At 37.1% G+C, this 72089-nt stretch overlaps 3 protein-coding genes and 3 long non-coding RNA genes across 6 annotated transcripts in view; 3 read left to right on the forward strand and 3 right to left on the reverse strand.

Moving 5' to 3' along the window:
* The first annotated feature begins 1007 nt into the window (after window positions 1-1007).
* LOC110879572 (zinc-finger homeodomain protein 2) lies at window positions 1008-3325 on the forward strand. The gene is made up of 3 exons (XM_022128043.2): window positions 1008-1216; window positions 1634-2137; window positions 2782-3325. The coding sequence occupies exons 2-3, from the start codon at window positions 1654-1656 to the stop codon at window positions 3117-3119; spliced, it is 822 nt and encodes a 273-aa protein (XP_021983735.1). The 5' UTR covers window positions 1008-1216; window positions 1634-1653; the 3' UTR covers window positions 3120-3325.
* Window positions 3326-18272: 14947 nt separating this feature from the next.
* LOC110879571 (protein RADIALIS-like 5) lies at window positions 18273-20991 on the reverse strand. Its single transcript, XM_022128041.2, has 2 exons — window positions 20662-20991; window positions 18273-18536 (listed from the first exon to the last, which is right to left on the reverse strand). The coding sequence occupies exons 1-2, from the start codon at window positions 20901-20903 to the stop codon at window positions 18521-18523; spliced, it is 258 nt and encodes an 85-aa protein (XP_021983733.1). The 5' UTR covers window positions 20904-20991; the 3' UTR covers window positions 18273-18520.
* A 34718-nt stretch (window positions 20992-55709) lies between these two features.
* On the forward strand, window positions 55710-57711 carry LOC110879569. The gene is made up of 2 exons (XR_002558756.2): window positions 55710-56000; window positions 57397-57711. It is a non-coding gene; the product is annotated as an uncharacterized LOC110879569 (long non-coding RNA).
* An 880-nt stretch (window positions 57712-58591) lies between these two features.
* Window positions 58592-60663, reverse strand: LOC110879568. The gene is made up of 2 exons (XR_002558755.2): window positions 60526-60663; window positions 58592-58889 (listed from the first exon to the last, which is right to left on the reverse strand). It is a non-coding gene; the product is annotated as an uncharacterized LOC110879568 (long non-coding RNA).
* Window positions 60664-60848: 185 nt separating this feature from the next.
* Window positions 60849-64670, forward strand: LOC110879570. The gene is made up of 3 exons (XR_002558757.2): window positions 60849-61476; window positions 64180-64355; window positions 64506-64670. It is a non-coding gene; the product is annotated as an uncharacterized LOC110879570 (long non-coding RNA).
* Window positions 64671-68272: 3602 nt separating this feature from the next.
* LOC110879567 (bifunctional aspartokinase/homoserine dehydrogenase, chloroplastic) overlaps window positions 68273-72089 on the reverse strand; it is a 10758-nt gene continuing 6941 nt past the window's right edge. Inside the window, exons 18-19 of the mRNA XM_022128039.2 lie at window positions 68953-69045; window positions 68273-68764 (exon numbers count right to left, since the gene is read on the reverse strand). Coding sequence (XP_021983731.1) covers window positions 68516-68764; window positions 68953-69045 — 342 coding nt within the window. The 3' untranslated portion in view covers window positions 68273-68515. The remainder of the gene's footprint in view (window positions 68765-68952; window positions 69046-72089) is intronic.

Consider the following 72089-nt stretch of genomic DNA (forward strand, 5'->3'; position numbering starts at 1 on the left):
AATGGAATTCGAATTCCCACAAAATAGAGCAAAATATATAAGAAAGATAATATGTGATAATCTTCTAATAATAATAATCTCCAAAAATAAATGTCAAGCTGGCGCCACCTTCAATTATCCTCCATCTAGGCCGTCGGCCGGGGTCGAGTCAGAATATAGTGTCAGATGCTTCTGCATCAAGTTACATAAAAACCTAAACATAATCGTAAATGTACATCATCGTATGGTAACAAATGTCATTTATTAATAATCAAGATACATATTCCGAAATCTATGATGGATCTGATAATTTCATATGACCCAATAAACTGTCCTAGAACTCCTCTCGCATACCGACGGCGACGACTAATCAGACATAAAGGATATATGTTTGGTTAAGGTGAAAATGGGTTTGAAAATGTAAGAATTCATAAGGATGAGTATAGTGTTGATCGAGGAGAAAGTTGCTCTTTTTGAATGATTTGTGAAATTATGATATGACAACTGATCAAGTGCGTTTGAAAGTGATTTTTAGTCATTTGGGTTGGAGATGGTCTTACAACGTAAATGGCGACCATCTTTTAATATATTATTATTATTCTAATATATCATGTTTTGTAAGTTCTTGTGCTCTCACTTTAGTAGTTCCTCAATGACTGCGTACTTGCTCATGATGGCATGAAATATGTGTCTCAACAGGTCTTTTGGTCTTAGATGTAAAACCTCAAGTCACTTTATGTTCACTAGTATAGTTCAGCAAGTATGATATATGAGGAACTTAAAGCACCAAAGGTGACATTAATAACAATGACTAAATTATTTTTCTATACAAAGGTAAAACCGTTTTTAAATAACTCTTAAGATAAAGTTATACATGATTTAGAACCGTTTAATATTTGTGTTAGTTATAAAAAATTATGAACCCTACACAATGAGCTAGATTCACCCATACTCGTACGATTTTTTCGAAAGTCTAAAGAAAACAAAACAACAAAAAAACTCATATTCAAGTGTCAAGTTATGTCATCTCTTGGTCTTGAGTTGTTTCCCACTCTCTCTCTCCCTCCCTCGCACTCCCAATCTTTACTTTTTAGCTTCATTTCAGGCAACCAAGCTGTCCCTTGTTGGAACCTCTGAAACACACACACTGTGTATATCCTCTAATACTACGTGAACCCTAATTCTTCCATTCACAAGCAGCTTAATGCTTCTCTTTCACCTATGCTACTTTACTGAGGTATGTCTTCTTCTTTATATTTAGGGCACCGCTAAACACTAACTTTTTGATGAACAAATCCAAATTAAAGGGCTAAATTCAGTTTCATTTATGGGTTTGCATCTATAAAGTAGCTTGAGTTATGTTCACTTGTATCATACTAATTTTTCATAGTTTTCTTGTAAAGTTATGTTCTATCAATCTTGTGACTAAAGTGTTGTTCATTAATAACTAGATGCAACTAATTATCTTGTATATTGTAATAAGAAATTTCAAAAACTATATATAGATAACAGAAAAACCTTTGCATATGTATATTGGTATAACGTTGATCGATAATTTATTAGAAATTAAACCAAAAAAATAACTTGAAAACATTGAACAAAAGTTCTAACCTTTTGAGTTTCTATTTTATTAATTTGTGAAGTATGTTTTTAGGGTCTAATCAAGAAACATTAATGGAGATGAGTGGCGCAGAAAAAGAAACAAGAGAGCAAACTTCTTCACTCCCATACAACAACCATCACTTGGAACCCATGGAACATGGATCCAACCCAGATCGGTTTGACGGATCTGGAGCTTCGGTTACACCGATATCAGTCGGATCTAGGCTCTTAAACTCACCAAGGCTGGTAACAAGGTATCGAGAGTGTTTGAAGAACCATGCCGCCAACATCGGCGGTAATGTCACCGATGGATGCTGCGAGTTCATGCCTTCAGGCAACGACGGAACCCTAGAAGCATTCAAATGTGCCGCTTGTAACTGTCACCGTAACTTCCACCGCAAAGAAACCGCCACGGTTATCGCTTCAGCCGCACACTTTCTTCAGCTCCCTCCTACGTTACCCTCCCCTTCACCGTCGTTCAACTACCACCACCGCCACCACCACTACCAACAACCCAACTGGGCATCCTCCGACGCTCCTGCGGCCGGATCAACGGGTAAAGTAATTCTTTTTAAACGGCAAATGTTACTAATACCGTTCCTTAAACCAATTATTTTAAACTACTATTCTTGGTTTGATCCTACCGACAAAGTAACTATGGATCCTAGTGGTGTTGGTGAATTAGATAAAATTTAGAGTAGTAGAAGGTCATGGATTCAGTGCAAGTTTAGCCATTCAAAAAAAAAAACTAAAGACCAACAAATTACATTCGTTTTAAGTTTGCTAAAAAATCAAATTGCATTTGTTTTAAACAATACAAAATTAATAATGAATTTGGAGGTCCTTTGGTGAATTATATGCATACAAATTACATTGTTGCTAATTATATTTTATTTAAAATGTATTTAAAAGGCGTCATATTAAGTATTGGATTTTTGTTATTTGATTTTAAGATCACCTACAAATTAGAACCCCTATATCTATTTTGTTTCATTTACATACTAATTACGACGACAAATCTAGCTTACATTAAAGATGTTTAGTCTTTACAAAACTCTTAAAAGCATTCATATAATATATGTCGGATTTGATATGAATGAAATCTAGCTATATATAAAATGTTGCATACTTAGTAGCTTTAGATACTATAAGGTGTGATGATATAATAATCTATGATATCATATGAAACTTTTCTTTCAGATCCGCCACTGAATGCATCCCCGGTGAAAGTTGCCGTTGGGGGAAGTGGTGTGGCAACTGAATCATCTAGTGAGGAGCTGCATTTCACGGTGGGGGCACCGACGTATGGGGTGGCGAAAAAGAGGTTTAGATCGAAATTCACGCAGGATCAAAAGGAGAAAATGCTTGAATTCGCAGAAAAAGTAGGGTGGAGGATACCAAGAGAAGATGATCCAGAGGTCCAAAGATTTTGCGCAGTGGTAGGAGTTAAACGACAAGTGCTCAAGGTCTGGATGCATAATAATAAAGCCATTTCTGGGAAGAAGCATGTTCAAGATTCCAATGAAACTATCGAATGATTGCACTGTACAATCCAGCTATGCACTAGATGTTGTAATGCTATCGTTTTCATTGTCATTTTTTGTTTTTGATTTTTTTTTTTTGTCATTATTTGGGGAGTTCAGTTTGAATTCTAGAAATATTTTGTTTAATTAATTGGTAATTCATGAGCATGATTTATATAAACATGTACAAAATTCTATCTTGTAACGATTTTTATGAACTCCTGTTATAATATTTTATGGTCCCATATTTTCAGAAGTTGCCACCTAGTGCACCCAGAATTTTAAAACTAGTGGTTAACTGGTTAAGACTTAAGATTTGTACAACCATTGTTTACCTTCAATTACTAATGTTAAAGAACTATTATAGTTTAGATAGTGGTAGTATAGTTCTTACATCGTATATATAGTATGTTAGTCTATGTATATGGTGCTCCTCCAACTCGTAATTCAGTAGCTTGTGAATATACATTTTGTAATTTACTTCTTCATTTTGTTCAACTAATAACCATAGTGTAATTCTAAATTGATAAATATTTAATATTACAACCCAATTGATTAAAAAATTTAGCTTGATTTATCATTCACTTTCATTTTTTATAGACATTTTACCTAAAAGTATTCATTTAATAAACACACTAACAATGCTAAGTGATAGCAATAAAAAAAAAATATATCAAAACTTGAGCTTAGATTCAAAATCTCCAACAATCTCAACAACCGGTGTATGCCTAACTCAGGCGGCATATGCTCACGCTAATGCTTAGGTTGGAGGGAGCGGTTGCGGGGACTTGATCGGGGAGTGGGGTTTACCGAGCGGCAAGGGGATGCCACCCCTTGGGTGACCCATGTTCGGTTAATAGTGAGGGACAAAAACGGTGAGTATTCACCAAGTGGGGAAGAGGAGAGAGGTGGGAGGGAGAGGGGGTTAATGGTGGGTCCAAACCCCTTCCAACAATCACAAATTTATCTTCTTTAAAAAAAATTGTTTACCACTCTTCATATGTTTGACCAATGTTAGTGATGGAGTGCAAAATGGGAAATGGAGTGGGTACTTAACATGTGTCATGACATTATTGGTTAGAAAATAAGTTTACCACTCCCAAAATGGTGACCACTTCTTCCACGTACCCGGTTATCATTGACGATGTATATCTATGACATGACATGGCAATTTTCAAGCCTGGTGTACGTGTACGTCAGGAGGCATATGGCTACACCGGCTACAACACAACGCTGGACATCTTTCTTAAATTAAAAACATTATCCTACTTCCGCGAATCAAACCTAACTTTTCTCGGTAAATAAACACACTAATACATCAAACAGTGAGTGACAATAATCACAAATGTTCATATATTAACTAAACTCTTATGCGTGTGTGTAATACACTAATAAATCCTTTTAAAGATCTCAATTTGAGGTTCATGTCCCCAAAGCATGAACTTTATTTCTGTGGTTTAGAAAATATTTGACTTTTAAATTCACTTCAGTTTTCACTCAAATTTCTTTTGGAACAATTTCTCATAATTATTTGTTTATCAGTCATATCATTTATATACGTTATTTTTACAAGTTATTTACAAGACATGTATCATATCATTTATATACGTCATTTTTATATGTTATTCACATAAGGTACAAGACATGTATAATTACAAACTAACGTGTATATTTGAATATACCACTGCTACAATATGAGCATTAGACGTTGTTTAATATTTGTTTTAGGCGGTGTTAAAAAAATAACCCCGTCTTAAAATCAATTCCTACATGACCATTGTGCCAATCCAATTAAAATATTTAACAAAATTCCATATAACCCCGTCTTATGCGTAAACCATGCTTATATATGCACCATTTAGACGGTGTTCCCGTGGAACACCGTCTTATATACTCCAATTCAAAATCACAGCAGATTCAACAATCCACTCATCTTCTTCGTTCAATTCGTGTGTGCGACGAGGGGAGAAAGAGGAAGGGGAGAACAAGGAAACAAGAAAAAAATGAGTTAACATTCAATAAATAGCTTCAAAATCTTGTTACCTCATCGATATGCTTTCAGTTGTAAGTATTATTTTCTCCATTTAAATATTCATTCATAAACCTACAATCATTTAAATGGGTTTTGATAATCTTGAGTGAAATATGGTGTTATTGACTTATTTCTCATGAAGATCCTCAATAGTATGTTTGCATGTGATTAGATACCACTAATTTAAGTGTTTATTTAAATCTTGAATGGATCAAAATTTGAGGGTTCAGGATGAAGAAATTGGGGGTTATGAACATACAACGAATTTTCTTGTTTTCAACGCTATAACTAGTTTAGTTATTACAAGTCTTAGAAATAAAAGTATGTTCTACCTTGAGATGAGTAAAAATGGATTTAAATTCATGAAACGGTTGCATTTGGAACATTAGATGTTTTCTAAATGGGTCAAAATGTGATAGCTAAGTTGAAACCATACTGTTTAGATATAATGAAGGGTATGTATTTTAAGGGTTTTAACCAATTGAGTCCAAAATCAAAATGTTTAACGCCCTGAGTCCCTATAGCCACTTTTATTAACCATTTAAGTCCAAATTTTTAACACTGTTAGAATTATTCTGTTAACTTTTGTTAAATGACAAATTACCCATGTACTTAAAAAACAATTTATTATTATTAAAACTCTTATTATTACATATATAACGTATAGCATCCATCACATATACATAAATTCCACAGTCTCTCTCTACCTAATATCTCTCTCTCTCTCTCACTTATCTTTCTCTCTCGACAAAACCACCACCACCACGATCACCGCCGCACCACAACCATCACCATCACCAACCTACAAACCCTAGACCTTACACAAATTCGTCACGGAATTTAAAAACCACACGATCATCATTCAAACCGAAAGGAAGAAAGTGTAGGCCAAATTTAACCGTCAAATCCACGAATCACGATTAGAAACTTTCTAACCAGAATCTGCAAATGTCGGAGAACCAGCGGTGAGTAGTTGGCAACAATTTCGAGCGTCTGTACGGCGGGGGTTTCTCTTCTTCAAAGAGCGGAGATAATCCAGTTGTGTTTAGGGTTTATTTCAAGGGTCAGTTGACTAAGAAGAGAGTTAAAGGTTCTGGGTTAATAAATGAAACAATGACAATTGGGGAAATTGGTGTAGCGATTTGAAATTCGAAGGATGAGATGATTTTTAAGATGACGAAGCCTTTGGATTCGACTGAAGGTGATCAGATGAGCAAGCAGTGTGACAACCCGAGATTTCAAGACCTTTCCCTTACGCGTCACCTGTTTTGCGACCCTGCTTTGTATTTCGTTGTACGTTGTAAAATGATTTTAATATTAGTGTGTGGTGGTTTAATGATTGAACGTTTAATAAAAATCTGTAGTGGCATAAACCTTTTCTTACCCGACGAAATATGGGATTTTCGTCACCCACATAACTCGACGAAATATATCTTTCGTCCATGGGAGTTATTTGCCATAATGGGCTTTCGGCCCATGAAGTTTGCGGCCTAACATGTTGTGTTTAAAACATAAACCTTTGATATGGAACAGTCAGTTGAAAACTACAAACCCTAGACTTCTCTCGGCGGCAGTTCTTCCTTCGTAACCTCTCCTCCTTATGCTTGTCTCTCGTGATTAAAACAGTCGGTATCTTGGTTAGTGCCTTCTTGATTGATAGTGTGTTATGTCTGTGATGTTGTTTTGTTAGATGGCTTATTAGGGTTCCATATTATTAAGTTCTTAACCACGAATGGGATGTAACGAATTGTGTGATGATTTAGTTATGACTAGGGTTGCATGATAGCAATAGAAACTGTTAGTTTATCTGTACGACTAAATGATCGAATGAATGATGATTGATCAAACTTATGTATTATTTATGAACTTGATTATATAAACTGAACTATTATGGGACGTTGTTCGATATTACTAGGAGATGTTGATTGATCGATAAATCATGCTAATCATTTGTTATCGGTTGTTGTTACAAATCACATGAAAGGGTAACTGTCTGATGAAGTGGTGCGACGAAAAGCACCCCCAACGAAAAAGCAGTAGATGGCGAAAAACAGATTATTCGTCAGCCGGCACTCGGCGAAATACTTGGGTTCTTCGTCGAAGTTCCTTTTGACGAAAAACAGTTTTTCATCATAGTGATTCTTCGCCATACCCAGGGCTGGCGAAGAATGATGATTCGTCGCATGGTTTTTTGCCGGAAATAAAACCAACAGGATAGTGTTGACTGTGGATGTGTTTGTAGGATGTAGAGCTTCGAATTATTCATGATACTTATGATGTGAATGTTTGGTTACATGGTTTATTGCATGATAACAACATTAACTAAAACGAGGAAACTGGTATTGATTAATGAGAATAACCAACTCACTGTTGAATGCTAATATGAGATATGCATGCTACGTGTTATACAGTAACCTTGTGATGAATGTAACCTGTGTACAATACGTGACTTGGTTGATTGTGAAACTGAATCTTGATTGGTAACCACAGTAGGGTTGGTTGATTAACTGGATCAGGTAACTTGTTAAATACCGAGCAAATCCAAGGTGAGTCCACTGCTCTTTTTCCAAGCATGCGTCCTGGGGAGGGACATCTGGTAAACGTTCCGGGAAGGAATGTCGGGTTAATGGGATGTTGGTTAATACACTCATATCTATCAATTAAGTCCTTTCTACCGATTGTTGCCGGGAAGGCAACGGGGTATTAGTTAATAGCGCTATTTAGGTTTGGCACCCTCACACCGCACCGAGGAGGTCGAGAGTGAACTAATGACCCTAATCTTGACCATTGCTTTGATAGAGGCTTTGGGGAATAGGATAAATAATCTGGAGCCATCTGTGGTAATCGAGTTATTAACAACATCAAATCATTGAAATGTTTTATACTCATATCTGGTAACTAAAACGTGTTAATAAACTTTGAACTCACCAGCGTCGTCTGACACACTTGTCTGCATGCTTGCAGGTCGTTAGATTCTTGGTTATGGACTTGCTATCTGGGAGTGTTGGAGTGGTCATGGGTTGAGACTCTTGGATACATGTTTCGTGGTTTTGAACACTTGTTTTGAAAAAGTTGATTAACATTTTACATTATGCTTCCGCTGAACGTTTACTTTGGTTTTAACTTATGACTTGGAATTATATTCTGAAATGAATGGAATGTTTTGCTTAAATATTATTTATAGTTCAATGTGATTGGTGGCTTGGATCCTGGTACGTCACATGCCCCGTGGTGTTTCCACATGTGGTATTTTGTGGGTGTGACAAGCAGAGTATGGAGGGGCAGGCGTTGATGGAGGCTTTGAACGCTGCAACTGCTTTGAAACTTGAGAGAATTGTATTGTATTTTCATTATTATCCGTTGTATCAATTTGTGAGTGGATTTTCCTCGTTCATTAATAATCATCTTGATTCTACAATATGATAGCTTTGATCTTAACTTAGATTGAAAGAAAGTATGAGATGAAATTGTTTCATTTTTACTAGTTAAGTACCGTTGTATCAATTTCTGGGTTATACATAGACTACTTGTTTATACTAGTTAAGTACCACCACTACTTTTCTAACCAAATGCCCCCAATGATGTTGAGGGTTTGAGTTTCTAGATCTAGTGGAGATGAAACGGTGGTGGAGGCTTTCTAGATCTAAACTATGATTTTGGTGGAGATGATGGTGGGGCAGTGGTGGAGATGGTGGTGGTGCAGTGGTGTTTAGAGACAGAGAGAGAGGAGTGTGTAAAGATGAGAGAGAAAGTGTGTAGGTGTGTGTGTTTCTATTATATATATGTAATTTATTTTTATATATATTAAATATTTAAATTTATGCATTAAAGAGTAGTTCATTGTACTTATGTGCATATATGTGACACCTGTGTCACTTCAACCATCAAACAAATACCAAACCAATGAAATATTATATTTCATACTTGGGATTTGTAAAAATGTGTGTATCATTTGCACAAATCAACTCTTGTTCGATTCCGGGCTCTAAATCGCTTTCTGGAAGGTTATACGCGCACTGATGCGTAAATATAACCAGTTTAATGCAACAAACACTCCGGAATAGTGACATAAGCTTAACATACCTTAAATAACCTTTACATAACTTGGAAATAACTTTCGGAAGGTTTGGTATGCCGAAATCAAGTTTATTCGCTTACAGGGACTAAATTCGACAAACTGCGAAAGTATGTCAATTTGTACTGTAACGGACATTCTGGAACTTGACCATAAGTTAAACATACCCTAAATATCCTTTACATAGCTTAGAAATAGGCTTTGAGGTATTCGGTGTGCTAAAATAAACTTTCTGGTCATTCAGGGACTAAAAGCGTCAAAAAGTGCATAAGTTTTCATTTTCGCGCATATCTTACGTTCTGAATATATCCGGACATCAAAAAATTTATGTAAGCATTAAAATATTTTATTTTAGTGTTTGGCATAATAAAAATCCATTCGTCGCTTAATTTGGATCGTTTTTGCATCCGTCACGACTTCCGTCGTATTTAACCGAACAACGCAACCGTACGGCCAAACGAACGGACTTTCGACATATTTTTGAGCATGTTTCAAGTTCCCTATGCTTTAACATCCTTGTGGAACTTAAAAATGGGTTTGACGGGTGTTAGAGGTGCCAAAACACGACCATACGCGCACAGGGGCCAAAACTGTCAACTTTTAAAAGTTGCTGATCTGCAGATAGCATACAGACCGTAAGACATACTCCATACGGTCCGTAAGCTAGTGCCAGACAGCAGAAACTGCATTCCAGCTTGATCCAACTGTACCTCACTTGTGCACATGGTTTTTGTGTATCTATGGGCTGGTTTGGAGGCTCCCCTCGTTTTATAAAACAATGGGCTCGAGGTGTACGGATGAGATTGAATCTCGGATGACGAGGGACGATCTTAACGGTTCTACTACACCTATAAATACCCCTCACCCATTTCATTCTTTCCTCACAATTTGATCGGATTTTATACCCTCTAAGTGGAAGTATATGCTTCCTACCTGAGAGTGAATCGGATCAAATCTTGCGGGGACCTTCTGTAAGTATTCTTTCGTGCTTTTCTTTTGTTTCAGTGTTAAAGTCAAACTGTGTTTGACTTTCTTCATTGACCAGTTTATGGTCAATGCGAAGTTCGTTTGAACTTCATAACGTGAGCGTAATCACGATGGTTATAGTCCCTAGTAACTTTACCTACTGATTACCACGTTATCTAGGCTCAGTGACGAGTCGTAGTTTCGGCCAAAATGCGTATTCTTGCGTATTTTGTAACCAAACTACTTTTAGGTATCAAAACTGTTTGTTTGATACCAAACCTGTTTTCTAAATTCGTTAAACATGTTCTTACATGTTTAACTCGTCACTTTTAGAATTGTGCTTGTATAGGGTAGTAAGGTAAGCGATCTAAACAATCGCTTATACTCTCGAACCCAACCCGTTTGGTCGATCTTTAGGATCCGACCAAACACATTAGGTGACCATAGTTGTATAGGGAATAACCTTCCGAGGTTATACCTTACGGTCACGTCGTTTAAGTAGTTGTATGATAGGTAGTTTATATGCCTTAGGAAAATTACCAAAATACCCTTTTTACGTATAATTTCATTTTAAGCATATGTAACCTAAATTTTTACATCTAAATTGACTAGGCAACTATATTAGACATGTTAAGGCATATTCTAGTTGTCATAGGACTAGTTAGGCGGTCCGAACGCGTTTTACGCGAACGGCGCGTTAAATTAGCATAAGCTACCTAAACGGGTCGTAATGGGTCGTAAGCACTTAGGTTAGGTTTCATTTTAGTATGTAAGCTTTGCTAAACCATATCATATGAGTTCCAATACTCATTTGGTTTACGAAACCTCATACTATCCGATCTCCCGATTTAGGTCCAGTTATTTATGTAGTTATCTATATAGGGTGCCGTTTGATTCCGTGATCCCTCTAGCTTTACTTGGTTCTTGTTCAAGACTTCTAAGCACCCTCAAGTGAGTACATAGTCCCCTCTTTTACTGTTTTTCAAACATTTTGGGGTGAAACACATGTGCCTACTTGTTACTTTCATGCTTTTCATGTTTTCACATCATATACTTGCTATGTTCATTAGTACACTATTAGTACATGATTTCATTATGTTTTTGCTATGTATGTCCATTGTGTGCATACTTAGTACATCGTTTTACATGACATTTTATGCTTTGTATGTTCATTTAGCGCATACTTAGTACATTGTTTTACATTACCTTTTCATGCTAGGTATGTTCATCATACTTAGTACATTTTACATCACATGCTATGTATGTCCATTTGTTGCATACTTAGTACATTTTCATCTCATCACATGCTTACATTTTAGGTATGACATTTGGTTTGTTTAAGTGGGACAATATACATTCATTAACATTGATCACGCCGCTCGTTAGTAGGTAGTGGTACCATAGGAATTGACAACTCCCATTCCTGAGATCCTAGGTTTGTTTGGGTCGAAGGAATGACCGAATTCGATATACATTTACTCAGATAAACCTTTAATTCGTTAGGGGTTTATCGCCACAGTTGCAAGGCTTGGATGTATGCATTTTCACAATACCACATAAATGTTTGTATTCAGTATAGCATGCATTTCCACAAAACATAACGTTGATTTAAACCACGTTTTACTTCAATACATTGTTTTGTGCATTTTTACCTATGGTTTAGTGATACATATTTCACTTGCCATACATGACATTTTGTTTTACACATTACATGATTGACATTTGACATAGATATTTTGATATTGATATACACATTTCATGGACTATATTTTGACATAAACATTTTGACATGGTTTTCACAAAGACATTTGACAAGTGGTTTAGATATGGGCAATTTACATTGGTGGTTTGTTTGGGTAAGTGATTTAAGTAACGAGGCGTGTGTAACATGGTACAAGCATGGTAGATACGCCGCTGGTACTTCCTATATATAAGTGCTTGTATTATATTACATGACGTAGGGTTATTTAAATCATTCAATTTGGACTTATACATTTTATACAAATAACATATTTTTCACAAGACATTGTTTTACAAACAACTTATCTTATACAAACTCATTTTTACTTGGTTATTCATTTAACCTTACATTATTCTTTTAAATATACATATCTATCATCGCTTTTCAAATGATTTATAAAACAAAACATTTTACAAGGATCATGACTGACTTTTGTTAAACAACTTTTTCTAAACTTAAGTCATGAATCCTAAATCGATAAAACCTATGTACTCGCCGGCATTTTTATGCTGACGTACCTATTTTCACATGTGTTTCAGGAGATGATGCATAGGATTGATCAAGATACACATAGGCGGACTTGGGCCTTAGTGACAATAAAAGATGCAAGAACTAGTTAATTATGTTATACTTCTTTGTTTGTTATGACATTGTAACTCAGTTAATCAATAAAACGAAATTTCAATTTTCCATGTGTTATGAAACAATGATTCTATTACAACACTCCCCGACGATTCCGCCACGTTTTGTTGTTTTACGTGGTCGGGGTGTGACAATATAAGACTTGTATTTTGTGTGTAACTGACCAAATTACCCTCATAGTTAATAGACTTAGTGGATGGTGTTAGAAATTTGGACTCAAATGGTTAAGAAAAGTGGCTATAGGGACTCAGGGAGTTAAACATTTTGATTTTGGACTCAAGTGGTTAAAACCTCTAAAACACGGGGACTCAAAAAGTAATTTACCGTATAATGAATCTTCTTATGGATTATTTCGGTTTTACCAGCAACCATGGGAAAAAATGAGACTTGACACAAAAACTCAAGTTGATAATATTAAGCTTGTGTTGTATAATGTAAATGAAAATTAACCACAAGAGTAAACATGTAGGCAATCAAGTTATCAAGGTAGAAGATTTACAAGTTGGTTCATCATGAAACAAATGTAATTATTCCCTTCTCTCAACTTCTACGGCTGTTAAGAATGTTATTTGATCTCTTGTTCAGGTATGATATGTTATACATGATATTATGCTGCTCGAATACCGATGGAAATAATGAAAAAAGTCATTCTAAGATTTTCACAAATAGTGTGAGCTATTAAGGAGTACGTGTTTTTAAGGAATGCCTAACCTAATGTATTTATTTTAATAGGTTTGGTTTGGCATTTTGTAAGTATCTACTTATCAGTATATTATGCATGTATCTGCAAAAATAGTATTTTGTAGGTTGGTATTTCTAAGAATAGTACTTGTTACTGGAAGGTTTGTGCGCATTGAGAAGATGTGGTTTAGATGCAAAATTCTGAATCAAGATAGAAAGGAAGTGGAGATTTAATGGATCGGGATGTTCTAAACTCCCTTGTAGGCTTAGATTGGGTTATTATAAGCGAAGGATTAGATGATATGAGGTAATGGGTCGAAAGGTAGCTAAATGAGATGTTCAAATATGTGTTGGTGTCGACTAGGGGTGCTCAGAATTCGTTTCGAATTCGAAAAATTCGAAATTCGATTAAATTCGATTCGATTATCAAGAATTCGTTTCGATTATAAGAATTCGAATTCGATTCAATTCGAGTCAAGTAAATCGAATACGAATTGAATACGAGTTATAAATTTGAAATTCAATTCGAAATTCGAATAAAAATTAAACATTTTTATTTATTATTTTTATATATAATACATATATAACTTTTATTGGGCTATACTATAAATCATTTTCAAAATTTATTCCAAGTATTAAAATTACCCATTACCAAACCCACTACATGGCCACAACTAAAACCTAAGTAACAAATCTATTAATAGATTTTTAACGCTAAAAATATAAACTTGTAATTGAGAAGTGGTTAGTCCCTGCTTCTTGTTTTGAATTTAATTCTTATGGTACTTTATTTGAAACTTTTTAATGTGATATCGTGCTTTATGGTTGCTTTAAAGTTTATGTTTCCTCTTAGTAGTTATTTACATGTTTTGAAAGAATTTGAATCAAATCGAATATATTCGACTTCGATTCGAATTCGAATATTTAATCGAATACGAATTGGGTTTTTAATTCGAATCGAATTCAGTATGTTTTAATCGAATTCGAATTCAAGGGAAAATAAAAATTATTCGAATAATTCAAAAATTCGGTATTCGATTCGATGAACACCCCTAGTGTCGACTTAAGCTACACCATTATCAGCATGGCTTATGCTTATGTCGATCTGAAGTGCTATGCCATGCTACTTTTGTGTTACGCTAGTATTTACGCCATCTCCATAAGCTACGACGAAGCTGGTGTAAGCTATGACGGGTTGTTTCTTCTTCCATTTTACTATATGTTTTATCTTTGGTTTAGACTATTATGTGTTACATGATCATACTAACACTTATATTATGTAATCATGATTAGGTAATGAACAAAAGGGTGGATGGGAATGCGGCTACATGGTTCTCCAACCTATGTTTAATTTTGTTAATTTGTATCAAAACCAATTTCCCGATGAAGTAAGTAATATATATATATATATATATCAATTATTTATTTTTTTTAAAACTTAGAAGGTTTAGTTGATTATATACTTGTTTTAAGATGTATATAACATGTATATATAATTATATATACATAACTTTATTGACGATGTTGTTACCGATTTTTTTCTCTTTGCCTTTAGTTTAGTTTATAATATTTGTAATAACTCTTTCCATTTACATTTATTTTAGATGTGGCACGACACGAGAGAGGCTACGGATAATGATATAGATGTTTTGTTGATGACGTTGATGCCGAAGTTTTTTAGTTGATGTACAGAGTGTAAACCGAGCGTTAAAGTGTTTAACTTGTGTGTTTTACTCGGTTCTAAGTAATTATACGTGTCGAATAAGATAACTACGAAAAATTATGGTTTTGCAGGTTAATTGCTTAAATCGAAGAAGTTAACATGTTTTGAGTTGAAGTCGATATGTCCGATGTTGGCGAACGTAGCAAACGAAAGTGTTCGGGTATGGTCCGGGTTGAATTGATAAATTAGATGCATAAAGGATGTGAAACATTGAAGTCAATGGGCCATTCAGTCATTAATATGAAGTTGAATATAGTGAAAATACAAAAGGAATTATGAAAGATTAAAAGTGAGGGGCTTAATTGTCATTATGTGAAAGTCACCATATGTTGAAATATGGGAGCTGGAGAATACGCATGGGGTTACGGTCTCGAAACTGTGACCCACGGCTGTTATCATATGCCCACAAAAAGAAAAGAGACTTTCACATGCAGCTTACATTTGGAGGGCAAGGCTTACGGAATCAAGACAAAACAAAGAATAAAGAAAACTGTAACCTACGGTTTCGTAACCGTAGGTGACGGTGGGGAACCAAGAATGCACGTGGTTAAGTGTTTTGTGGGATTTAAGGTTTTTTTTTTTTTAAACCTACTTGGTGGGCTTGAGCACTCACGAAAGATTGGCAGCCATTAAAGATTTTTTCGAACTCTCAATATTAACAACTCCTCATCGTCGACTTTTTGGGGGGACAATAATCCATCGATTTTGGCAGCAATCATTAGAGTTTTTGGGTGGCTTTCAACTACCATCGAATTATGGGCAGCAACTTTGATTAACTTTTGGGGCTCTCATAATCACGAAACATCATCATCATTCATCCTAATATGATCATCATCGATTTTTGGGGCAGCCTTAATTCCACACCACATCATCATTATTCATCATCAATCAATCCACATCCTTGCTAGATCAATCATGTCTTCATCATTATATCAAGCTTATGAAGAGTGTACGAACGTCATGAGCGGTTAGTCATCCCGTAACCGTCTCCGGGAATAGGGTTTGTGTTTAAACACTGGGTTGCGTAATGTTACGATTGTTTGGATTAGGATTCAATTAAACGTTCGGTTAGTCGTTCCTATTGTTTTTGTTTCGATTAAACAATATTTGATTATCGTAATCATTCTCGTTCATCAATTATTTGGTTTGTTCATCAACAATCGGGATTAAATTCTAGATTGTCATTGTTTTAAATCTTTAATCATTGAACTTGATTATGTTTATGAAATCTAAAATTGGTAATTAACCGGATTACTATTCATTTGCATCAATCCTTCGGTTTCGATCGTGGATCATTGGAATCAAATATATTATCTGTTAGTTATTTATCAAAACAAGCTTTACGAATCATGTCTATGTGTTTTCCAACTGGTAGTAACTAAGTAAACAACTTTCGGGTCTCTCTCTTCAGACCTATTTTTACCGACCACCACCAAAATAACTTTCAGATATGAGGTGGCGATGGTGGGAGGAGGATGGTAATGGGAGGCGGATGGTGGCGGTGTGGTGGTGAGCTTGTGGCGGGGTGGTTTGGGAACCACCTAAGTAATAACTTTACAATCATTAGGATCAATTATGTAATTATTAAACCATGAAGACCAGCGGTGAAAGATCAGCAAAGCACAGACCAACCAAGCAATTAGCTCATTATAAGATACATGAACAAATTAATTTAATGATTTTTATGTGTTAGATATGAAGATTGAATCATAATAAAATTATGTTTTATTTATTTATCTTTTGAACAACAAAGACCCGGGACATCTGGAATTACCCTTCCGTCCACAAAACAGAACATGGTAACATGGCCCAACTGCTCCGGAGGAAATCCACAACTAATGAAAACCTTTGGCTCAACCTGGATAAGCAAATTGCTCCAAACAAGATTCCAATCCACGACCTCCAATAAGAAAAGTCATAAGGCTACCGCTGGACCAAATGACCGTTGGTAACCAGTTCTGATTTATGTGGACATATTTTAAACAAGTGATATGATTATTTATTTTTTAATCGTTGGTCTTTTTTCATTAAATTTGAGAGAAACAAAAGAAAATTAAAGCATTGTACCTAGAGGTGCACAACTGTGTATTTTTAAAACTGGTTTTGGTTATGGAATCGGTTCTTGTTTCTCGGTTTAAGGGTGGGAACCGGTTGTTGCTCTAATCGGTTTCGGTTCTGGTTCTTGTCTGGTTTGAGTATTAATCAGGTATGATCGGTTCCGGTTCCAGCTATTGAGATCAAAATGTATACCCTATCTATACCCTACGGGTAGGGTTGGTTTCGGTTTCGGGTATAGAATACACGGGTATTAAAAAATCGATACTAGGTTTTTTTTAACTGGATCCAGTTCCAAGTCCGCTATTTTGTGCATCACAAAGATCACACGGCGTGGGCATGGAAATTAATCTGGCGTGGAGGCCGGTCCAAACCCCCCCCCCCCCCCCCCGTGCTTGGCATTTTTCACTGTGTTCTGTGTGGGGCGGGTGATTCTTTACTGGCGTGGGGGACAATTTGGTTGGTGATGTAACGCGAGTTGATTGCTGGTTTTTAGTAGGAGGTTTATGATTTGTTAGCTTTTTTTAAACACTAAGTGGGGTCTTTTCAACGCCCAACACTACACCGTACCTTTTTTACCACGCCCCCTTACTTATGTGGCTGCTACATGGCGCTTAACGTCCCATCTTCAATTCCGTCCACTCTAATAGTACCTTTTTATCTCAAGAACTAGGAAAAAGTACTCTTTGTATTCCAAAACTTTTTTCTATTTCTTTTGTTTTTTTGCTCCCAAAACTTGATAAAAGCGTGCTAAGTAATGGGAATAGGTGGAGCAGCCTGGAGTCATTTTTCTTACCTTTTCACTTATGTCTATTGGTTGTATCTGATTCATTTTGTAATGTCAAATCATATTTTCATGTTGACCGGCCCTATCTCGGTTGGAAATAATGTCTTGGCGATTTTCTTAAACATTTAATTTGGGAACCGGTTTGACCAAGGTAAGACAACCGGTTCCTTTATTAAAACATTAAAAGTTTAATAATCCATAAATATAATTTAAATACATCACGACGTTTAAGTAATGTGCATAATGGTCTAAGTGTGTCATCCTCTAATAATCATGTAAGATACATTTTTCTAATCGGTGTTATGGCTTTTTCTTATGATCAATTGATGATCTCTTAATCTGTGTCAGTCTGCTGGTAGTTAGATTTTAGACTGGGCAAACAATTTGTTTGATACTTTTTTGTCAACTTTGAATTCCGGTTAATGTTCATCTTAAACTGCTAAGTTAAGGTTTTTGCATTTTGATAGATGAAACCACACAATTTTATACATTCTCAAACTTGAGACTATAACATAATACATGCCACTTATTTCCTGCAAATTTAACCTCCAGTTTGAGTTAAATTGCAAACATGACTAAATGGGGAACATAATTATAATAATGCACACAAGCACATATGATATTCCACCTCTTAATTTCTTCCTATAACCCTTTTGCTATCCCTTCATGAACCTTGTTATTAGTGTAATATCTTCCCATAGCATCATTGTAGCTTTAGATTCTTAGAAGCCTGTTGACAGTTTAAGAGTTAAGTGAGAATAGGCAATACTTTTACATATTTTGTTATTCTTTTCTGGAATTTTATGCCGATTCATGTCACATATGTAAAGTTGCCTGTTATCTAAACATATAACTTTGATTTTAGATTGTTAATTTGCGTGAGCACCTGCTTTATGCGATGGCAATGACCTAGTTGACTTTATAAATATCTTATCTTTTACTTCTATAAAAATGTAGTTTGCTGAGAAAATATTAGCTAGCTTAAAAATCTTGTAGCTTATAAGGCAAAACGTGAAAAGAATAAAGTAAGAGACATGTCACCACATAAACATTATCTTAGTGAGAATCACCACTCTTCTATGGTAGTGAGAATCTTGTTATGGATCTCCCAATAACCAATACACAAATACATGTGTGATCTCAGCTCTAATATAGAAACTTAGAAAAATGTACTTAAAAGTAAAATGATTAAGATTGCAAGATGGTAGTTGAAGTGTGGGTGGCATAACTGCTTACATAAACAAATGCAACAACATTGGTAGTTCTCGAGACGCACGGTTGATCATAGACATAGTTTTTTATTTTTTTATTTTTTATTTTTTTTTTTTAAGGAGAACTTCATTAACACACGCCGAACCCGAAAACCGGGACGACCAAGCAACAACAGATCATAGACATAGTTGGAGAATGTATCAAATGTTCATTTGGATCCATTTTGGTCTTTCTAAATTATCGGTAGTAACTTGACCAAATTTACACACAACCTATATTTTCTTTTCAAAAAACCTGAACTGGTTTCTTTTCAAAAACCCTGAACTAAAAATATTTCAACCTAGCATGAGTTTCGTACAATGTTTTAAAATCCGGTTTCCGTACCGGATTAGAATTAGAAACAGTTTAACCAGGTGTATCGGACAGTTTAACCGGGTGTGCCAGACGGTTTAACTGGTTCTATCGGGGTTCAACCGGTACTACCAACCAGTTTGAACCGGTTTTTAAAACATTGGTTTCGTTTTGTTGCTTGGCCAGCAAAAATAGAATGTTCAATGCTTCCTATAAATTAAGATATCTGCTTTCACTTTTGGTTTCGACATACTTTTCAGAAAAGGGGTCATGTTGGATTCATTCATCTTTAGAAAGATTCCACCAACCATATATCTTGGTCATGAACAAATCTATATAAATTTTGAATTGTTTTATTACAGATACTTTAATTTATAAAACAGCTGTTTGTAAGATTTATAAGAGATATATTTATTTTAAATGATCTAAAGTTCAAATTTAAACACAAATCACTAAAAATTATTTTAGTTTACAAAAGATTTGTTTATAAGATTAAAAAAAGGTGAATGATCAACAAAAGTCCGATCATCCGTAAACCCAACGTAAGAGGTCACCAACGCCTGCAAACGCAGATGGCTTTAATGACCCGACCCGCTGTCATTCCAGAGGAAACTTACCGCCCTAAGCAACGCAGGTCATTTATCGTTAAATTTAACATGTCTTGAATGTCTAAGTATGTCGTTGTTGAGTAAAACATCAAAGTTTGCCCTTAATTAACCCATACTTGATAGGTCTTGCTTTTGCCCTCTTTTCTCGATTTTTAATTTATTGACTTGGGCATTTCTTAACGATCAATGCTAGGATACATTTTATATCTAATATTTACAATTTTATTGTTAATAAGAATGTACTTTTTAATGGATGAACTATGTATTACTTTAACTTGCAACGGCAACCGACCATTATATAGAAAACAATTGTTTAATGAACAAGAGTAAAGTGGGGACGACTGCCGCCTAAATTTATAGTCGGATCCAAGGAGAAGTATCATGATTTAAAGCTTGAAAATAATTTAAAAAAAAAAAAGTATGGAGGAATGTGATATGATTAGAAACTAATCATAAACTATTTTGGCCATCATGTGTCACTAGCTAATATTTTATAACATGAAGTTAAAGTATAAGTTTGTAGCATCTGTATGTGACCAATAAACAATGTGTTGAGCTCTACTATAGACACATCATAACGTTCTTAATATGTGTCATAATCATTATGTTGACCTTGTCTTTTTTATATATATAAAAACATCATAGTTATTGGCACATAAATGGAAAGAAAATAAGTTAAACTACCTCTGATCATTTTCATATCCCCGGCCGTTTCTTCCAATATCCCGATAATTAGGTAAAGGCACTTGATCCGCTTCAATTCGCATGATATCCCTTACAAGGATATCATAATGTCTCTTCACCTCTTCGACCGATTTTCCACCTACAGCCTTAGCAATGTTATGCCACCTGTCAGGACTGTCCTTGTTGTAATACGCTAGAGCGTCTTCAAATTGCTTGTTTTGTCGCGGTGTCCATGATGCCATTATAGAAAACTAAAGTAAAAAATCTGATATCAAATTACGGGTAAAAAAAGTGTCTCCGGCTAAGAAGAAGACTGAGGTAAAGGGGATGGTGTGCATTGGGTTGACATACTACCTCCCTATAAATAAGAAGAGAAAGATGCAAGTTGGAGAATAATAATAAAAATATCTTTATTAAACGTAAAATGTTATACATTGGCAGCATCGTCATGGATCATAAGCAAGTTAGACTAGTTAAGTTAGAATTAAAGAGTGGTATTAACAAAACCTGTATATTCTTGAAAGCTTTATTCTTGTCTGTTATAATATCAGAAATTCATCATCAATTGCCTTATGGAATTCGATCCCCAATTCAAAGTTTACGCATTATGATAAAAGATAGATGTGCTGAGAGCATGAATTTTGACACTTTAATTAAGATATTATGCTATTTTTTGTTGGATATTATTAACTGTTGTTTACATACCAAGTCACTAATATATGCTAAAACCTTAAATAATCATCTTCGAAGTGACAACTCACCTTAATGAAATATTTGATACTTTATAAGGTAAATTTTTCTTAACAAATGTCCTTGCCATTTTCCCTTAAATGGTTTTCTATCATTTTCGTCCTAAGTCCAAGCATCATATTATTCATATGCTAGCTGTAGGATATTTACTAGTTGATGCCCTTTTAAGAGTGGTTAATATTATATATGCTCGTATGATAATGATATCTGAGGACAAACTTTCTACCTTCTCACAAACAAAAGAATCTACTTTTACTGGCATGCAAAAATAAAAATGGAAAGTGACGTTTTTTTTAGAGGTTAAAAAAGCTTGTGTTAAAGACTTATTGTCGACAAAAATAAGAAAAAAAAAAAGTAGAAAGTGATGGTGGCCTTGTTTGGACAACTTGTTGATGAGAGTTTGTATACTTTAACATCCTCTTCGTTAGACTACTAAACAAATGGCTTTTACCAAGGGACAAATCCCTCAGTATTCCGTTGGTGAGTGTGTCGTTGGCAATTTGTTGATAAACAGATCGAGGGTCATGCATGTACCGACAGGAAGTACACCGGCTGTGAGACCTATCGAAACACGTGTCTTATGCACGCCCATGCATAGTACCTCAACAAAAACAAAAAGGACTTCTAGAAGAATCTATGGACAACAGGACAAGGCCTGGTCGCGCCTCATCATGCACAGCCGTGCATATCTGTCCCTAGCTCCATTATAAATAGAGGTTCCCTCCTCTCATTTCAAGCATGCCTTGTTGTGCCTTTTGCATTTGGCCTTTGTGCCTTGTTTCGTCTAAACCTTGAAGTGCCAAGTCTCATTTCAAGGAACTTGCCTCCAAAAGCTTTATGGGACTCTTTTGAGGGTCATAGCTCCATGGATGGTGTGGATGATCCAAGGACTTTGGTGAAATGATGCAAAAGTATGGTGTCACAACCCCTGACCCTACCGTGGGCGGGAGCGGTGATCAGATACAAGTGGTACCGGTGTTTATTAAATTTATCGCAACAGAAATTTCATTAGGCCCGGGTGTCAGGAAAAATATCAGAGTTTTCAAAACACCGTAGTTTTCATTTCATAAATTGTGGGATGAAACCCATATTTACATAAAGGATTTTCACAGGGATAAACCCTTAATTTACAAAATACGTTTTATTCAGGTTACATAGCCACTTTTTTAAGCTTGAGTGCCTCATAGCACTTTTCCTTCACAGTAAATCACCTAAAATGCATTTGAAAACATTTTTTTAGTGAAAAATACTGGTGAGTTCATTCCATTTGTATAAAAAGACACAGCAATGTAATTACAGCATTAAGAGTTTTGATATTTGTTTATATCTTTTAATTACCCACATTACTTGTCACTCGCCCATTTTCGTGACTACGGTCATATCACTATTGGCTAACCCTTTGTCCAATAGTAAAGATTATCAAGTAATGTATACAAAACCCCACATACCGGCTGTAATTTAAGAATACAAAGACTTAATCCTTACACGTATAACTTGGAAAAACATTTAGGGTTTTGAAAGCATTTGATAAAAGAGAATGACTCACTTGGTTGATTTAGGTTTTTCAGCAATCATCTCCTGGTCTAAGACTTTGTTCCTAATTTATAACAACCCTAACGTAAACCGACACCCTCATAATTTTTCCGACACCCTAATATATTTTAAAATATCCCAATATGTCCCTAAAAACACCCCATACGTGAATACGGGCCCCGAATACCCCAAATATTATTAAAAGTAAATAAAAATCAAATTTTTAAGTTTAGGCGGGCCGCGTAAGACACCCCTTAAGCTTACGCGGGCCGCGAGAGATCGAGAAATGTGGCGCAGCCCGGTGATGACAAGTGTCATCATCGTGGCGAGTCTAGTTGCTGATCCGGACGAGCTACGCGTTGACCAGGGTTTGACGCGGGCCACGTAGCCCTGTGTTAACATTTACGCGGGCCGTGTAAAAGTCAGATTCAGGCCCTATATAAGGAGGCCTCGGGATTTCATTTTCCGTCGCTCAAATCTTTCTTTCTTTCTCTCAATTTCACATAGTGTGCACTATACACGGGTATTATGCCCCCTAAATAGCGAGGTTCTACTCCGATGTAAGTATCATAACCCCTGGAGACGTATTAGATACTCTGCCCGATTGATCTAGGGTTCCGTAACGGCTGTCGTGGTTCTGCCCGATGTAGTCGTTGGAATGCCGTCTCGGGGAGAGTATTACTAATGTTAAATTGGGTTATTATACTAACACGCGTGCATTTGTGTAATTTATAGATTGTTCCCAGGAATTCCTTACTGATAACCCTAAAACAGCAATGTGAGTAATCTCCTTTTTGTAAATTGTTTTTACAAAACCTTACTTAATTAATTATATATTAAGCAGTTATTGAGTATTTGTAAGAATACAATTATCATGAGTATGTTGGGGTTTTCTATACAAAATTTGTTACCACCTAGTCAAGGAGTAACATTTCCACAAGTTGAGTATGACAATACCATGGATGTTAATTGTTATAACTTGGAAACAAATGTAATCGCGAGACCTCCCTCAATACTGTAAAATGGATTTTATCAGAACTTGATTAAACTGGGATTCACTCACCAGTATTTCCCACTGACAAAATGTTTTTAAAACGCGTTTCAGGTAACAAAATGTGAAAGCCAAATAGAAGCCAGCTAGACAGCACTGAAGGCTTGGAAAAGTGGCAATAAAGTTACCTAATAATAAAATAGATGTTTTTATTAAATAAAATAGGGTGTATCCCTATGAAGATGTGTGTACTGAAAACTTGGGTTTTACCCATGTGTTTAATATTATAAAAGTGTGGTATTTTACTCTGATAAAATATTTCCTAACTACGGTCCTGGTGAAAAATTCCGCTGCTAAATTAGACAATAACCGGATACCACCAAAACTGGCTCACGGCCGCCCGCTCCCGGGATAGGGGTCGGGGGTTGTGACAGAAGGTGGTATCAGAGCTAAGCCGCTGATTCAGCCACAGAATTGTTCTGCTGACACCAAAATTCAAAGTGTTAGGAAATAAATTACGGAAATACGTGCATAACTGTATTTTCTTGTTATGTGTTATCTGACTATTTGTTAGTTTACAGTATGAACGACCAAGGACCATCTGACGCGCACCGTCAATTGTCTGGTTCGCCTAGAAGCGAAGGTGCCTCTTCTCAGCCTGCCCTCTCGGGGTACTCTGCTGATACAGAAGAAGGAATATTCGTGTTTAAGGCTCAATCTGAAGAGCCATTTCCTCAGAAAAACAGGGGATGGGGGATGGTTCAGTAGGGGAGCACACGAGCGTAGGAAGCGTATGAAGAAGTTACAAGACCAGAGAGCATTAGCCGCAGCTAAAAGAGAAACCGATGCTTATGCCCAGGATATGCTTAATAGGGGTATAACCAATATCCATATCTTAGCAACCACTGCAGCTGACCCAAACCTGGAGCAAATGTTAGCACCCCAACCATAACCACCAATTCCTGATCAACCCATAGAGATAGAAAACCCTGAAACCCAAGTAGAAATGCATGATTTTAATCTGGAGGAAATACCTAGGGTACCTGCACCAAATCCTTTAGACCCAAATTACGACCCATGGTGGGACGATAACAGGGACTATGTGCAACGTTACCCCATCCACGAAGATTTGCCCATGCCCAATCTAGGAGCCTACCCAGGGTTAGATCCTCTAGATCCCTATTATGATAATGATGCATTCATTAGGGAGATTTTAGAGAATCCTTACCCATACCAGGCCCCGTACCAGGAACCCGCACCCCAGATTCCAAACCCAGTCCTAGAACCTGCACCCCCAATGAGTGCAGACAATGTACAAGAACTTAGGACTTTCGGTGAGGAAATTTTAGAGAGTAGTGAACGAATGAGACAGGTGGGAGAGCGTCTCATATGGAAATACGACGAGCGCAATATGGATTTTTGGATGAATCCATATCCTTGAATCGATGGTGAAAATGGTAGTAATAATATAATAATAAAATATGTGTGAGTGTATAAAAAAAACTACGGATGCCTATTACTAGTAGTGTAACTTTAAATTTCTGTCGGTAATGTAATTTTTATTTTAGTACTGGTGTGTAATAGACGCATAGTATATGAATAGAGTAAAGTCGCAATGTTCGACGCTTTTGACCAAAAGTGTGTGACATGTGATTGGCTATATTCAAATATTATTGGTGATATTAATATGTGGTAAATGTCTAAAATTCAGATGGACAACGAAGTGAATCAGGAAAACCAGAATGATAACCACTCGAATAACGATAATTTGAATAACGAGAATCCGAACAACAATAATAATGGAAACCAAGTGGATAATAGTGCCCTTCAACATATAGTGGCACAAGGAATCATAGATGCGATGCCATTTATTATTCAAAATGTTAAAGAAGCGGAAAATAAAAGTAAGCATAGCAGTAAGCGACCAACTGAACCTGAGCACAGCGTGAACAATGGACCCGTACTTCAAGTGCCCATTCCCAAAAGAAGAAGAACCATGCCATATGGTTGTTCTTATAAAGAATTCTGTCTTGCAAACCAATAGAATTCTCAGGCAATGAAGGACCCATTGCAGCTCTACGCTAGATAGAGAAGACTGAGGCTGTTCTGAAAATAAGCAAGTGTGCGGAAGAGGATAAGATAATGTTTGCTTCTAATCTATTTAAGAACTCAGCCCTAGAATGGTGGAACATTATCCTCCAGTCAAGAGGAAGTGATAGGGTTTATAACATAGAATGGGAGGAGTGTAAGAATATGGTAGAAAGGAAATTCGGTCCTCCCAATGAAAAGGAACAAATAGCAAACAAGTTTCTGAACCTTACGATGACCGGAGTAGATAGTAAGGGGTACACTACCACATTTTTTGGAATATGCTAGAATAGTACCAACCCTTGCATCACCTGAACTGGTATTAATCTCCCGTTACATCTGGGGATTAATTGGAGAAATTAGGCATATAGTCAAGGTAGCTAGACCCCAAACCATAGAAGAAGCTGTAGAACTAGCAAATACCTTGACTGATGAACTGGTCCGTACTAGAGAAGAAGACCAGAGGAGAAACCTATCCCAAAGGCTTACTCAAGAATTCCATTCTGGGAATTCCAACCGTAGGAATGTAGGTTCTACCTCTGCACCGTACTGCAAAACCTGCAGAAAGAAGCATTCAGGAAGATGCTCCACTCACTGTAATTTCTGCAAAGCACCAGGACACAAGGAAGAAGATTGCAAGAGGAAATCCAGTAATGGACTGTGTTTCAACTGTGGAGAAAAAGGTCACATCAAGCCAAACTGTCCAAAGTTAGCTCCAGCTACAAACAACAAGAACACTAAAAATGCTAGAGCATTTGTTCTAACTGCAGATGAAGCCAAAATGATTCCGGACGTCATAGCTGGTACGTTTTTAGTTAATGATATTTTTGCTAAAGTATTATTTGACTCTGGTGCAAACCAAAGTTTTATCAATACTTCGTTTTGCAAACTTCTAAATCAATCATTAACTAAACTACCACAAGAATGTCTAGTAGAGACAGCAAATGGAGAAACCATTAGGATTTCTGAAATCTTGCAGGGAGCAAGAATAGAAATTTTTAATCAAAAATTTATTGCAAACCTTTACCCAATGAATCTGGCAGGATTTGATGTCGTGTTAGGAATGGATTGGTTAAAAAACAATAAAGCTAATATTTTATGTGATCAAAAGTCAATCCAAGTAAATTCACCAAGGGGTGAAAAGATCACAATTAAAGGAGATAAACCATCAAGATCCACTAAATTCATCTCTGTGATGAAAACTGCAAGTTATATAAGAAAAGGATCTATAGTGTATTTGATTTCTATAATCACTAACACTAAAGGAAAAGAACTAAAAGACATTCCAGTAGTGTCTCAGTTTTCAGATGTTTTTCCAGAAGAATTGCCAGGACTATCGCCAGACAGGGAACTTGAATTCAGAATCCATCTGCTATCAGGAATGGCACGATTGCCAAAGCACCTTACCGTTTGGCACCCGCCGAAATGCAGGAGCTAAAGAAACAACTAGACGAACTATTGGAGAAGGGATTTATACAGCCAAGCTCATCACCATGGGGAGCACTGATACTGTTTGTCAAAAAGAAGGACGGATCAATGCATTTGTGCATTGACTACCGTGAATTGAACAAAGTCACGATTAAGAATCGGTACCCATTACCGTGAATTATCACACAAGTATCAATGATGCACCATTCGAAGCACTTTATGGACGAAAGTGCAGAACCCCAGTCTGTTGGGCAGAAATTGGGGAAAAGCAACTATCTGGACCTAAGATAGTGCAGGAAACAACCGACAAGATCATTCAAGTCAAGGAACGACTGAAAGCAGCACGTGATCGACAGAAGAGCTACGCTGATAACAGACGTAAGCCATTGGAATTTCAAGAAGGAGACAAAGTATTGTTAAAAGTCTCTCCTTAGAAAGGAGTGGTAAGATTCATCAAACAGGGAAAACTAAGTCCCAGGTATGTTGGACCTTTTGAGATTATTAGAAAAAATAGGACATGTAGCCTATCAGCTACAACTGCCAGAGGAAATGGCAGGAATACATGATGTATTTCATGTATCAAATCTCAAGAAATGCTTAGCCGACGAATCACTGATGGTACCTCTTAAGGATATAGAGGTAAATGAGCAACTTAAATTTGTAGAAAGGACTCTACAAATTGAAGACAGGAAAGTCAAGAATCTCAAGCACAAGAGATTAGTTCTAGTCAGTGGGACTCGAAAAGAGGACCTAAGTACACATGGGAACTTGAATCAGAAATACAAAGGAAATATCCACACTTGTTCCAGTAGATCTCGAGGACGAGCTCTAAAACAAGGTGGGGAGGATATAACAACCCTAACGTAAACCAACACCCTCATAATTTTTCCGACACCCTAATATATTTTAAAATATCCCAATATGTCCCAAAAAACACCCCATACGTGAAAACGGGCCCCGAATACCCCGAATATTATTAAAAATAAATATAAATCAGATTTTTAAGTTTAGGCGGGCCGCGTAAGACACCCCTTAAGCTTACGCGGGCCGCGAGAGATTGAGGAATGTGGCGCAGCCCAGTGATGACACGTGTCATCATCGTGGTGAGTCTAGTTGGTGATCCGGACGAGCTACGCGTTGACCAGGCTTTGACGCGGGCCGCGTAGCCCTGTGTTAACATTTACGCGGCCACGTAAAAGTCAGAATCAGGCCCTATATAAGGAGGCCTCGGGATTTCATTTTCCGTCGCTCAAATCTTTCTTTCTTTCTCTCAATTTCACATAGTGTGCACTATACACGGGTATTATACCCCCTAAATAGCGAGGTTCTGCTCCGATCTAGGGTTCCGTAATGGCTGTCGTGCTTCTGTCTGACGTACTCGTTGGAATGCCATCTCGGGGAGAGTATTACTAATGTTAATTTGGGTTATTATACTAACACGCGTGCATTTGTGTAATTTATAGATTGTTCCCAGGAAATCCTTACTGATAACCCTAAAACAGCAATGTGAGTAATCTCCTTTTTGTAAATTGTTTTTACAAAACCTCACTTAATTAATTATATATTAAGCAGTTATTGAGTATTTGTAAAAATACAATTATCATGAGTATGTTGGGGTTTTGTATACAAAATTTGTTACCACCTGGTCAAGGAGTAACATTTCCACAAGTTGAGTATGATAGTATCATGGATGTTAATTGTTATAATTTGGAAACAAATGTAATTGCGAGACCGCCCTCAATACTGTAAAATGGATTTTATAAGAACTTGATTAAACTGGGATTCACTCACCAGTATTTCCCACTGAAAAAATGTTTTTAAAACGTGTTTCAGGTAACAAAATGTGAAAGCCAAATAGAAGCCAGCTGGACAGCACTGAAGGCTTGGAAAAGTGGCAATAAAGTTACCTAATAATAAAATAGATGTTTTTATTAAATAAAATAGGGTGTATCCCTATGAAGATGTGTGTACTGAAAACTTGGATTGTACCCATGTGTTTAATATTATAAAAGTGTGGTATTTTACTCTGATAAAATATTTTCTAACTACGGTCCTGGTGAAAAATTCCGCTGCTAAATTAGACAATAACCGGATACCCCCAAAACTGGCTCACGGCCGCCCGCTCCCGGGATAGGGTTCGGGGGTTGTGACATAATTAAACACACAATGCAACACGTATTAGTGTATTAACCCAATTCAAAATTTAATGATAATCACGAGATCAGAACCTCAACATAGTTAACAAAGTATAGCCTTATTCAGCCAGCACTTTGACATCCGTTGATTTGGTTTCGGATCAATCAGACAGGTTATCGTACCAGTGATCCGGGTTAGCACGCTGTCTACAGAGTAGAGTTTCGAGGTTTAGGGGTATTAGGTTTTATGACAGTACTTTGAGAGAGAAAGAAAAGAAATGAGCAGATTGAAAAGTTCAATTCTCCCTCATTATATAGCAAGAACGACTCTGTCGCGTCACACGACCAGTTTGTTCCATCACCGTCGCGTTGCGCGACAAGGTTAGGTAGGGCTTAGGTGGCATGAGTCACACCTATATATCTACCACATAGTTGCCATGTGGCAACACATGTCTCCAGGCAAAAAACAAAGCGTCGCGTCACGCGACCACACTTCCTTATCACCGTCGCGTAGCGCACGAGACCCAAAACTGGGTTTTCTCATTTTCATGTTGGTTTTCGTCGTATGTGTTCGTGGTCTTGATTACTAATTGTTATGGGTCCTTTTCGAGGGTTGTTATATATGGCTTGTTTATGATTCGTCCTAAGCTCCCTTTGCTTGGAAGAAGAGATGGTGATCCCTTAGGAAACGCATTCATACCGCCGAAACCACTCCAAATATAGAATTCCAATACTCTATCTTTAGTTATCCATATCAATTACAAGGTATGTGTAGATTAGTTCACTAAAAATATGTAATAAATGAGAGTTGAGAGACACACTTTACAGACAGTTACACTTGAGCTTGAGCTAAATGATCATGCAAGCATTGAGTTGCTACAGGTAAAAGTGTTAAGATCTTCATTTTCTTGTAATCTTTATGTATTCTCAAACTCTTGAATTGGTTAATCTTATTAATCTAGTATTTTATTTTATCAATTGTGTTTATCTTTTACTAATTCTTGGCTTATTAGCTTTTGTGACAGGATCACTTAGCTCCTTTAAGACTAAATAAACTTAACAACTTAATTTAACTAAATTAATCTAATCTAACTCAACTTGACTGGGAATGTGTACGGTTTCTGGTACCCTTAATCAGATTTGGTGTAAGCTTCTAGTATTGGACCAGATCATGATAGGGGTTTTCTGGTATTGAACCATATTCAGGTGACAAGCTTCTAGTATCGAACTAGATCTTAGGGTAATAAATGACTTCTGATATTACATCAAGATCCTATGGAGGCTTCTTGTATTGCACTAGACCCAATTACGAGGCATAAGTTAAGAAAGGTAAAATAATGGGGGTTCGGCTAATCCGACAAAGTAGTGAAACTAGCGAGATTGTTACCAAGTACATATATCTCTGTTGGACTTGAAGAGGGACCACGCTATAGAGGTCCGCGAGGTAACAAGATAAAAGGAGGATTTATTTTGTTTAGTCGGCAACTTAAATAATTTGAAGATTAATCATCTCGGTAATTAATAGATCCTAAGCGTGATCCCATTTGTGGGATTGACATAACACAAACTAATTAAGTTACAAAAAAAAATAATAATGCCAGGATGGCCTTAAAACTATTCTTGCTATGACATATTCTTTACTAGTCGAGAGGCTAGGGATGGTCGAATGAATAGCTTATAAATGTGGCAATTTCAAACCAGTCTATCAATATGATGTGACAATATTGAGAAAAAGACGGTAACCTTAACAGGAGCCTCTTCCAATTCTCATAAAAGATAAATGAGAAGATTTAATCATCTTCCTCATTTATTAAATAGACTATATTAATTAAGCAATACTTATCCAAGAGTCCATATATTACTATTTAGTCTACTAACCTATCTATAAAAAGAATTGGACAAGATAATAATGAATGGTTGAGTAGGGCAAACGTATCCTTGGACGATACTTGGTTTCTTATCTAAGCTATATTACACGCGATTAGTACCACGCCCGTTGTGTATATTTAGTCTAAATAAAAATCATTTTATAAATTTAAAACTAGATAACTGTGTTCCAAAAGTTATTAAATTAACTCATATAATTGTGCTAAAGTTACTAAAACTAACACACCTAAAAGACGCAAATCAGTATTACCAAGAGATGGTCTCTCATGAATCAATTCCAACCTTGAAGACCAATGTTTGGGTTTGCGAGTGTTAGTGGTTAATCTCAATTTTGTGGGTTAGGGTATTTGTCGTTGATTGCTAGGGCTAATTAATCATCCATTTTAATATACTTATAAATATTTTGGTGGGATCCACCACCGATCATGACGTTTGTCGGTAACTTGTCATCTGTGATACTCATTGATTCTCCAAGTAGTGTTCTGCAGATGGAGGGGCCTACTTATGGGTGATATGAAGGTTAAGAATCAGAACAAAATACTCCATTCTTTTGATATTGTAGAATCCTTATCATCTCCAGGGATTTTCGGTATAAAGCTTCCATAGAAGGTGGAATTATTTGTGCATTGTGACCAAGTGGTCCATGAAAACCATGGATTTGTTAATTTGCTTGTGTCTATATACAAAATATTCCTAAGGCATGTAGTTTTGTAAGATAAGGAACCTATAAATAGTGACTTGTCATGGATTGAAGGATTCCCTCACCACTAAGTATATCTGAAAGCCAAAAATATATCTTCTAACCACATAAAAAATGAATTTAAGACAAAAAAGGGTCTCTAAAGATTGAAGTGACATAGATAAAAAGAGAACTTTCCTCAAAGATAAGGAGACAGACCGTGTAAGGCGCGAACCCCAACCAAAGAGATCGAATTCCACTGTGATTGAGAGTTGAGAAATGTACACTCATCATATGTAAATTGGCATATGACTTCTGTCAAGAGTGTTAAGTTGAGGTCTTCATTAAAGATCCACCAATTTGTGGTTCTTTATTACATGTGATAAGATATGTCTCAATATTTTTAGTGCTAACTAAGGACATGAAGTTGATTTACTTTTTCCTTCTATTGTTATTCATGGAATAGATTCTAGGCATCCTTTCGTTGATAATTCTCATGAACTCATAAAATATGAAAATTTTTCCTCTATGAAGGATGATGATCAAGTACAAGAATTGGTAAACAAGTACACGGATACAACAATTTGGCTAACTCCTAAACCAACATTATCAAGAAGACTTCTCAAAAACTTAATTACAATGTCAAATCCTAACACGGTTTATATAGACTAACCCTAAGTTGGTAGCTAAGACATTACCATAACTCATTATAATGTAATAAGGAAACTTAACCAACTATGACTGACATGTTAATATTGATCACCCAAGTTTGTCGACATGTGACTTGAAGTCCATAAATTACCTACAATCATCCCTGTAATTTTGAACTCAAAATAGGTGGGTCTTCAACTCCAAGTATGTCATCTTTGCCTCCATTGTCTTTGAACTCCTCTTCATCTCTAGTTGTGATTTTCAGCTCCTTCCTAGCTCGAACATTCTTGCGACCTTGAACCCGACTAAAAAATTCAAGTCCCAATGGACAACAAAATGAATCATATACCTCGAATTTGGATTGAATAGCTCTCGATCCTATTAATAAGCAAATATAACTTCAAACTGATTACAAACTCTTAAACCATAACTCGAGTTCTCTCTCATAATGTCAAACCCTAACTTGGTTAATGTAGATTAACCTTAACTTGCTAGATAATACATTGTCTTAAATAATGATAATGTACTTGTGAAACTTAACCAATTTAACCAACTTATCAATTTTGGTCCCCCAAGTGCACCAACTTGTGGCTTGTTGTTATCAACCGCCTTGTGGATCCATACAACCCCACTCTAATCAACTTGTTAAAGTCGAGAATTAAGCCCAACAATCACCCCATAGTTTTTAACTAGTTGGTCTTCAACTCCAAGTTTGTGTTCTTTTCCTCGATTTTCTTGGAACTCCTCTTAATATCTAGTTGTGTGTTTCGGATCCTTCCTAGCCCGGACATTCTTAAGACCTTGTACCTGCCTATTCCTTTGCCCCCGACTCATCCTTTATGTTACACCCCAACCGATGGCGGAAACATCGGAGTGAGACGAAAACAAATCCCTCAAAGCATCATAACACTAATTGTGACAATATAATCAAAATTTCATAAACACTAGAAATGTCATACATTGTTCCAAAACTTTCAAATAGTATCAAACATAAATCAAAACAATTATTTATTTCTAAGGTGTGTTTCTATGTTCACACTAGCTTGTTTCTTCATCACTTCGTCTATCAACCTGCAACATGCATTAAATTAATGATCAACAAAAATGTTGGCGAGTATACAAGTTTGAAATATAGCATAATAAGTATAAAATGTTTAAACGTGCTCATATCCAACATGAATAACACATACAAGTTACTAATATGCTGAACTAGTGTCACTAGATGTCAATCCAAAGTTTCCAACGCAATCTTGACTTCCCAACATTGTCGAAACGAAGGGGGTTAACATGATTTACTTAACAATACCCCAAGACTCAAGGGCGGTGCGTTAATCCTATAGTGCTATAATTGTTAAGGTAGGCTAGCAAACTTAATGAGCATATAGACACAATGTATATATAGCATATGAGATTAACAAGTATCACATGTTTTCATGTTTAAACGTGGATAGAGTGTGATTTTGAATAAACAAGTCTCAAGTGTTGCATGTTTTGTATAATGTACATGTTGCACCCAAAGTGTTTAAAAATGAAAATGGGATCAAGTATACTCACAGTTTTGCGTAGGAATTACACTTAAACCGCGAGTGGAGTTGATGAAGTCTCGAGATCACGCTGAAATGGTTACATGAGAGTATAAGTACACTGATGTGAAAAAGTGTCGAATCAGTTTTATTGAAATACGGAAAATTATACAAGTTTAACACAAAACAGTCCATTTGTACAGATAGACATAGTCCATTCGGACGGATGGGCTTCCTGTTACGAACAGATCGACTGATTTATGTGTGATACGATCTGATTTGAATGTTTAAACAGTAAAGTGAATGATTTAAACAGTAAATAAAGCGGTCTGATGTTATGACTAATGTTAAAACAAAAGGAAAATTATTCGTTATGGTAATAGAATCCATTCGTACGGATGGACATAGTCCATTCGTACGGATGGGCTGTTGATGTTGTGAAAAGTTTTAGTTTTAACTGATTCGGTTGAATTTGTTAAAGTATTTGCTTAATTCATTTAAATCAGTAGATAAAACTTTTAATTTATGATAAACAAGTGCGTGAACAGAACTGAAATTAAAACAGAATGTGTCACAAGGAGTCCATTCGTACGGATGGATTGTTCTTGATGAAATCTTTGTTCGATCTGTTTAATCAGATAATTTCTTGATGAAATTAACCCTAATGCAGGCCCTTAACTATGAAATGAGTTAAGGGTCTGACGGTTCCAGATTCTATCAAGATTGTGTCATAATCGAAAAGTAAACCATGATTAAGTTGTAAAATGTTATAAATTTTTATGAGTTTTGATTCAATCTCATATGAGTGATGCTCCACAACAGTTTACCCAAGCAAAATGAGTGGAAACAATCTTCGAGATAGTTAGAATCAAAAGGGTTTTGTAAAAGTTTAGAGTTTATGATTAAAACTCAAGAAATGAAATGATAATGTAATTGAAATGAGAAAGGGGAATTCTTACAAGCTTCTGATCGCAACAATGAATTCTGAGAGAGTTTGCAAGAAAATGGCAAATTGAAATGAAGGATTAAGGGGTCTATTAATAGATTCGGGGGTACATTAGGGTTTCCTAGATTTTAGAACGAATGCACAAGTTACGGATGGGCATAGTTATGGATGGCTCCATTCGTACGGATGGACCTAGTCCATTTGTACAGATGGACTTGTTCCATGATTTTGTTTTTCCAAATTTGATTATTTTACGTGTTATAACCGGTTTTTCGAGTATCAAGCATCAACGTGTAATGAAGAATCAAGAATCATGCATAACATAACGTTCAAATGTGAATTTCGGTTATAAATTACAAATAAATCTAACATGAATAACATGAGTATGATAAAATAATTGCGTTTTCATTATGATCAACTGTCTCAGATTACAAATTAAAACGAAAATAGAATACAACCAGAGTACAAGTGTCTAAAAATGGAAAGTACAACAAGACTTGCTAAAATAGGAAAGTACAAATATGCGAAGCGTTACACTTTAGTCATAAGAACTTGTACCACTGTTGATTCAGCTCTAATCTTGAGTAAACACTAGCTTTTTTTGGATCGTTACCATGTTAGGCTAACTCAATCTAATCACTCCCAAGTGTAGGGTTTTGTATTTTTTTAGGTTTTATTCATGCAAAACTTTTGGTTTGAACAACACAATTCGTCTGATTTGGTATTCTTATGGATTTACTTTGTCGAGAATGTTCTTGCGTTATTGACAATGTAAAAGGATAATTGCTAGAGATATAAATGCATAATAGGGTTTGGATATTATTCTTAATCTATATTTCATATACTTGTCTAGACTTCATATAGTGAAGGATTTTCTTGCATCATTTGTGTATGATAACAAGTATTGATGTTTTTCATTGAGAATGGTTAAACAAATCTGTATTACCAATCTTTATTGCTAGAACTTATTACTTTATTGGAGGATACCTAATCACTTTATAAAACTTGAACCCTTGGGTGTGATTTGCTTTTACCATCATTATTATCAAATTAGTTAATCATTGTGTCCAATTCATATACTGATTCAAGTTTTAGTTCGTGTTATTTTACCACAAACCAAGATCATTGTGTGATTCCAAAATCAATTCAGTCCTTAAGAATAATTGTGATAATTTCATAAGCAACCCTAATCTACTAAGCTTAAACATCAACCACAAACCCTTCATGGTTTGAATCCCTTATTGGCACTAGCTATATAGTTTGAGGTAATTATGAACACTCTTTTAACTCTATCTTTGACTGGACCGCAACATCCGATCTTCGGTTTCTATTTTCTAGGCTTTAGTTATCAACAAACACAACAACGCCACCTCTAGTTGTATTGCTTGTTGATTGTCGGTTTTTTGTTCTGATTGAACGCAAACAGAGATAGCTGGTAACTTGAACCCTTCCTAATCCATCTTGAAACTATCCAATACAAGTGAACTACCCCGATCATATGTAACTCTTTTTCAAATCGTCGAGCAGTGAGTGGCTTCTTACACCCACCGGGCCACCGCTAATCATCACTCTCAAAAATCATCGACCATCTGTGTGTGCAGTGGATTTCCTGTCGCCGCTCACACCAGTTATCATTGTCTTTAATTTTCTATTTCATAGCCTCCTTAGTTACCAATTACCGATGATTAACAACTTGGCTCTGAAACCAATTCAAGTCCTATTGACAATCAAAATGAATAACACATGACGTATTTAGATTGTATAACTCTCAATCTAATTAATGACCAAAAAAATATATAACTCAAAGTTGATTACAAACTCTCAAACCATAACTCAGTTTCTCTCTCATAATGTCAAACCCTTACTTGGTTTATATAGATTAACCATAACTTGCTAGCCAAGACATTGCCATAATTAATTATAATGTAATTAAGAAACTTAACCAAATTGACCAACTTATCAAATTTGATTCCACAAGTTGTCCAACTTATAAATTGTCATTGTCCACCGCCTTGTGGATTAATACGACCCAACCGTAAACGGCTTGTTAGAGTCGGAAATTAAGCCCTATAGATGAATGTTGCTTCTTCATCAGATCTCAACGGATATAGAGCTCAAGAACCACATATCACATTTGCTTGCAATTCTCTGCAAAATATAAAGATAGGATTGTTGGTAGTAGCTATTTAATTCTTTAAGATAAGGTTAAAAAGGTAATCATTGTTGGTACTGTTTGTATTTTTACATAATGAAAATCATGTTGCCTACATGTTATTAGGTTAATTACCCTGTGATGACATGGATGCCCGGAAGCTATTACTCATTAAAGTTGGAAGAAACAAGCTAAAAGCAATCACACTAATGACTAGCGGCTCGTAGCAACAAGCTAGAAGCAGTTGCACAGATGACTAGCAGCTAGAAGCTCAAAGTACTGTGCACACACCAAGTCCTGAAGCTGGGAAATCAAAGTGATGGGACTTTGTCCGAAAGCACACAAAGCAGCAATTGAGACTCACAAAGCACAACTTTCACCAAAGCAGCAAGGCTACTCGCGCAAGCAACATCTTAAAGGATAGGACTTACCACAATGGGACGATGAGTTGTCGAGGAGGCTTCCCTAGGGTAGACACCTCTTCTTATATAAAGGGGCCTCCTCACAACTCCAAAGGTATCACATATCACTCTCTTCTCTCTCTAAAACTATTCTCTCACTTATGCTTAACTCTTAGAGAATGATATACACTAAATCCAACATTTAAATTATATCAAACAAGGCATAAAATCAACCATTTTTATGTACTAATGTTGGAAAAAGTGTGTTTCTTTGTATACTATTGATTTTCAGGACTAAATGGGCTTAAACGTACAAAAGGAACAAATTAAGGGCAAAATCCAACACAATACAAGAAAGAGGATTGACACACCATGTATACCCTCCAAGCTACACCCCAAGACCAAAACAACAAATCCAGAAGACAAGCACGAGGCCGTGCCATTTAGACACGGGGTCGTCCCCCACCACAGAGTGTGTTCAAGGCCATGCAGATCAAGACAAAACAAAGCAGACTGGAGACAAGGGGCTGTGTCTCAAGGACACGGGTCGTGGTTAACTCCCAGATATGCAGAATCTCCCAATGTACCCCCACAAAGTTGACCACGGGGCCGTGCCTACTGTCACACAAGGCCGTGTGTGCATACGATCTAACACTGGGCATTAAATGAAGATAGAGAAAGAAGGGACACGGGGCCGTGTGGTGGGACTGAATTCAACTATAAATATAGGGACTTGATTCACGTCTAACCCATCCCTTGGCAAACCACTTCTCCACCGCCACCATTCCACCACCACTCCAACACCATCATTGACCACATTCCTCCATTATCCACCTTTAGAGTGTGTGTAATAGTCTCGGGATCTAAGATTGATCGTAAGAGTTAACTGGTGAAGACAAATCTTTTATGTCTTTATAGTGTATATAAAGCGCGTTAACTGCCTGGAAGGGGGTTAGAAGGGTGGTTTAGGTAAATTTCTTGCCTCGTTCAGTGTATAGATCCTGCGACGATTTGATACAAACTTATTAGGACTTCTCTTGAGGCATATAGCATCAAATCGGGGGAAGTAAGAATGGCTTGAATCCCTTATAAATAAACTACTATTAAAACTTTAACCTGACCTAGTGGGACAGTATCCCTGCTGACTAAGACCGATATGGCCGAGGATAGTGTTGCCTCCAAAAGAGGGACATGACACATTTTGCATTAATAACTTAATTATCTTTCAATAATCTGGCCTTGGGGGACTGTATCCATGCTGACTCAGACCAATATGGCTAAGCGTAGCGTTGCCTCTAAAAGAGGGACATGCCACAATAACTAAGATAATCTTTTAAAAAGCCCAAAGTGCGGAAATCATCAAAGAATACATAAAAGAGGAGTTGGAACCAAGTGATTCTATGTTGTTTATTGTTTTTACTAACATTTTGTTTTATTTTATCTTTTTAAACTTACTAACATCTTTTCTCCAAATTTTAGTTAGATTAGATGCCGACGATAATCCGGTATTAAAAGCTCTTGTGTCCTTGGACGACCTCGGTATCTTACCATCACTATGCTACGCCAATGATGGGTGCACTTGCCCTAACGTGTTATAGAGAGTGATTGTATTGTATCGTGTTCTATAAATTTAAAGCTTGATAACGAGCAAAAAGTGCTAAAAATATACTAAAAATTATACCACACTCGATACACGTCAGAGAACCCTTTAATGATTCTTAGGCGGGAGGCCACCTTTTGCGTTAAAGCTAACGGTGTTCTTTGTTTGAAGATTCTGATCAAGAAGCTATCTTCCGGAGTGGATCGTGGACCTTCCCCCTGCCATACTCATGTTGTATTAATAAGTGGCGCCCACCGTGGAGCTGCGCTAGTTAGAATAGAAATTCCGGTAGTTCAGTCCATGTTCCTAAGTTACTGTCTCTCTTATGGCCGGAAAGGATCCCTTTGGAAAGATAATTCCCAGAGTTCACTGCCTACCTCTAGCTTTCCAGCTACACCAGGGGTAGGTAGCTGTTCTACAAGAACGGACGAATCTGGGGCCGAACTGTTGTCCCAAGGTGTTCTACAGTTTCAAACACCTTCTTCCACACGAGTAGCCCCATCTTCGCCGAGTGGAATACTCTTCCTGGTAGACATGATGGAGATAACTCCCGAAGGAGTAAGGAACAAATTCATTTCGCTAAGGGAGCTTTGGAATGGGTACCTTTGTGAAGAACGAAATAAAGGGGAGAGATTTTGCTTATCTTATGACAAACCAGAGGCCACACTCTTACCCATGCCTCCACCTTTGTGTAGCACCACTTCACCAAGTGTTAGTCGTAACACGATAAGTCTAAACCCAATTCCTTATCTTATGCCTGATAGTTCGCTTTGGCAGGGAAGTATGCATCATGGCTCTCCCTATGCCCTACCAAGAAGCCCAGAATTCACTGTTGAATAGCTTCTTTAGTTGGCTCAGTCCACACCACCTCAAGCACAAACCTCCTTTAGAGAAGCTCTCAGGTCTCTACCTTTAGCCAGTGTGTGGTGGCAGCAAGTCCGTCACCTCCTTTTTACATCAACTAAGGCTTCCCCACATCGAACATGCCCCAACCTCACATGACTACCTTGCTAGCCCAGTTAAGTCAGTAGCAAGCAGGAAACAATACCTGGCAAGCAACTTTAAGCCAGCATGAGAAACAAGCTCATCCACAGGAAAGTATCCAGGTTATCACAAATGCAGTCGGGGTAGGGAAAGGCCTTGTTGTGCCTTCCATGCCTTACAAACCGAGCTCTTTATCATGCTTCTTCGACGAGATAGCTAATTATGTCACCTAGACTAAGATAAAGATGCCTTCGAATGTCAAAACTTATGACGGCATGGAGGATCCTGAAGACCACCTCCAAGTGTTCACCAGAGCTACTACCGTCGAATGATGGAACAACGCTGAATGTTGCCATTTGTTCATGCAAACCCTCATCGGACCTTCTTGACTATGGTTCTGTGGGTTACCCCCGAGGAGTTAAACCTCGTTCAACAACTTATACAAAGGTTTCCTAACCAACTTTATCCCTCAACAAAGATGCACGAGAGATGCCACGGTCATGAATTAGATCCAACAAAAGGACCATGAAGACCTTTGGATCTTTATGGAAAGATTCAAGAAGGAATGCTTAACTTACAGCGTGGCGACGGAAAAAATGAGGGTCTCAGCCTTCATGAACGCCATCAAAGTTAAGAAGCTCCTTAGAAGGTTCCATGAGAACAATCCCTAATGGAAGAATCTTTTGAGAGGTCAGAATCCTTTTTAAAGGATGAGGAGGTTTTGGAGAAGCAAGCTGCTAAAAATAAAGAATAGGGAAGCTGGAGAGAACATGTACCTTCAAGGAAAAGACCAAAATTTCAACCCTTCGTAGAAAGACAATCATTCCTGTCCTATGAAGGTAGAAGGTCCGACGATAGGAGAAGGTCGCCACATCCTAACAGAGGACACAAAAAGGAAAAGCATGTCTTCACTATCATCACTAAGACGCCCAAGAGATATTATCAACCGGGGAGGTCAAGTATAGCTTCAGACCTCCAAGACCTCTCACAAAACCTTCAAGCAGAAGCGACACAAGCAAATTCTATGATTTCCACGATGACACAAGGCACCATACCAATGATTGCTTTTAACTAAAGAAAAGAATAAAGGGAGCTGTCAAGACTGGTGAGCTAGCCCACCTAGTAAAAAAGACATCAAAGACAAGAAGGAAGGAAAGAAAGACGTTGGTGTCAACATGGTTCAAGCAGAAGACGGACAAGAGGAAAAAAGAAGACGGATGTCGGCTTGGAACCAACAATTCATATCCCCCCCCTTAACTAATCCCAACAACAAACTTGAAGTACCCATAATCATGGAAACTAAGCTAGAAGGCTCCCCCACTGATAAGGTGTACATGGATCCGAGGGCCGCATCTAACATAGTGTACTAAAGATGTTTCAACCAACTCAAAGATGAGGAAAAGGACCATTTGAAAACCACTAACACATCCCTAAAATGATTCACCTAGGAAAGGGTCCAACCCTTAGGGAAGCTCGTTTGAAACCACTAACATGTCCCTAAAAAGCTTCACCTGGGAAAGGGCACAACCTTTAGGGAAGCTAACTCGTAGCTTCTACATCTGGAATGGGGACATCCCCCGAACTGAAGAACTCACGTTCATAGTCATAAGGTCCCCTTCCAATTATAACCTATTGGTTGGTAGACCTAGTATTTCTGTATTCAACGCAGTAGTCTCTACCGCACACGAGACGAAGAAGTTTCCAACGGATAGAGGGATCGCCTCATTAACACCGACGCAAGAAGCACTTATGGCCGCTTCTATGGATATAGAAGAAGAGGCGGAAAGCAGTGTAAGACGGGACCCAGTAGAAGAAATTGTTGGTGCACTTGTGTCTGTACTTTGTCTGTATTCGGTCACGATGTAAAACGATGTCTTTGTTAGTCCTGTAAGTTTGACCAAGTCAACCATCCTCCTGGTTTGACTTGGACAAACAGTTTGTATATGGTTGTAACTGTCTGTCTCGAAGGATGAGACATCGAAGGATGATTTAGATCCTTCGATATGCTCGAAAGTTAACCTTCGATAGATGCAGATGGACCTCGAAGGATATGCCATCCTTCGAGGTATATGTGTATCCTTCGATAGCTGGATGCTCGATAGATCATCTATCGAGCAGTCAACATGATCCTTCGGACAGACTTGCTGTGTTTGGGTATAAATACCCATGCAGTGTGTTCATTTCAGCTTAGACACTTAGAAGACAGACTTCGACAGACAAGAGCATTCTGTCCAAAACACACACACACACACACTTAGAGAGATTGCAAAACAGATTTGTAAACATTGAGCTTGTAACCGGAACCTTTCATTCGTATTAATACAAGTGGTGTTAATCGGTGAACTTTGTGTCTTGTGTTTGTGCTTGTTTATTCCCGGTTTGCACACTAGCTTGGATTCCGCACTTGCTAGTGTGTTAGCATAACAAGGTTAAGGTTGAACCTCATCCTCCGAGGGACCTACAAGTGGTATCAGAGCTTTGGCTCTTTTCCTTGTTAAAACCGGGTTTGTTCAAGTTCTTGGTGTGTTTGGACACTTGGTTTAGTACCCGTTTTTGGTGGTTTTCTTGCATTTATAAACATAAAAACGTGTTCTAAACCAACCGGGTGTGTTAAAAAGCGGGTTGGGTAACTTAAAACTTGTGTTTAAGAAATTTGGTGATTTCCGGCCAAATTCCGGTGTGTTCCGGTAACCGGATTTTCTGGATTAGGTTTTCCATTTTGGGAATATTTTATTTGAAAAATCAAAGTTGGTAGAAAGAAAGGTCTGAACATACCTTTCTGCCGAAAGTTGACTACTAACCCATCACCTTTTTCACCAACCTGTCATCTCAGTGTCAGTTGTGTCAGAAGCGATCGAAGGATATCCTTCGACATCGAAAGATCATCTTTCGATCAAGGAAGTTTCGATAGATAATCATCTTTCGACCCATCCTTCGAAGTCAGAGACCTATCCTTCGATCCAAGGAATCTATTCGAAGGATATATACTCGAAAGATAAGGATATATATTCGAAAGATAAGGATCTTTCAAATTGTGAATCTTTCGAATTTGTGAATCTTTCGAAATCAATCGTTCGAAATTCAACAGTGATCTTTCGAACACTGTTGATCCTTCGAACAAAGTTTTATCTTTCGATCTTGGTCTGTTTAAATTTAACAAGTTTCTGTTTAACAAGTTTCTGTTTGTCTTGTCTTTCGAGGTTGGATCTTTCGGCTGGCCATTATCATTCGGGATATTCATATAGAATTTATTTTTCTTATCAAACATGAATCCGAGTTGGTGGGGAACTCCGGCTCCAGATAGTGGAAAATACACAAGTACAGGTTCCACTCCCTCATGGTGGGGTACACCGGCTCCAGACAGTGGAAAGTACACGAGTACAAGTTTATCTCCTTCATGGGCCGAATCTCCAGTATCGACATCTTCACAAGCAAATGCCATATCGTCAAGTCAATGGGCATTAGTATCGAATCAAACTCCGAGCATTCAAAGTATCTTATTGAGTGAAAGCGAAACCGGAAGTTTGAATCGACCTCCAAAGTTGATGCACTTAAATGAATATCTGGGCTGGGTTGATAGATTTCGTACATACGTACTTGGGCAAAATACCGAACTGTGGATACGTTTCACTACCGATTTTGATCAAGCTATAGAGGTTGCTGCTTCAGATACTGCTACGTTTGCAGATCTTCCTGAAGATCAAAAGAAAACATATGATCTGGAAAAGAAAGCATACGCCATTCTCACTCAGGCTTTAAGCAAAGATATCTATCACCAGTTTGTCAGTTTCAAGACAACTAAGAAGCTGTGGGACGGGTTGAAAACCAGAGGAGTAGGGAATGAAGCAACACGTCAATTGCGTCATGATCTGCTCAAGAAAGAATTTGACTGTTTTACGTGCATGGATAAGGAGTCTTTGGGAGACATGACAAGCCGGTTTTATCACTTGCTTACAGAGTTGAACAATTTTGGAGTAGCAACAACTACAGCAGAAGTGGTGAAGAAGTTTGTCGATGCTTTGCCTCCCCAATGGAGTAGTTTCTTGGAAATCCTGAAGTATAACGGAGTGTTGAGAACTACAAATATCAACGACTTCGTGCAGCTTTTGGAAAACAAGGATCAGGAGGAAACATTAAAGGCAAAAAGAGTTCCATTGCCACAGAATCCAGAAATGTATTATGGAACCTCCAGTTCTTCGTCTGCAAGAACCGGTCCACATGCTCCACTACAAACGGCGTTTGTCACAAGCACGGATATGTATGGCAATCCGGTGCAAGTTCCTGTTAAGCCACCTCCCACCACAGACATGTATGGAAATCCAATACAACCACCTCCTCCTCCTCCTGCTCAACAACAACATGCATGTTATGGAGGAATATCATCTGCTGGTCAGAAATCAAAGCCAGGTACAGTACAGCTCGACACTTCAAGCTTCTCTAAAGTCAGTGTAGAAGTAGCTAAGGAACACATGGAACTGCTTAACACTGTAGTGAGCGCGTACTGTGGGTTAATAGAAGGTCAGATTGGCAACATTAATCTGACACAAGAAGACTATCGGCAGATTGATAAAGAAGAGATGGACTTGATGGATATCAAGTGGGCCTTTGCTAGTGCGGTGAGAAGGGCAAAGGATTGGATGGAAAGTACTGGCAGAACCAGCTTGGAAAGCAAGAAAGACACCAAGTATGGGTTCGATAAACAGGCAGTAAAATGCTTCAACTGTGGTGAACGGGGTCACTTTAAAAGGGAATGTACAAAGCCAGCACAGCACGGGAACCAGAACCCCTTCAGAAACCAAGGCAACCAGCAGAACCAGAACAGAAACAATGAGCGTACATTAGTGCCTGTTAACAACCAAGCCAACCGGGCACTTGTGGTTCAAGTGGATGAAGGTTGTGACTGGTCAATCCAGTTGAGTGGTGATGCTCCAGATGGAACAGCATGTTTTGCTCAAGTTGTGAAGGATTTAGTTCACACCAGTGGTGGAGAATCTTCCGCCAGTGGTGGTGAATCTTCTGAAGATGAAGACTCTTCTGGGTACAGCAGGAGTGTTGATGAAGAATCATCCAGTTCAGGTGATGATCATGTGGGTGAGACAGCAAATGTTTCGATTGATGCTGACATTGATGAGCTCTTGGAGGAAGCTGCAGCACTAAGAGATAGAAGATCTATTCTGGTGGATCAAGCTGCTTATACTTCGTCTTCTCTCCATTCAGCCTTTATGGCTAATGTCGACGGTTCGTCAAGTCAGGTATGTGTCGATGAACCCACTGTTGTAAATTGTGATGAATGTGATAAGTTGCGTGCTAGGTATGCTGATGTAGAGAAAACTATGTCTGAGTTGCAAGGCAAACATGATGCTTTACAAGCTAGTTTGTTTGACTTGCAAGACAAACATACTACAGTGAATGAGAATTTGTGTGACTTGCAAAGTAAGCATGAAGCTTTGCAAGAAAAGTATGATGTGACTTTTATTCACAATCAGAAATTGACTGTGGACCTTTCCAAATGCACAGAAGCCAATATGTTTTATGAAAATCATGAAAAGGAGTTTAAATCGGTAATCGAAAAGTTAAAGAAAGATAAAACCGAGTTAACTAAAATGGTTTCCAGAAAACAAACTGACATTAATTTGTATATATCTCGCCTTGAGACAATGCAAAAAGAAATGGCTTGTGTAAAAACAGAAAGTGAGGCAATCCAACTCAAGTTAGATAGTTATTTGAGTTCTAGCTATGTGTTGGATCACATCATTGATGTCCAAAAGGAGAAAAGGGACGTCACGTGCATAGGCTATAAGAATTGTCCACCACCAGTGAGACATAATTATGACGCCATGCCGGATGAGGAGGACAGAGTATTCTTTGAACCATCTGTGCCTCTAGATGTGAAAGAACTTGCAGCAGGGCTCGGATATACAAAGGAAGTATCATCAGATTCGGATGTATCAGCAGATACATGTGTGTCCTCTGCTGAACTGAATCAGGATCCTCCAGTCATTACTGAGGATGCTGATACTTCTGATGATGAATCTGATGATGCTGTCCCAGCAAAGTCTGATGCGGTTGTCAAAAATAAGGACATACCTCTCGAGAATCACATTCTATGTGATCCTCCTGCAAAACCCGCTAAGACTGTTGCAATGGAGTCCTCGTCTGCAAAAGAGTCGGAGAGTGTGAACTTGTTGTACACTCTTGTTGGTGATGATAAAATCTATTCAGACAAAGACTTTCCCATTAAGAATGTGAATCAATCCTTAATCAGCAAAGTTTTTGAAAACTCGACAAGTAAGTTTTTGGGAAAGACAGGACCACGTGTCACAGTTACACAGTGTCCTCCTATTCCAAAGGCCGAAATTCGAAAACAATTTGGCAACAAGAAATTACCAACAGTGCAGAAACAGCAAAATCACACCAAGCCAAAAGCAAAATCACCGGCTCAAGTACAAAAGAAGCCGAATCAAAAGAAGAACAAGAATGTAAACTTTGTGAAATCGACGGGAACGGACAAAATTGAAACGTTTGAAAATAAATCTAACTTAGATTTTGTCAAGAAAGCTACTGTTCTGAAAAGAAATGAACAAACCAGTTCAAAGCCTAGTACCTCGGGTTCACAAAGTTCAACATCATCGGCTAAACGATCACATGATACTTCGGGGTTTGTTGAACGAAGATCATGTTTTGAGTGTGGAACAATTGGACACATAATTCGAAATTGTCCATATCTTCATAAACAAAAAGAAAAAGTTGATGTTCCCTGTGACCAAACTGACCGGAGGCAAACTGTTTTGGGAAAACAAGATCCCCGCCTTATAAAAGAAAGGGAAAAGAAACAGAAACACCAACAGGTCAAGAAAATTGAAAAGGAAATTAAAACCGATGTGGTTAATAAACCATCTGTTTCTGTAAAACCAGAAAATTCAAAAACTTCAGACAATCAAGAAGTTAAAATTTTAAAGAACAACACTGGTAAAACAAAACAGACCTGGAAACCAAAAACGGTTAATGAATCAGGGGGAACATCACAATTCACTAATCATCAAAGACAAGAAGTTATTGTTATTGATGAAAATGGAAGACCCAAGACCACAATGGCTTGGGTCCCCATCTCCAACTAATCATTTGAGTTCATGTGCAGGGTGTTCCAGGAGGAACTATCAGTAGTCATTGGATTGTTGATAGTGGGGCATCCAGGCACATGACAGGCGACATGAAGCTTCTCTACGACGTCAAATCTATTAGAGGAGGTTATGTTGCTTTTGCTGGAGATAAGGGTGGTTATATTACGGGTGAAGGAATGATATCCAACGGGATTGTCAGCTTTGACAAGATCAACTTTGTGCAACAACTTGATCACAATCTTCTTAGTGTTTCTCAAATTTGTGACAAGCAATTCTCAGTACACTTTGAGGCTAATGGATGTTATGTGCTGAAACCCGACTTCAAAATTCCAAAAGAATGGATTCTCTTGTCAGCTCCAAGGATAAATGATTTGTACGTCCTTGATATGAGCCAAGCTATTACTACGTCTGCACAAGCAACTTGTTTCGTTTCCAAAGCCACAGAAAAAGACTCTATCTCTTGGCACAGGCGTATGGGTCACATTCACTTACGCAAAATGAATCATTTGGTTTCAAATGAATTGGTGAATGGTGTTCCCCTCAAAAATTTCCATCTTCAAGACGTCTGTGTTTCGTGCCAGAAGGGAAAACAAACGAAGAAGAAGCACCCTACTAAGAAGATCAACACGGTGGCAGTTCCTCTTGAACGTTTGCACATGGATTTGTTCGGTCCTGTCAAGCACAAGAGTATTCGGGGTGATCAATACTGCCTCGTGATAACTGATGATTATTCAAGATTTTCTTGGGTGGCGTTCATGGCACACAAGAGTGAAACCTTTGGCATTATCAAAAACTTGATCATTCAGATTGAGAATTTGTATAAGTTGAAGGTTAGGCGGATACGTAGCGACAATGGTACTGAATTTAAAAATCATGCCATGGCGGAGTTTTGCACTTCAAAGGGTATTCTTCATGAGTTTAGTGCAGCTTATACTCCTCAACAGAATGGCGTCGCTGAACGTAAGAACCGCACATTGATCGAGACTGCTAGGACAATGTTGGTAGAGTCGCAGTTGCCCATTCCATTCTGGACTGAAGCTGTGGCCTCTGCATGTTACACATTGAACCGAGTCCTTACAGTCAAAAGGCACAATAAGACCTGCTTTGAGCTTCTTCAAAAACGGAAACCAGATTTGTCTTATCTTGAACCGTTTGGAGCTCCATGTACAATCATCGATCCTAATGGAAAGTTTGGGGCAAAAGCAATTGATGGATACTTTCTTGGGTATGCCACCCCTAACTTACGAGTCTGGAATCTAGAGACTAAAAGGGTCGAGGAATGGTCTGAGGTCAGAGTACAAAGGCACACTTTGCCAGTAAAATGTCCGGGTCAACCTTGGATGTTTGAGTACGATGACTTTTTCAATTCGATCAATGTTGAAGCCGTTGAAGAAAGTGCTGCGGCAAGGATGTTTTTCGAGAGTGACAATGCAACAGTTTCACCGGTGGTTCGTCCAATTCTTGTCAATCAAGAACCATCTTCGGTGAACAATAATACTCTCGACAATGAGGATTTTCACGATGCTGCCGAATTGAACGAATCTTCAGAGGATGATGAATTTCTAGATGCAGATCAAGAAGCTCCAACAGCAGTTCATGGTACTTCAGAGGGTACTCCTCCAGTGGATACCCATAGAACAGCTGAAGCAACTGCATCATCCTCTTCGTCAATTCCGGGCATTGATTTAGTTGTTGATCTGAATTTCAACAATCTGGGTATAAATATTCCAGTTCCAGATAATCCAGAAACAAGGATTCATAATACCCATCCTCAACAAAACATCATCGGAAATGTGCAAAGTGGCATTCAAACAAGAAACATGTTGCGAAACAACAACAATGCAGGCTTGTATGCGGCTATTCGAGAATCCGGCCAACAAAACGATTGGTCTTTCTCGTGTTATGTTTCACAGGAAGAGCCAAGAACTTGGAAAGAAGCCATGAAAGATAACTCTTGGGTTGAAGCAATGCAGGAAGAGCTGCAACAATTCCAGAAGCTTGGTGTCTGGAAACTCGTAGAGAAACCTGCTGGATACAAGAAGATTGGTACCCGTTGGGTTTTCAAATGCAAAAAGGATGACCGCGGAGTTGTTATCCGGAACAAAGCACGTTTAGTCGTTCAAGGTTTTCGTCAGATTGAGGGGATCGACTACAACGAAGTGTATGCACCAGTGGCATGTCTCGAAGCAATTCGAATCTTTCTAGCCTATGCGTCCTTCAAAGGGTTCAAGGTTTATCAGATGGACGTGAAAAGTGCATTCTTACATGGTGTGGTTGAAGAAGAGGTATACGTCGAACAGCCTCCAGGTTTTGAAGATCCTATCCATCCCGATCGGGTTTGGTTGCTCAACAAAGCTCTCTATGGTCTACATCAAGCACCACGAGCTTGGTATGCAACCTTATCTAACTATCTGCTGGAGAACGGTTTTCGAAGAGGTCTTATGGACTGTACTCTTTTCATCAAAGAACAAGATGGAGATCTTCTTCTGGTACAGGTATACGTTGATGATATTATTTTTGGTTCTACTAATGATGTCTTGTGTAGGAATTTCGAGCGCATTATGCAGGATAAATTCGAGATGAGTGATATGGGGGAAATGACTTTCTTCTTGGGCCTACAAGTACAACAAACTGAGTCTGGGATATTCATCCATCAGACTAAATATGTTGGTGACATCTTGAGCCGGTTCCAGATGTCTGATGCAACGCCCATTGGTACCCCATTGCCGATAAATCACGGAATTACTCCAGACTTGAAGGGTGAAGCTGTTAGCCCCTCACACTATCGCGCAATGATCGGATCTCTTATGTACCTCACAGCATCAAGACCAGACATAATGTACCCAACGTGCCTGCTTGCCAGATATCAAGTCAACCCGAAGGCCTCACATCTTGCAGCTGTCAAAAGGATTTTTCGTTATTTGAAGGGTTACCCTGACACCGGTCTATGGTACCCTAGGGATAATAACTTTGAATTGGTCGCTTTCAGTGATTCTGATTTTGGCGGATGCAAAATCGACGGCAAATCCACAACGACTGGATGTCAGTTTTTAGGAAATCGCCTAGTCACATGGCAGTGCAAGAAGCAGACATGCGTCGCTACATCAACATGCGAAGCTGAATATATTGCTGCCTCAAGTTGTTGCTCCCAAGTTCTTTGGATCCAACAACAATTACGCGACTACGGTTTTGAATTCCTAACTACTCCTATTTACGTTGATAATTCTGCTGCATTACAGATCACTAGAAATCCTGTGCAGCACTCAAAGACCAAACACATCGAAATCAAATATCACTTCATACGTGATTGCTTTGAGAAAAGGCTAATCGATGTTGTTAAGGTCCACACCGATGTCCAACGTGCCGACCTTTTTACCAAAGCATTTGACAAATCAAGATTTGACTTTTTATTATTGGTAAACGGCATTAAGGTCAAGCAAGAGTAAAACCAACATCGGAAAATCATTTTTGTAAATACCTTTGTGTTTTAATTTTATCTTAGTTTATTGATTTTAGAGGGAGTAAATCCAAAATCTGAAAATCCAAAAACATCGAAAAATTTCAAAAACACAAAAACAATAGAAAAGCAAAAATGAGTTTCCTGGCGAGCAAAAGAGAAAATGATAGTACATCAGTGGTCTATCCAAACCTCTTTAAACCTTAAATGAAAAACGATAAGCAGCTCTATATAAGATGTATCGGTAGGCTCACAATCATTTTAAAGTGTGCAGGGTGATATAAATCTTAAACCGACTGAAGAACAGGTGGGAATCATTCATTGGCATATGGTCTTAGTACCGAAATTTCGTTTGATAGATTGCCGAGGTTCTGAGATATTCGGTCTTTATGCTGCTTATCATCTGGGTATCATGGTTGTATCTTTTACCGAAAAATAACGGGGACGCTAGTCTAGATCTTCCATGATACTATACATACGTGTACATATCTCATACTGCATACGACCTCAATAAGTGATAAACAATCACATGTCCATATCAAATAAGTGATAATATATCACAGTTATCCGGGAGTCAAGTTCGTCTCTCTGCTGTACGAAAGTACTGACCTGTTCACGGATTTGCTCATGTGCCCTCATGCATATGAAAATCAAGTTCCTCATCAATAAGTGATTCTATCACATAGGGCTTGTTTTCAAATCAAAATAAGTGAGAATCTCACATCATATACGGTCAAATAGATGATAATCGGTATACTCACCGGTAAGATGAACCCTCGTGCATACCTTGATACGGGAATGTGTCGTGATGTGGATGAACACCGGTCGGTAAGTATAAATCATACCTTAACGTATCCCCTCGCCATGATTACATCTGATAAGTTGAGCTTAAGTGGACAACAATACCGATAATTGTTATAGGATGCTTATCTTAATGTTAACTAATTGAACAACAAGAGCGTTTTGGCATGACCGTACACTGATATGATTCTCTTACCCTTGAAACTCGCAAAAAGAATGTCTGTATATATTTACTTACTGCTTTCAGTCTTTACATTTGAAATATTAAAAATACCAAAAAGATTTTAAGTGTGTTTTAATATAAACTTTATAAAAGCCAAAAAGATTTTATTTCTATTTTATTTTCGATCGTACGATGTTGGAACTCAAGTCTTCGTTGCCTGAAACCTGAACGAAAACCGAATTGACTAAGTCTTCATAAACGGTCGAAATTTGCAAGTTTTGAAAGTTAGAAACTAAAATTGACAAATTTATTAAACTTTCAAACTGTCGGACGGTGTTTGACTGCAACATGGTCATACGTGTGTCATTTGTTTATGTTAACTATATTCCAAGCAGTTGTTCTCATTACGCGTTTAGATTTCTTGCATGTGCAGATCCTAAAGGCAAGGAGAACATAGTCGATGACAAGCTTCGGAATGAAGACACGACGTGAAGGCACTCAAAAGATAAAGATGATCGAGTTGCCGCTGACCATCATCAACACCACAAGGATCTCAAGCTGTAAAGATCAAGTCATTCACGAGCATAACTCAAGGGGGAGCTTATGTTAAGGGGGAGTTTGTCAACACACTTCCTACATGATACGGGTAGTTTGTTGATACACTTTCTGCTTTCAAGACGTGAAGACTTTGAAGATCCTCCGACATTGAAGACTTAAAAGGACATCAGAGTCTTGAAGACACGAAGATCAAAGATGATCAAGATCGAGACAAAGCTACAGCCAAGGGGGAGTTTGTTGGTGCACTTGTGTCTGTACTTTGTCTGTATTCAGTCACGATGTAAAACGATGTCTTTGTTAGTCCTGTAAGTTTGACCAAGTCAACCATCCTCCTGGTTTGACTTGGACAAACAGTTTGTATATGGTTGTAACTGTCTGTCTCGCTTGGTGCTCTGACGGCATGTTTAGAGTGCTACGAGTCTTCGCAGAACACGCACTTAACATAGCTCCAACTTACAAACTCGTCGCCCAAAAGAAATGAAGCCTAGTGTCACACCCCGACCCGCAGCGGAATGTTACGGGGTATAATGATTGTCCAAAACTTATAGCACTATTAAAGTTTCATAATTAAACATATAATAATTAAAAAGGTCACACATTTCATATAAGTTCAAAGATTCAAATTAATACATAAAATTTGTCTTTTTAATTACTAAGGCAAAGCTCCTACACGATCCTGATCTAATCCAGTCTTCAATCCTCTACACTTGTATCATGTGTAAAATAATATTTTTTGGTCACCTTCAATGAGCTGGTGAGTAAACCTTGGTTAAGTATAAATAGGTTTACTATTTTAAATTTAGAAATAACGAAATATGTTTTACCTTTTAAATTCCAAATATTAATTTCAATATTAAGCATGCAATCAATCATGTGGAAGCAATTCACAAGTAATATGGACATAGAATGGTAACTGAATAATGAATAAGACCAAGACCGACACCAAAGCCAAAACCAACTGCTTGCGACCCACACCCATAAAGGGTGTGACTGTGGCGATACCAACATCCCATAGTTAGGAGGATAGGTCAACCCAATACTAATGGGGCGATAGCGACATCTCCGGTTCATGAGGAAAGGTCAGTTGTGAATTCACTGAGTCAAGTCCCAATCGAAAATCAAACCTAAGAGTACGAATACGAATGGAAATGAATATTGGTACCGGTTCCCATAATACCCGATACTGGTTCCGGTATTAGTTTGGTTCAACACGGTACATGTACGGTATCAGCATTCGCTATAGCTTACGACATTAAAACAGTTGTCTACTTTGAAGACAATTTCGTTTTTAAAAAAAAACACTTATGCTTGAATCTTGAGAAAAAAACAGTTAAACACATCTGCGTACTAACTTTTAATAAAGAATTAACAAACGAAAGTTATTGGAAAAAATCAAATTAAATGGGTCAAAGGATATTTTATTAGCCTGACGTGGGGGTGACATGGCGGGCTGTGGTTGGCTGGCTCAATGTAGGTTTTTTTTAATTTTCTTTGTAGTGTTTTAAAAATTCCACATGGCTAGCCACGCCCATCTAAGAGACGCCTCACCACACCCCTAGTTTTTGAGTATTAGCTTGTGGATCACACCCTCGACACGTGTCGAACAATGCCCCCAACCCAATCCCAGCTAAAGGGTAAAGTTCAAATTTGAAATCAAATATCTCAACAAAACCACCAGAAAGCCGGCATAGTTGAGTTTTAAGTGCTTGATCTAACATGTAGGTAATGTCAAATATCGATTTGATCTAACATGTAGGTAATGTCATTGGTTGAATTTTAGGTGCTTGCACTGAAAAAGTTGTTGTAAGAATCTATTAAATCGATGGTCTGCTGTTAAAATTGATATAAAGAAGCTAAATTGCAGGTCTGAAAGGAACAGAAGCTTCTGTTGGGCTACTGTTTAGGCGTTTGCTACTGTAAGTTAGAACACACATTGGGACTGTGTAATTCAACATTGATAAATTCATGTAACTTGAAAGTGCAGTAGGTTGGACATGTTGGAAATATATTAAATCATTCATAAATAAATTTAACTAATAACCTTGTTTTTTTTACTACTCGTTTGTTGGTTAATACACGTAGCATCTTTTTAGTTGTTCAAGTTTTTAATAAATAGTCTGTGGGAATTTTAGTATTGGTTATTAACTATGAGTTATATGTCTGATTACTATATTCTCCTTGATCTAAATACCAATTGGAGGATTTGTACAACCTTCTATTGACTATTAACTGATAATATATATAGTACAAAAAAAATTTAGTTAACTGAAATCCCATATCTCCACTCATGAGCCAATCTAAAAGATTTGGTTGAATTTTGTAGTAAATGTTTTGGAATAATAAGAGGTCTTATGAAATGTCTAGCAAGCTTTTGATTTAGGGTTCATTAGAATCTTAGTTCATTTTGTATCCGTTCAGATAGCGATTATTAAGGTTGTCACCTATTATTTGGAAGACGAATACGTGAAGTCTAAACTTGGGCATTTTAATTGAAGTGGGGAGAATTGAGTAAACTATGATATGATTATGTAAACTATGTGTTTGGTCGTCACAGAACTGAGATGATATGATTATGTAAACTATGAGCGTTTTTGAATTCTGTACATGAATGCTTTATGATTTGTTTGTATGTGCTTTTCTGCTCATGCATTTTTTGGTTATTTAAATTTCTTTATGATCGTGATCATCTCGTAATCTGTGTGAACGGACTTCTAGTAGTTAGATTATAGACAAAGCACACAGTTTGATAATTTTCTCTCGGCTTTGAAGTCGGGATTTGTATTCCTCTTAAGACTGCGGGGTATGGTGGGGCGGGGTTGGGCTTGGGTTGGGGCATTTGTTGACACGTGGTTTGGGGTGGCAGACATGGGGCGACCCACATTTAAACAGGGTATGGTGGGGCGGGGGTTGGGGGCGTGGGTTTGGTGGGCTTCGCTAAATCTGAGCCATTGATAGTTAAATCAACGGCTAGCCCAACGGCTTCTTTGGTTTGTCCAATTAGAGCCCGCCATGTCAGCTTGGCCAGACCGCCCCACGCCCGGCTTCAAACCCACGAAAAAGGGGCCACGCCCAAACCCATGCCCACCCGGGGTGGTGGCTTGGGCGTTTTCAGCCCACCCCCGCCCAAACCCCCGCCCCATACCCCGCAGTCTAAACTGCTAATATGAGGTTTCTGCGGTTTTGGAGATAAAACCACACAATACTAGTCATTCATTATATCTCTTATACAAAAACCAACTCCCACCGTTTCAGAAACCTTCAAAACCAACTCCCACCTTTTCAAGAACGTCATGCCGCCAAACAATAACTTCCGGTGACGCCATATGCGAACCAACCGTCGCATCTCTTCTCTGAGAACGGCCCGACACATATATAAATGGAAGAAACCCCACAAGAACAAGAACCCTAGAGATAGTGTTGAAGATTCGAATCTGCACAGAATTGGAGAAACAATTATTGCGTGAAGATTCAAAATTTATTCCATCGTTATGGTACGTGACAATATCCCTCTTTCAATTCTCATTGTTATCGCTCGCAAGAAACGGTTTCTCCCCTTTCTCTTTGTTGGTATCTTGAATGTAAATTCTGTATTTATAAGGATTGTAACTGTTATACTTCACTATCATCGGTCAAGGCCCAACAAATTAACCAGTATGTGCTCTTCGATTGATCTTTTGTTTTCCCATATATGTTTTCATCTATATGGCCCTAAATAATTGCTATACAGGTACACGAAATTGTAGTGTGGATTTATGGCTTAACCATAATCTTCTTTGTTCTAGATTGCCCAGTTGAAATTTGTATTCATTTTCTCATGTTAGGCTTATTATGTCTTCGTTTATGATGCATACCAAGCCTTTCACGATTTTCTGTTTTGAAAAAAAAAATGGAAATACGAGCCCACTTTTGCAATGTGTAATCGTCTCATCTTAAATAAGAAATTGTGTGTGTGGTAAATGGAATGATAATTGGTAAATGGTATGCTTCTGTCTCCAATTTGTAGTTTCCTTTTAACACCCTTACATATTTCTTTGCATTATCTACATTCAACACGGTTTGATAATTTCTTATATCCAAATTTAGGGATTTGATTTTGATAATGTTCTCATTATGATGCACATTATGTGATTATGTAGATGACTTAATCATGTGTATTTTCTAATGTGTGTGTGTGTCTTCTTATGTATATATACATGTATGTGTTGTTCAGATGTGTATATGTGTGATGTATCTATTATATATGTTTCAAACTAAATTTCTGATTTGTATATATGTATGTTTGTGTTTATATTTGTATATATGTATGATGTATGTGCTATGTATGTAGGAATCGGTAACTATTGGAACCAATGAATAACCAAACTGGACTATGTAGAATGTTCTGTTTCCATTTATTGAAATACACCTAAATGGATTTGTTGATTTAATCTAGATGAGTTGTTATAGTAGTTGCAAACAGTAAACATCCCCTCCCCCCCCCCCCTCCTATGATTGTCAATCAATCTCTGCTCATTTATAGCAATTCAAAAGACTCTATTTGGGTTATGTTTGATGGCTTTGATCTATATAGCAATTCAACCCATGCATTGAATTGTAAAAGAAGTTTGCCTAAGAGGGTTGAGACTTGAGAGTCTTTTGAATTCTATTTAAATGCAATATAATATTTCAGATCAATTTATTGAAAGAAGTTTACATTTTTTTTGTTGAATTCAACTTTACTAAAATTACAATTTATTTTTTAATAAAACTATTTGTTCATTATCAAGTTGAGGGAAAAGTACACTATTGGGGTTATTTTAGGTATATCAATATAGTACAGTTATAGTTTTTTTTTTCTTTTTCTGAAGTATCATTCGATTAGTTTTGTAAATCTGCATCATTCTACAGATTCTTTGATCAAGTTATTAGGGAGCTTGGTGATTTTTGCTACGTACAAACCTTTTGGGTAACCTCATTTTTTGATGAACAATATGAGGTATGAAGGAATAGGCCCAATGATGTTTGTCAAAGTGAACTAATGGGGGAATAGGCCCAATGATGTTTGTCAAAGTGAACTAATGGGCAGTGACTATAAATAAGGACTACCATATTATTAGGCTTATTAGCACAGGAATAGGCCCAGTTATGTTGGTGTATGTTTGGGACGCTGGACTTCTTATGGGAAATGGTTGTAAATAAGTGTTGTAGTGTCATTACCATCTACTCCTAATGTAAAGGCATAGTTATCAAAGGCGCGAAGCGCACTCTAGGCGCATAGGCACCGATTAGGGCCTAGGCGATAGGCGCAAAAAAGCGTGGGCCCGAGAAAAAAAAGCGCACTTAAAAGAAAAAAATTAAAAATATATTTCGTAATGAAAAATAATATTTTCTTCAAATAAATTAAGCAAAACTTGAATGTAACTCCAAAAAAAAAGAATATAAAAATAAAATAACAATAAAAATAAAATAAAATTTGCCTATTAAGAATTTACTTAATAAAAAAACATTATGTGTGTCGACTGTCTCCTAATTTACTTTCAACAAGAATGTGGGTCGTTCAAAAAAAAAACAATAATTGCCTATGAAGAGTTTAGGCAACACGAACTGAACAGTCCTGATATTAAGGACTGAATAATCTTGGTGATAATGTGATATACGAACTTAAGCTTACAGCCCTATAAATACTGCAGAAAAAGTGGAAATTACCAATTAAAAAAAAATAAAAAGCATGAAACAATAAATACGCATGGGATGAAATGTCTGCGCTATAATTACCTAGGAACCATAAGCGCATTTAATGCGAGTCGCCCAGAAAAAGCGCCTAGGCGCCAAAAGCGCTCGCTTTTGACAACTCTGTGTAAAGGTAATAATACTTCTTGAATCACAAATATAGTTACTGTTCCGATCGCACCATTAAATTATGTACCATTACAATGCTTATCTTTATTTTTCTTTTTGACTTTGCATATAATGAGCTATATAGCGTTAAGATTTTTAAAACATATTTTTTACACTTTGTTAGATCGATTCAAACATATGTTATAAAGTTATGCTTAGGTTAACGATTAAGTAAAACAATGTTGGTTAATTTGGATTGTGCCTAAAGTGTCAAATTTGAATCGGATTTTCGTATTTACATAAAGATACTTAAAATATTCATAATCAACATCTCGCCGCAACGCGCGAGGTGGCGTCAACTCGTTTTTTACAAATTTAAACATAACTAAATCAGAAAAAAAAAAAAAAAAAAAACATTGTAATAATGCACACAAGCACATTGCACATATATATAGTCCACCTCTTATTTTCTTCCTATATCCCTTTTGCTATTCCTTCATGAACCTTGTAACTGTTGTTGTAGTTGCCCATAGCTTCATTGTATCTTTAGATTATTAGAAGCCCTGGTGACAGTTTAAAAGCGGAATGAGAATGAGAGAAATTATTTTTATAAATTTTGTTATGCTTTTTTGGTATTGTCAAGCTGATGTCACATATGTAAGTAAAGCTGCCTATAGACTGGTTAATTTGATTTAAACATATGAGTTGTTTATAGATAGTTAATTTACAAGCTTCAACGACCACGTGCTCAAGTGAGCACATGCTTTTATGAGACGCCAATGACCTAGTTGACATTATAAACATGTTTACTTTTACATCTATAAAAATCATCTTTTGCTAACATTATATTGGTTTGCAAATCGTGTAGGCTGTAAGACAAAATGAAAATTTTTTAAAGTAAGAGATATCATGACATAAAGACCGTATTTAATCAACTTTGTGTTTAGGTCTTCAATCAATAGTTTTCTGTCTCCACTATTTTCTCTTTAAAAATGCAGTGTTCACCTTATCCAGTTATCCCTTTGGAAAGATCAGCACTCTTCTCTCTAAACAAGGTAGATATCACATTTTCAACGTTTTCTTAATCTTGTAGAAATCACCAATCTTTTTTAATTAAGGTAGAGATCACATGTAGCCACTCACAAGTACAAATAAGCGTTTGAATTTTGATAAAACTTCTTCTCTAGCTAATACATGATCTAATGGCATATCTAATACAGAAAGTGTCTTTGGGACACAAAGTCGATGGTATATCAACCGTGATCCTAAACCTAGTGTGCCCTAAATGTCTAAGGCTATATTTTTTTGTTGTTGACTTGAAAAGCAAAGTTTGACTTTGATTGACCCATACTTTACATAGCCATGCTTTTCTGCTTCAGTTCTTTCTTGATATGAATGTCTATATTGTATGTTTATACTTTATTGTCATGTAAATAATCAGAAAATTAATATGTAACTGTTAGTTTATGCCATCATAGCAACCGACCGACCTTTTTATAAAAAAAAAATAATAAAAAATAAAAAAAAAGATTTGTTAATGTTATTTAATAAGAGTTAAAGTGGCGACTGCCGTCCAAATGTATAACCAGGGAGAACTGTAATGATTTTAATTTTTAAGCTTAAGAGTAACAAAAAGTATTTCAGGAATATGATATGATGATGAAACAGTTGTGTCCAACATGTGTCCACCCTTGTTAAGACATGAGTCACTAGCTTATAGCCTTATATGATATATATATAGCATGCAGTCAGGGGCGCAACATATATTGTAGGGGTGGGAGAAGACGGCCGACCCCCTGAACTTTTCGCTCAGTAGTGGAAAGTATGTAGCTTTCATATAGAAATTTTTGGGTATAAACGTTTATAGAAATTTTGGGTATATACGTTTTCAACTCCCGGTCAGAAATCTCAAGCTTCGCCACTGCATGTATGCAGTTATATTAAGTATAACTATAAGTTTGGAGCATCTGCATGTGACCAAAAGAAGTAGGCTTAGACTACATGTGGTTTCTTTCAAAATTCAATTTCTATATATAAGACCTCTTATAGTTATTGACACATAAATGGACATGCCAATGTTTGAAACTCTACTATAGACACATCAAACGTTCTTAATTTTTATCATGATTGTGCTAACTTGTCTTCTATATGTAAAAACTTCACAGTTACATAAACATAAATGGAAAGACAATAAACTACCTCTTTCTATTTGTATGATCTCCCTCACAAGGGTATCATAATGCCTGTTCGAGTTGCATGTTTTGCCTTGGTGTCCATGGAGATGCCATTATAGAAACAAAATTAGAAATTTTGAAATCAAATAAAATGCCAAAAGGTTAAAAAAAAATGACTCGGTCAAAGGAGAAGACTGAGGCAAAGGGGATGGTATGCATTAGATTGCCATGCCTTCTCCCTATAAATAAGAAGAGAAAGATGCAAGTTGGAGTGAGTTGGAGAATAACATAACATTTTTTATTTTCAATATGTTATTTGGTACATTGGCTTTTTATCGCACTTACCTTAGCTTATGGTATTTAATCCCCGATTAAAAGCCTATCCATTAAGATAGAAGATAGATTGCTTATCTTTTGTTCGAAATTATTAAATATTCTGTAGATAACAAGTCAATAATGCATGCATTTGTGACATGGATTTAGGCAATGCATTTGTGACATAGATTATGCACTTACCATGGCTCCATTGAAGTAAATTGCATTTGAAGAGAATGCATTTCCCCAATAACGTTGTGTTTAAGGAGTTAATGGGATCCAAGTAATTAATATCTTCTTCTTTTTCTTTTTCGTTTGTTTTATATTTACACTACAAGAAATTACCACTTTTAGCGGCGACACTTTTAGCGGCGACATCTAAAAAGTCGCCGCTAAAAGTCTTAATCCGGGACAAGGGATTTAGAATTGATCTGGACCGTTCTTTACTGAACTAATCGAAGGGCTAGGGTTTATCCCTACATAAAACATGTGTAAAAAGGCTCACATCTGTTTTGGCGGCATTTTTCCCTCTTCCCTCCAAGATGAAATCTTCACACACCCCTGGAGGACAACCTTGAATCTGCCGGAGAGCCTCACCACCTTCAATCTGCCATAGCACCTCCATCTCGTCTTGCTGATTGTCCGACGCCCTTTGAAAACGGTACGAACATTTCAAATTTCTTTGTAATTTCAGTTGTTATGTTAGTAATTTGAGTAGATCTGTTGTTGATTTCATGATGTTTGACTGTTTTTTAGTCGAATACAAGTATGGTTAGGGTTGCAGGTCTTGGTGCGGGTTGGGTTGGGTTGGGCTTTTTTTCAGAACACAAGGGTTGGGTTAGGCTATTTATACATGGCAGTAGATGTATTTCCAGTAGGTACCTAAGAGAAGTTTAGATTAGGAGAAGTAGAGGTGCACAAATGGGGTTTTTGGCTCAAACTGGTTCAGTTGAAACCTTGTGGGGTTAGCTCAAAGAAAAAGTCAAAACCCGGTTTTTGGTGAAATAGGTTCGGGTTCTGCTCTGGCTTTTTAGGGGAAAGCCTCGTGTTTGACCGGTTTGAAATCGGGTACTGGTTTGGTTTGGTTTGGGTTTGACCGGCTTGAAATTGGGTAATGTTTTTTACCGAATCTGCGTGAAAACATAATGTTCATTTGATATATTGACATATTATAAAGAAGACAGTAATGAAATTGGCTAATGTTTTGACCGGTTTGTTTTGTTTTCATTTTTTCAACCTTTCATACTCATAGTCAATTAACCCGAACAAAAGTGATACTTTTTGAAACGTTTTTTTTTTTACCCAGCTCAGTTGCACTCAGAGCTGTTCCAAACCTAGTGTGATTCAATTCCATTTAACATGACATCCAACCCAATATACCCTTTTAAAACCACAAGGACCATCTATATAATTAGAACACTTTTTAGTTACAGGGACTGTTTTTGTAAATTTATTTGATAACCAGATCAACCAGTTGAGTTGGGACTATTTTTGTAAATTTATTATATAATACTTTTAGCGGTGACGATTGAATGTATTAGCGGCGACAAAACTCGCCGCTATTGCCAGAATTCTTTGTAGTGATCATAGCATGTTCATCAAAGTTAGGCCGTATATAATTGATTTCAGAAATTAACATGTAATGATTCCTATATAACTGATTCTAGAAATTAAGATTTTTAGATCCGCTTTTAATGTTTAGTATAACTGTAAAAGTCAACGATAGTAACTTTTTGGATGATTATCTGGGCTGTGCGAAAAACAACCGAATTTTTGTGAGATTCCTTTTTTTTAAACGGCTTGTGAGATTCTTTTAAAGGTCACGTTGGCATTTCACTTATAAGTTGAAGCCTTATTTCGTCTTCTTCTGCGCTGACCTTTACAAGACACACACATATATCAAGTCGTATAGTTATGAATTGAGTAAGAGTAACAAACATAGTTGTCAAAAGCGCAAAAGGCGCGCGCCTAGGCAATGTAAAGTGGATTAATCATTTATATATTACATCTACTTTTAGTTCTAAATCAGTCTATAAAAAATGTACATAATGCTTTAATATATGTAGTTCAATGACTAACAAGGTATTATTTTTAATTATAATAAGTTCATTAAACTAAGTGGTGTACAAGCCACTAATAGAAAATGTACAAGTTATTAACGTAACTTTAAAAAAAAAGTTTAATTTCTAGAATTTATTTATATTTAACATCTAAAATAAAAGATATGTCTTTGACTTTAATAATACAAAAAATTAAAAAATAAACTAATATAAATAGAATTTGATTATTAAAAATAAATGTAAGAAGCGATGGTGTATGGAATGCTAAGTATTGATAAATACGTTTTAGGGTTGGCAGGCAAATTAGTGTTTTCGAAATATTTATAGAAATCTAATGTGTTAGCTGACTCGATGTGTTTGTGAGTATATTTAACTCCTTACATTGATGATGGTCTAATATATGCTAAAATCTTAAATAATCATTTAATGCACCTTTGAAGTGATGATTGAGCTTTGGCCTTGGAGGTATTCTTTTAACTCTTCTAACTCTTTTTAACTTCACCTAATCCTATTCTTTTAGTGGTTTGAGTACAAAAAGGAAAACAAATTAAGACAATCTCTTAGGCCTTGGGGTATACTTTAACCCTCCTTAACTCCATCTACGCGTCACATCACTCATTTTCCCCCATTTCACTATGTCTTAATCCAAGGAAATGATTTAATCCCATTGGAGAAGGTTTAAATAAGAACGCTAAATATTGTGAGAAGCGTGTGAACGAATGAAAAAAAACACAAGAACTTAATCAAAAACAATTCAAATTCAAAAAAAAACTTTTTGCACTTATCATTATTATTCGGATACAATGTTAGAAATTAAATTTACGTGAGTTCATAAATAAAGAAAGTTTACACGTGTATAGATTTGTTATATTTACGCATGGTAAAAATCTAATAAGAGTGATTTTTAGAGGAGAAATGAACTATTTGATGTTGGAAATTCTTTTTTTGATGTATTTTAATTACAATGATGTTTGTATTAAAAAAATTGGTTTTGATTGGTTTTTTCATTCTGTCTCACGGTTCTCACAATATTTAGCGTCTCAAGATAACCATTCCCAACTTCATCTAACCCTATTTTTTAGTGGTTTTTTGTTTAAAAATAAAAGAATAATTAATTCATATCTTAACATCCGGTTAACATGTTAACAAATAATCCATTAAACACAAGGAGGGAGTGTTTTACAATGTTTGTTAACATGCCATGTCATTGTTAACATCCCAAATGTTAGAGTACATCTTATGGTCTTAACACTGTGTTAACATGTTAACAAATAATCTCTATAACGCCCCTTTATTAACACAAGGAGGGAATGGTGTGCAATGTCGGTCAACATGTCATGTCACCGTTAACGCCCCAAATGTTAGAGTACATCCAACGCCCATTTATTAACACAAGGAAGGAGTGGTGTGCAATGCCGGTCAACATATCATGTCACCGTTAACACCATAAATGTTAGAGTACATCCAAAGGCGTTATAAGGTAATTTTTTTCTTACTAAATGTACTTTACATTTTCCCTAAAATGGTTTTCTATCATATTATTCATATGCCAGTTGTTGGATGTTTACTAATTGATGCCATTTTAAGATTGGTTAACATTATATATACTCTTATGATAATTATATCTCAGGACAAACGTTCTATCTTCTCACAAACAAAAGAATATAGTCTGAGAAGCTAAAGAGAAAATAGAAAGGTTTTTTCAGATGTTAAAATAGTGAGTGCAAATGGAGGACTGCATAGGAGTGATATGAAGGTCAAGAATCTGAATAAAATACTCTAATTCTTTTTGATATTGCAAATCCTTATCATCTATAGGGATTTTAGGTATAAAGCTTCCCTAAAAGGTGAACTTTTTTTTTGCACTGTGACCCAGTGGTCCATGCAAACCATGGATTAATTAATCTGCTTGTGTCCATATACAAAATGTTTTTAAAGCCTGTAGTTTTGTAAGATAAGGAACCTGTTAAATAGTGACTTGTCATGGACCGAAGGATTCCCACACCACTAACTATTTTTAAGGACCATGTTATTCACACACCCATCATCTTATTTTCACACCCTACCCGCTTCAGAGTAATACTCAACACTTTGGTCAAAGCTTGGCGTTTGGGTGGTTTTTTTATTTTTTTTTAAATTTGATTTTAATTCAAAAACGCACCTATACTTGTCGAATTTTGACGTATTTTGTTATCACACGTCATTTTATGAAGTATATGGTCTATACGGCACGTTCCGGATAAGTTCGGTTACGTGTGTTGTCGTATTCCATGATTGCATGTGATTCTGTTTTGATTTCACTTCTAGTCCAACGTGTCGTTTGTATGTATACGTGTCCTACCGGATCAGTACTTGATGTATTGTTTCATTAAATGTCGTATTATGACGTGTAGTGTCACTATTGTTCCGTACTATCGCGTATTTTGGTCGTACGGGTCATGTCGGTGACATCCGGTATCGTGACGTCTATTGTCTATAAGTGTCGTATTAGTGCATAGATTGATTATTATGGCGTATTATATTCCTATTGGTCGTATTATGGCGTATTTTGGCCGTATGGGTCGTGTCGGTGACATTCGATGTTCGGGTTGGCATGACACATGACAAGTGATTCTGTTTTGATTTCACTTATAGTCCAACGTGCCGTTTTGTATGTATACGCGTCCTAACGGATCATTATCCTTTGATACACATTCATCCGATCCCTGTTTTGATTTTTTTTATATTTCCATCCAAATCATAAAACCAGTTAAAATGTATGGTTAACCCAGGGACGATTTTGGCAATTTACCCATTTATTTTTCTTTAATTCGTTTTTTAATTTTCTTTTTTTTCCTTTAAATAAAAACCAATAACAAAATTACAATTATTACAATTATAATATATAAACATATACACACACGTTTATATGTATACACACACAGAGGGAAAAAATGGAGATCGGTGGAACCAGCCACCACTTAAGCGACGACGCGACTACGGCCACCACGACGGTGGTGGAGGCGGTACGCTGTGGACACATCGAAGCATGGTATAAGGTCAAACGCTGCTCTATGGCCAATGAATCATGGATGAAATGTCCACCGTCGACAAACACAACCGCAACCACTTGATGAGGTTCCTCAGCTTCATTCGACAAGTATAGGTGCGTTTATTACCAAAGGATAATGTACACACCCACGGACCTTAATGTTTTCCCAAATGTTCAAGATGTAGGTTAAGTATGTATAATTCTAATCTGATTAAATCAGTTATAAACCAAAAGTGTGTTTGTGATTGTTATTGTTCAAAAGATGCGCTTCTATCATGTGTCATGCCAACCCAAACACCGAATGTCACCGACACAACCCGTACGGGCAAAATACGCCATAATACAACCAATAGAAACATACTACGCCATAACAATCAATCTACACACTAATACAACACTTACAGACAATAAATGTCACGATACCGGATGTCACCGACATGACCAATACGGCCAAAATAAGCGATAGTACAGAACAATAGCGACAATACACGTCATAATACGACATTTAATGAAAAAATACGTCAAGTACTGATCCGGTTGGATGCGTATACATACAAAACGACACGTTGGACTACAAGTGAAATCAAAACAGAATCACATGGAATACGGCAACACACGTAACCAAACTTATCCGGAACGTGCCGTATAGACCATACACTTCATAAAATGACGTGTAATAACAAAATACGTTAAAATTCGACAACTATAGGTGCGTTTTTGAATTAAAATCAAATTTAAAACAAATCAAAAAACCACCCAAACGTCGAGCTTTGACCAAAGCGTTGTGTATTACCCTGAAGCGCTGAGCTTTGGCCAAAACTCAGCAAGCATATAGGTCCGGTCAACCAGACAAAGACTGACACCCGTCAGTCTTTGTCTAGTTGACCAAACCTATGTGTTGAGCTTTTAGCGCTTTAGGGTATCAAAATAGACAAAAGGAATGTAGGAATAGATGAGGCCATTTTTGGAATCAAAAACGTGTAGTCCGGACACGTTAACCGGCCCACCACCATCGCCCCGATGATTGGTGAGGGTGTCCCCCCATTAGTCCCCCTCCCCCCCGGTCAGAGACTAAGGTTTAGGGGTGAGAGGGCAGGAGCTAACCCAAGTGGGTAAAGCGGAGTAGTCCGGAATCGAACCGCCGTAGTATGGAAGCAAACATTTCCCCCACTTTAGCCACTGGGCTGCACCCCTGAGGGCAGATGAGGCCATTTTTAAAAGCCAAAATTACATCTTCTTAACCACACTAAAAAGGAATTAAAGAAAAAAGGTCTCGAATTCCGCTGTGAATGAGAGTTGACTAGTTGAGGACTTTATTAAAATAGTGACTTGTCATGGACTGAAATGTATGCCCGTCATCATGAGTAAATTGGCATGACTTATATCAAGAGTGTTAAGTTGACTAGTTGAGGACTTTATTAAAATAGACGACCGTAACGAATAACAGAAATTGTGTGACGTATGATGTATTATTGATAAACTATTAGTATTTATTAGAAGGGCCAATGTTTTAAAAACCGGTTTTTAACTCATACCGGATTGAGCTAAAAAAATGGTTCAACCGGTTAAAGCAGGTGGTTCAACCAGGTTGCCTAATTAACTATATATTTTGTACATTAAGTAATGTGTACATTAATAATACAAGTATAAAAAACACCATCAAGCTAATAATTCAACTGTTTTATATACTAAAAAGGAATGGGCAGAAGGGTTGTTTCAGTTTCGAACGTGTATCCACAACAAATGCACTTTCATCAGCCACTAAGATTAAGCCACCAACACCCCGTCATCTCTAGTTCTCTTCCGACCCAGTAATAACAATTCAGAAATACTGAAATGCCATTACCATCTCTTACTTAAAAAGTAACAACAATTCAAAGAAAAAGATAAGAAAAGTTACCGATGAAAATGAAATCGAAAGCATGATGAAAATGAACCGCTGAAGATGGACAGGATGTCGTAGATGAGCAGGTGATGAACCGTAAGAGATGAAGTAATGATGCTTTTGAATTTTGGTTATTTTTACGTCTAAGAGGGAAGCCAAAACGGTTTATGGTTAAAGTTGAGGATGGACCATTAAAAACCAACCAAAGTTCCAAACCCAAAAAAATACATTGGGCCGGTACCGGTATTATGGTTCAAACCGATATACCGGGTTTTACCGCCGGTATAACTCTTATGCCGTTTCGTACCAGATTTACATCCGAGACCGGTAATACCGGCCGGTATTTATCTGTTTTTAAAACATTGCATAATAGTCGCCTATTCTCTTTGGGCCCAAATTAGGCCATACTGCCATAGCATTGATCCTTTTTCAGGACAAGATTCTGTACACTTTTGTTTTTTGAACAACTAAGATATCGATGTTCACGAAATGTATTGAACGACCTTTATTTCATTTGAACAGAACTTGTGGAAAAAATCATTATGAGAACAAGTACCTAGCAAGCATGAAACAATAGTTTTTGGTCCTAACCTTATTAAGAGCTACCTAAACTAAACCCAAGATTGCTTCTTGCATTGAACCGTTGCAACAACAGAACAGAATTCAATACAACAACCTCGATTGGCTTATTATATAGAAATAAGGACCGCAATTACAAACACGATTAGCATGAAGGGGCGCCAAGATTTGAGGCAAGCCGTAACAGGTCACTGAAAACACCACCAGCTGTTACTTCTGCTCCGGCTCCCGGACCGCGAACGATTAGAGGTTGTTTATTGTACCTTTCTGTTGTAAAAGCAATGATGTTATCAGAACCCGACAGCTGGGCAAACGGGTGTTGCTTTTTGTATCGTTGCAACTCCACAACTCCCTTCTGGTTTTTAACATCCACAACCCCAACATATCTTAGAACCTGAAAAAAAAAAACAAGAACTTTTAGATCACATAAAAAAGGCGAGACTCATTTGCATGTTTCTAACAAATACACCAGACACGTTGGCCGGTCAACATGCACATGTTAGTTTGCATTTGAAAACTTTTTTTATATAAATTTAATGAGCAAATTAAAAATTGGAAAGATCTTAATTAGAAGTTGCTTACTTCTCCGGCATCCTCTGCAGCTTGACGCTTAGTGGCTATATCTGAGTCATAGGACGGCAGCTGCTGCATGAAATCATCCACTGATGCAGTTTCCTGAAAGTCAACAAAACATTATATAAAAATTGTAATATATATATTATAAAATACAAGTATCAAATCTGCGTTTGAAACAGATGATACACCTACATATGTATTCATGCATGCCCATTGTTAGATAAATGATTATAAGGCTCGATCATATTTATATATAGTTATATATATAATTATCTATTTATTTATTTTTATAAAACGGCAGTTATGGCCGTGATATGTATCTGTATATATACTCATTGTTTGTAACCGGATGGACCATCAATTCATTTTATGAACACAATATAGTTTCGTTATTCAAAACCCTAAACTCAGAAAACCAACAAAGTGGTATCAGAGCCATACAGATCAAATTCAAGAAATCATCAATTCTCGAAGCATGAATCAGGGACAGGGAATTCAAACTCAACTTCCAAAATTCACAGGGCAAAACTACTACCACTGGCACATTCAAGTGAAAGTTTTACTTGAATCTCAAGAACTGTGGAATGTAGTTAATGAAGGAATTCGAGAATTAGGCACTAATCCAACGGAAGAAGCGATTTCAACGCACAGAGATGCAGTCAAAAAGGATAAACGGGCGTTATATATCTTATTTCAATCTGTAAGTGAAACTATATTCGAGAGGATTGCACTGGCAACATCATCAAAAGAGGCGTGGAACATCCTGCATAAATCATACCGTGGAGAAAATCGGGTAAAGACGATTAAACTTCAATCTCTTCGATGTGAATTTGATTCGTTAAAAATGAGGGAAGGGGAATCTATAGAAGATTATTTTAATCGGACGATTCTTATAGTTAATCAACTAAGGATGAACGAGGAATCAATTAGTGAACAAAGAATTGTAGAAAAAATTCTACGAAGTTTAACTCGAAACTATGAATCGGTGGTAATAACTGTGGAAGAAACAAAAAATTTAGAAAATATTTCGACTGAGGAATTAATGGGTATACTACAATCTCATGAATTGAGATTGAAACGATATGAAGATACACCCACTGAACATGCATTTCAAATGCAAAATTCAAGTCAAGACCGCTATAGTTCATCACGGAATGAAACAAAAGGACGCGGGAAAAGTAAGGGTCGGAATTGGAGCACAGTTAGATGTTATAATTGTCAGAAGATGGGTCACACGGCCAAGTTTTGTCATCGAAAGGATGATTATGAAAAACCTGACAACGTTTTGATTCATAGAGATGAAGAAAATAATGAACAAGAAGACACAATGTTCATGATCTTCAATATGGAGGAAACAATCAAGGATGATTGTTGGTATTTGGATAGTGGTTGTAGTAACCACATGACGGGAAACAGGGAACTCTTCATCAACTTAGATGAATCGATAAAGAAGGAAGTAAGAACTGGGGACGATAAACGGCTGGAAGTACAAGGATGCGGCGAAGTTTCAATTACAATCAAAGATAAAATTCGGAGAATACCAAAGGTGTTCTATGTAAAGGGCTTAAAACATAATCTTTTAAGCGTAGGGCAACTCATCGAAAAAGGATATGCAGTTTACTTCAAAGAAAATCATTGCATAATTAAGGATGCAAACGATGAAATTGTTGGAAACATTAACATGACACGTAACAAGATGTTTCCTCTTCGGCCAGTTAATGACTTACACCTTGTAATGACCATGACCATGAAGGAAACGTCTTCACTCTGGCATAGGAGATATGGACACGTCAACATGGATACGTTAATTAAAATGGAGAATAAGGGTCTGGTGTTTGGTTTGCCGAAGATAACGAAGGATGGGGATGTATGTGAGGGTTGTGTTTCGGGTAAACAGTCAAGGAAAGCTTTTCAAAAGAAAACCACATGGCAAGCTAGTAAACCCTTGCAACTGATTCACTCTGACATTTGCGGACCTATGAGGACTGAATCAATAGGAGGATGTAGATATTTCATTACATTCATCGATGATTATTCAAGGAAGACTTGGGTGTACTTTCTCAAATTCAAATCAGAAGCGTTGAATTTCTTTAAAGCCTTCAAGACCTTGAATGAAAGACAGTCAGAACACTTGATCAAAACCTTAAGAACAGATCGTGGGGGTGAATATTGCAGCAAGATATTCCAAGACTATCTAAAAGAAAATGGCATACGTCACCAACTTACAACTAGTTACACGCCTCAGCAGAACGGAGTGGCAGAAAGGAAAAATAGGACGTTGATGGAGTTAAGTAGAAGTATGATGAATATCAAACGTTTACCGAATAACTACTGGGCAGAAGCAATAGCTTGTGCAACGTACATACTGAATCGAACCATCACCAAGACCCGGCCCAATGTAACTCCATATGAAGCCTGGTATGGAGTTAAACCAAATGTAGAACATCTAAAGATTTTTGGTTGCTTAGCCTATGTGCATGTTCCAAAGCAACATCGAGATAAGTTAAATGAAAAAACAGAAAAGGCGGTGTTCGTTGGGTATAGTGAACATAGTAAGGGTTACAAGCTATATAATCCTCAAACAAACAAAATCATTATTAGTCGTGATGTAGTGTTTGATGAAGACAAACAGTGGGTTCTGCCATTAGAGAGCTCCAAGACTCCGGTTATAATACCGGATGATAATGAGGTTTTGACACAAACACAGACAGAATCAAATGTGACACAAGAGAATGAAGAGATACCTCATGAACATGAATCATCACCTGCTGATGATATCTCGGAACACAACAACTTGTCAACTGCTGCAAATGATGAGATACTTCCTGAAAATGAGACACCAAATGCACCAACAGATCATGGAGATAGTTCGTCCACATCAGATTCAGAAAATGAAGTTATTCGTACAAAAACTAAAACTGTGAAGAATGTCTATCGAAGGACGAAAGCACTGACAGAAGCGGAGGTTAGACAGAAATATAGAGAGAATCAAGTGGTTAATTTTGTTCTTTTCACTAGTTCAGATCCCACATCTTATGAAGAAGCAAGTCAAGATCCTAAATGGTTAGAAGCAATGGATAACGAGATAGAATCCATTCATAAAAATCACACGTGGGAACTTGTAGATCCTCCATCACAACAAA

This window comes from Helianthus annuus, chromosome 9 (genome assembly GCF_002127325.2).
Source record: "Helianthus annuus cultivar XRQ/B chromosome 9, HanXRQr2.0-SUNRISE, whole genome shotgun sequence".
Lineage (NCBI taxonomy): Eukaryota > Viridiplantae > Streptophyta > Magnoliopsida > Asterales > Asteraceae > Helianthus > Helianthus annuus.

What these genes read in the sequence shown, in the direction of transcription:
- LOC110879572 (XM_022128043.2), top strand. Translation starts at nt 1,654, where the DNA reads ATGGAGATGAGTGGCGCAGAAAAAGAAACAAGAGAGCAAACTTCTTCA. An exon ending in TCCTGCGGCCGGATCAACGG is followed by an intron (nt 2,138 to 2,781) that starts GTAAAGTAATTC and finishes CTTTTCTTTCAG; the next exon opens with ATCCGCCACTGAATGCATCC.
- LOC110879571 (XM_022128041.2), bottom strand. Translation starts at nt 20,903, where the DNA reads ATGGCATCATGGACACCGCGACAAAACAAGCAATTTGAAGACGCTCTA.